This window comes from Arachis ipaensis, chromosome B4, assembly GCF_059453495.1.
Source record: "Arachis ipaensis isolate K30076 ecotype BB chromosome B4, ASM5945349v1, whole genome shotgun sequence".
NCBI lineage: Eukaryota > Viridiplantae > Streptophyta > Magnoliopsida > Fabales > Fabaceae > Arachis > Arachis ipaensis.
Window position 1 is genome coordinate 144,946,104 of NC_142439.1, and position 63,829 is coordinate 145,009,932.

Consider the following 63,829-nt stretch of genomic DNA (forward strand, 5'->3'; position numbering starts at 1 on the left):
TAGGGAGAAACTATCTAGCTAGTTTAATTTCTTAATCTTATAATAATGTCTAAGAATTTATTTAGATTTTTACTATTTAAGGACAGATCATGTGTATTATAATTGATCACAAAATACTTTTTATATTTAAATTGAAGTGAAATTCTTATTTATTTATTTATTAGAGCAATTCTTAATTGTTAATTCTACATTAGGATTCAAAAAATTCAAAAATATCTACCATCATGTTTGCTGTTTTCCATTGATTAGATTATTATTTTATTAGTGATCACTTTGGTGATGAAACTCATCAATTAGACAATTATATTGGTTTGAGCACAGTTAATGCACTACCATATGATTTGTATTACTATATATTAACCAAATTAATTAACTAAGTGGAAGACGTTATTAGGCACTTAGCCATAAATAAATAAATAATATCAAATCAAGTTTTGTCACAACTCACAACCCAAAGATTTGAAAATGGAAGTTTCTGTCAAAAAAAAAAAAAGAAAAGAAAAGAAAATTGGAGTTGGACACGTGGCAAGAGCATGTTAACTATGATTGGATAATCTACGACAAATGACCTTAGCAAACCCATATATAGCAGCTATAGCATATATAATTGAGTTATATTATTATTATTATTATTATTATTATTATTATTATTATTATTATTATTATTATTAGTTTATCCCTATAGAAAATTATATGGGGATACTATGTAGAAATTTTATTTTAGCATAATTAATTAGAATAAACCACTAGTTTAATTTCTTTATATATTGTGATTTGTTATATTAATTAGTGGCCCAAATTAAAAACTACGGACAAGTACGTAAGCAAGCCAATAAATTATAGCATATGCTGCATGTAGTAAATAATTATTGATGCACCAATTAAGCAAAATATCTTAGTTTAAGTGCCTGCTTTTTGTTAATTATAAAAGAAAATAATTATCCGAAATCATGTCCAGCCATAACCTCTCTACAAGTAAAAAAAAAATGCAATCACTTTTTTTTTGAGACTCTTGCAATGAAAAAAAAAAATCATACTAATACGTGTCGAAAACAAATGAAATCTTGAAGAAAAGTAACATGCAATATAATAATTTCAAATATTGTTTGTAGCTCCGATTATGATAATTAGGTATATTTGGTTGATATAAAACAAAAGAAATGAATTGATTGATAATTGAAATTAAATGTCTACCTATATATACATATATGTTTTGATGAAATATCAACCTTCTTGTCATTCATGCACAATGATAAAAGAAGGAAAAAAAACAATTATATATATGTGGGTTGTGATAGTGGGGTGCACACGCATGATTTATGTGACAACCCAAGCCATGCGCTTATTCCTTCCGTGTCATCTAACCTCTAAATTAAAGATTAAAAAAAATGAGTAAAGGGTAATTAAATAGGTCTTTAATTTTTTTTCGCATATATTTTCATCTTCAAAGATTAAAAAATACATTCATGTCCCTGACCCCTCTAAGACGCGGACAAATTTACCCCTCCGTTAAAGTGACTCCATTGGACTCAACAGAAAACGCTGACGTGGCTCCCGTGGCGCTGACCTAGCCATTACGGGATGCACGTGACATGTAACTTTTTAAAACAGGACATATTAGTCCTCTCACACCAAAAACATGTAACTTTTCAAAACAGAACATATTAGCCCTCCCACTCCAAAACGACGTCTTTTCACCCATACCCCAATCATTCACATTTATGAGCCCTAATCAGCCACCTCCAACCCCAACCACCTCCTATCCCCTGACTCCCTCTTCCACCACCACCCATGCTGCCCCTCCTCTCCTTCCCCCATCTCCCTCCCTCTTCACTCCCTCGCTTACCCTAGCACACTCTACTCCCCTCCCCATGCGCACCCTTCACAACTACCGTGTCCCACTGTTCTGTTCTAGTCTCATCCTCGCGCTCTCAGGGAAAGACCGCCACCGTCAGTAGTGGTGGCTTGGCCACAATTAAAGAAGCACGACAGAACCAACCTCTGCAAGGATCACCGTTGGAACTCAGCGCTGCCTCCACATGACCGTCCGGTGCTCCTCACGTCGCAACAACGTCGCCGCGAAGCACACCCGTGGAATTTAGGAAGGCTGGGATTGAGGGTCCATGGTAGAGGGTTTTGGTGAAGACGTTGAGGGGTTTGGAGTTTCAGCCATGATTGAGGGTCCATGGTAGAGGATTTTGGTGAGGACGTTGAGGCGTTTGGAGTTTCAGCCATTTGTAGAAGAATTACTTAGTGGAATTGAAGAGCAGAGAGTGAGTCTATGAATTCCACGGCGATGCGGACATGGCCAAATTGGGCGGAGAGGTTGAGTGAATCACAAGAGGAAGAAGAAGAAGGGCGGAGTTAATTGTTGAATCATGATCGTACACATTAGGGAGAAAAAGATTTCACGCCTTCTCTGCGAACCGCGATGCTTTCGTCGGGTGGGATCATCTTATATAAGTTTTCTCCCCCACCCGGCACATCATGCACGGTGTCCTCTCCTTCCTCCTTTGCGACGGCGCTGACCTCGGCACGGCTGCCTCGATGTAGAACTGCAGCTTCGCCAGCGTCGCTTGTTGTCGGTGGGAGATTCAACCCCTCCGTTGTTGCTCCGCCGTCCTGGATGGCGACTTCCTCCTCGGCCAAATCCGTTTTCTCCATATGCAATTTCTGGTAAGTTGCTGATTCTATTTGAGAGTGTAGCAATTTTTTCAGAATTATGAGGAGTTCTTACATGTTCTTCATAAATTGCACAATCTGGACTGGTTGAATTGTGAATTGAGCCTGTGAAATTGAATTTGTGCTCTGTTGTTGGTGAATATGTCGCTGAATTGCTTGTTGAATCTGAATTTACTTAGACTCCTGCCTGTCGTTTTTCTTGAAATTCGCTAATGTTGCTGCGATTTGTTACTCTGTTGATTCTTTGTTTGTGTGTTTTGGATGCATTGTTGATGATTCTGGAATTGCAGAACTAGAAGTGCTGAATTTGCTGCTTCTGGATTTGGTGAAGTATTGTTGATTGGAAATGCAAAACAGGATTAAAGTGTGTTTAGAGGGGTGGGGGAGAAACGGCGTCGTTTTGGGGTGGGAGGACTAATATGTCCTATTTTGAAAAGTTACACATTTTTTGTGTGAGAGGACTAATATGTCCTGTTTTAAAAAGTTACATGCCACGTGTCATCCCGTAACGACCAGGTCAGCACCACGAGAGGCACGTCAGCGTTTTCTGTTGAGTCCAACGAAGTCACTTCAATGGAAGGGTAAATTTGTCCGCGTTTTGGAGGGGTCAGGGGCATAAATGTATTTTCCAATCCTTAGGGACGAAAATGTCCGCAAAAAAAAAGTTAGGGACCTATTTGTCCTTTACTCTAATAATTAATTGTATCATAAAAAAAATAATTGATTGAGTAATCAATTATTTGTCTACTTAAACAAATATAAGATTTAAATTTATCTTGTATATATATAGCAAATTGTTAATCTACGAGGGAATCTTAATTTAAATAAAGCTCAAATCTACACCAAATTAATTTTAGTAAAAACTCATGTGAAGTAGACTTCACGTGAAGTTGATATCTCAGAGCCGTTAGATGAAAATTTAGTCAAATCAGTCAAATCATCTAACGACTTTTAAGTATCAACTTCACGTGAAGTCGACTACACCTGAGTTTCCACCGTTAATTTTTGACATTTTGAATTAGAGAATACCGAACAAAAAAAGGTAGACAACCATGCGTGCTTGTTAGCATGGACCCTACAATATGACACCTATCGTGCGCCTAACCCAAACCTCTTTTACACCATTTTTCACCGACTTCTATCATCCATTAGTCCATTATGTTTCTTCATTCTTGTGTAACATTTATTTGTTATTTCCTTATATACTTATTTATATGTTAATATAAAATTATTTTTGTTAATATATATAATTCCAATTATTTCATAGGACATGATAATATATGGATGTGAAATAACTTTGGTTTTATACTTTTATTTATTTATACATGTTTGGTGTGATATGGGCAGTGGTAAAATCAAGAACCCTTGTGATTGTACAAGAAAGACCCATGCCAATATATATGCAACTTTTTGCTGGGGCATGTATGTCTCTTAATTTTAATTTTAATTATATTTTCACAAATATATTATTATACCCTTCTAGTTATTTAAGACATAAGGTGAACGTGCATAATAAATTATTTGGAATGGTTATTATGGAAATTATTTTTTAAGAAGGCAGGTAAGATATGCAAGAGGTGGCATCCTCTGATTAATTTCAATTTCAATGTGGTATGATATATGATGAAACTAATAATTCTTAAAGAGATTTACTTTAATTTGATTGACAAATATTGTTATACATGCAGCCTCTTCAATTATATATATTTAAATAATTCATAAAGAAGACAATAATTAATCAATTTGTTATTCATGATCTGATGATAATGCATCTTAAATGTTGTTATATATACTACTTTTTATGCTAGCCAGCACAATATATAAAACAAAAAAAAAAAAATTATTAAACATATAACATGGAGATAAATAATCAACTTAACACTAACTAGCTAGTGAATTAATAAGTATTAAAAGATTGGGTAGGAGTATACTTGTTTGCTAATACGTCTCCTTACATAAAAATTTATTTTTAATCAATTTGTATAAATTTTGCATGTGTTTTTTTTTATTGATTTTTTTTATATCAATAAGAATTGAACTTTATTTTTTTATTATAAAAACTTTAATATCATATTATAAAACTACTTTTATATATATATAAAAAATTTAAATGAGACGATGATATATATAAAAGCTTATAAAGAAATATCACATTAATTGCACCTATCAAATGTTTATTAAGTTTCCATTATTTAAGCCATATATCTATGGTTGATAAGTAAAGAGAGATGTCTTTTACGCGGTGTTTGTTTTGAGGTATTAAGAGCATCTCCAATGGTGAGTTCCTCTTTGACTTTTTTCTGACATATAGGAACTCTAACCATTGGAGGAGAGAAGGAGTGAGTTCCCGCACAAGGATCAAGGTAAGGGAGTCCCTCTAAGCAGGGACTCAAATTAACCAATAACAACTTGCCATTTGGCAAGTTATTATAAAAAAATAATAATATAAAATCTGAAATAATTAAATAATTAAATAATAATTAAATTAATAATAATTATAATAAAAATTATATTAAATAATTATATTTTTATTTAATTAATAATTTATATTAATTATTTAAATAATAATTAATTAAATAATTAATTAGATTAAATAATTAAGTTTTTATTTAATTAATTATTTATATTATAATTAATATTGAATATTATTTATATTATTATATTAAATTATAATTAATTAAATTTACTTACATTAAAAAATAAATTTAATTTTTATACCTTATAAAATAATTTTTAGTTGAGTTGGTTATTTTTATTTTTAAAATTTAAAATGCTAATGATATTATTAAAATTAGTAGTTGTAAACACAAAACTATAAATTAGTATAATCTCGAATTATATATTGTGTATTATTATTATATATGAATTTATTTAATATTAATATCTTTTAATAATGAATTATTTTTAAATTTATAAATTTAAATAATATTATTGAAAAAAATTAATTATATTAATTTTAAGTATTTTAATTAATTAATTAAGTGGGACCACAATAGGGACTAAAGTTAGTTCCTCCTAATGGAGAAGAGAAAGATACTTTGAGTTCCTATTTATTGTTTATGACGCAAAAGCTGATGTGGAGTTATTTTTTATGACAGGTGGGCCATAAACAGGAACTAGGATGAGTTCCCTACTGGAGATGGTCTAAAATGGAGACTGAAATTTAGTATTATATTTATCGGTTTAGAAATTGGTATTAAATTTTCAGTTATTATTTTTAAAATTTCAGTATTTTAGTATTTTTAAAAATAGAGACACGAAAGACTAAAATTTTTGAAAATAGAAACTAAAAATTTAATAACATTTTATATCCAAAATATTCTTATTGCAATTAATTAATTCCAATTTTATTATTTGTGCAAATTAAATTAAAATTTCATTCTTATTTCAGTCTCTATCTCTCACTTTACACTAAATACAATATTGAGACTTATTTTAGTCTCAGTTTCGGTCTCTCTTTCAAATGCTACGATAGCATTTGATTATTAGGAGACTGAGATTGAAATTTGAGGATTGAGATTCAGTATTGTATTTGGTGGTTAGAGACTTTTTGTCTCTAAAATTTTAAAATTTTAGTCTCTTCAGTACCTACAGAAAGTAAGAACACAAGAGACTAAAATTTTGGAGATGAAGACTAAAATTTTAATAATATTTTTTATTAAAAATATCTTCAGTTAACTTTTAAATTCTAAATTTATCCCTCAATTTCTATATTTATTTTAAATTCAACATAATATTGAGACATAACTCAATTTAATATATTTTGTATCAAATATAATATAAAAATTTAATTTAATTTCAGTTTCTTAATCTCTATTTTATAATTTCTCAGTCTCAATCTCCTTTCCAAACGCAACATTATATATGTTAACAGGTGATGAACCAAACCTACCTATCATATACATTAATAAACTTATACAAAGCCTCATTATCATATAAAAAATAATAACACCATTATTGTTCACAAATTAGCTAGGGTAAACAATATGCTCTCAATTTTTGTGATGATCAAGGCAACAAGTACTTGTAATAATTGTGATTTATAATAGACCCCATAAATTAGAAAAAAAAAAGTAATTAAGCATGGAGAAGTAATTAATCACTTTTTCATATGTGTGTACAATGGTTTATATTTATATAGCAAAATCTAGATTAATTATGAATTATTGTTATACTATAACATAATAATACAGACAAATAAAGAGCAGTGCAGCAGTAACTAACCCACTTAGAAATCAATATAGAATACAACAAATTTTTTTATTCACTACTATGCATTAATAAATAAATAAGTTGAATTAGCCATTTAGTCTTTTTTTATTTCTAGGAAACTAGGTAGTTTAATTAATTTTGTATCTAATAAAGGCTTATAGCTAGACTCATTAGCTTGATTGAGAATGCGGATTAATTAACTAATATAGATTATAATGTTTGAGCCCATCACGTATTCACGTGCTTGTGAAGCCTCATATTTGTAAAGAATTAATATTTTTATGTATGTGTGTTTTCTTCATATGATAATGTTAGGCAAAGTAGTGAGAGATGATATAAACTTATTGGTATTAATTATTTTGTTTTATTTTATTTTATTTTATTTCCATAGTTTCTATGACGACAATCACATTTTGAAAATAATCATGCTATGGTGGGAGGATTTATAAAAGTTGACTTTTAAAATTATACTGACTTGTTGTTGCCAAGTTGAGTTGAACTTTTCATCAAGTTATCCACTTTAGTTAAACCACAACTCTTAATAAAATAAACGTGGATTATGTATGGATTGAGCTACCATTAGGATAAAACAAGAAACATGGATAATTCAAGCATGCTTACCAGTTACCACCAATAACATAAAATAGTGGTAATTATTAGAAAGTAGGACTCTATATTATTATTATTTTATTTGCACGAATTTTGTATATATAGTATTTTTCTGTTTTTAATTTATTTTATACTTTTTTTTTAAAATTAACAAAGATCGATCAAATTCTAGATTTTAATTTTAATATTATCTCATAATATCATTTTTTTCACGGATGGCGACTGTCCAAGATGCTGTGGAGAGGAGGAGACTTTGCTTCATGTCCTACGTAATTGTCCCTACATCCGTACGGCATGGATTAGCATAGTAAACAGAGACGAACAGGACATTTTTTTCTCTCAATCTTTTTAAGATTGGCTCAGTACTAACCTTTTCTTAGTCTCTCGAAAGCACTGTGGGATCCCGTGGCCCATAACTTTTGTCACAGCTTGCAACATAACCTGAAAGTGCAGGAATGACCTCATCTTCAGGAATGAGACTCTGCCAAACAATCAGCTTCTCCAAATGATAAAAAGATTGGCAGAGAATTACAATGGCGCAATGAAAATTATGAAAAAGAGCAATAGTTTACTAAGCCTTGCCAGAGAGGAGCTTATTGGTTGGGAGACGCCAAATTGGAATTGGACCAAATTGAATGTAGATGGGTCGGTTAACCAACCTGACAGTAAAGACGCTTGTGGAGGTCTCATTAGGGATTGGACGGGTCGCACTATTGCCGGCTTCTCGATGAGCATTGGAATTTGTACTATTACCATGGCTGAGATTTGGGGCATGTATGTTGGGGTTAAACTAGCATCTGAGCTGGGGATTAGGAAGCTGGTGGTAGAATCAGACTCAAAGTACGCTATAACGTTGACTCAGAAGATGTCACCGGAGATCCATGGTAACTCCTCCTTCATTCGTTCTATCAAGGAGTTGTTGGTGAAGATGGAAGATGTTAAAGTTAGACAAATCTACAAAGAGGCGAATTTCTGTGCTGATGCTCTTGCTAAACTCGGACAGGAACATGAACCGGGAATTAAATTTTGGGAACAGCCACCTCCATGTCTGTTCCATCATCTTCTTGCTGATGCAAGCGGGATAAAATTCAATAGAATTGTAGTGCAGTAGATTTCTCTTCCTTTGGGCCTTGGCCCCGTCACTTATCAAAAAAAAAATTATATCTCTAGTAAGCTCATATAATTTTAGTTATAGACTAGAAAAAAATAACTATGCTATATGTATACTAAAAATTAGTTATTAAATCAGTTATTTATATACGATATATATTAAAATAACACATATTAAAAATGAGCTAATTGATATATATTTATATAGAAATATATATAGTAATTGATTTTTGGGTAAATAACGGAAATGAGCCAATTTGCGTGAGATTTTACATGATTAAGCCAAACTGAAAAATGAGATATAGATCAACTAAAAGCATGTCTTTATATAATTCGAATTATCGAACTAAGAAGCTTAGTAATTCAAATCAACACTATTCGAATTAGTGAGGGTGTTTGCAGTCTTAATACTTTGAATCATACTGATTCGAACTATGCATGGAGAAGTTCGAATCACCCCAGTTCGAATATTTACTTAAGTCACGAGGATATTATTACAAATTTTTATAGTACTCCTAACATCTTTTAAGCCATTTTTTTTAAATTATTTTGCATGAAATAAAATATTTTTTGTGACATAATTTAATTTAAATAAATTTATTAAAAAATAAATAATTTAAAAATTAAAAAATATATATTTTATCCCATGCATTAAAAATAAAGCTAACAAAATATTTAATTATCAGACTTCTTCAAAATGTTTATGAGCTATCAATTCGAATTTCATACAGTAGTACTCTTCCGTTCCATCTATTCTTGATAGCTCGTGAATATTTTAAAAAATATCGTAATTAAATATTTTGTTAGTTTTTTTTAATGCATAGAATAAAATATATATTTTTTAATTTTTAAATTATTTATTTTTTAATAAATTTATTTAAATTATGTTACAAAAAATATTTTATTCTATGCAAAATAATTTTAAAAAATAGCTTAAAAATTGTTAGGAGTATTATAAAAAGCGGTGACAGCAAGACACAATGCACAAACAGCAATTTTCGAATTACATACACATAATTCGAATCAGCTAGATTCGAACTATAATTCGAATTCCTCCCCATGTAATTCGAATCAGGTAGATTCGAACTCCCCATGCATAATTCGAATTGGGGTGATTCAAATTACTAAGACTGCATTCGAACAAGATTGATTCGAATTACTAAGCTTCTTAATATGAATGCGGACTATGCGGTTGATTCGAATTATATAGAGACATGCTTTTGGTTGATCTATGTCTCATTTTTTCGTTTGACTTAATCATGTAAAATCTCATGCAAGCTGACTTATTTCTGCCATTTGTCTTTGATTTTTGGTGTACATGTACATAATAATTAAAAAAAAAAAACAATATAATGAATACATAATTGATTTAAGTGATAAATCATCTAAATTAATAGTATTCTCAAATTTGAACCATAGTTATAAAATTAAAGAAATTAATATTATAAAAACTTATTAACCAAGCCCTATTTAAAATTTTTTATTTGAATTGAATTCTCTTCCAATAATAAAAATATATCTTCTGGTGGGTATAATTTATTCCGATTAAAAGAAATTACATTAATATATATTATTAGGGGCGCGTTGACATGTATATGAGTCAGCCTCATATAAACCATTTGCCAGTTACATGCACTACTAAGCCAACAACAATAATGATCAACTTGACCAAAAGAAAATGAGGGAAATAGAATCAAATTAATTTTAATATATATAAATATTATTAAAATGGCAAATAGCTAGGTGTGAAATTAGGTCGATTATGTCCTATTGGTTTATTTATGATACTGATATAGTATTATAGTACAGCACAAGTATTATACAAGTACAAATTGATTGGTCAAATGAAAGAAATATACTGATAATAAGTGGTCTCTTGGTGTATATACAAACACCTTTAATTTGATAACAATCAAAAGACAAGAAAAGAAAGGTGAGTCCTAATCTGTCTAATGATATTGTTGACCATTTAGTCCACTACATAAACCATATACCTCACACAACAAGTGCTGGGAAAAAAAGCATTTATTCCTCTCAAGTCTCAACTATATTTTTTATGATTATATTGCCATACTTCTGAATTTGATATAAGCTTCTTTTTTTATTATTATTTTTTTGGTTAAGTGGATGATGCAATATAAGAAAATAAATATTCGGATGCTACATATTTATCGAAAATTTGTTTTATTTATTATTCATTAATTTTAACAATATTTAATAAATATTAAATAAACAAGTTATTTTTATTCAAGATAAATTTATTTTTTCCCCACCTCATAATATAGTTTTCCTTCTTGTTTCTGCTTAGAACCCTTTTTAAAATAATAATAATAATGAATGCTCTTGATTCACTAATTTCCACACACGCACCATATTTTTGTGCATGATATATCATTTTTAATTTTTTCGGTTCCACTAACTAAAGTTGAGTGGTTAAGTCCAAAATCATCCATCTACTTAATTCCATATATTTTCTCTCTTAATGAGAGAATGGATTTGTGTTTCATTTTTTGGGAAAACCATATAATCAAAATCAGGAGGGTAAAAAAAGGATACTGTTTTAATTTATTTTATAGTGTCACGTACAACTCACAAAGTATGGTAGTAATAATTTCAAATAAATCAATTATTTTATTTTATTTTCATATATCAAGCATAACATACATCACTATGATAGCAATTAGGAAAATTGTATGATATTGTTGTGGTAAGCAAAAGAATGAATGTGTCAATTTCTTATTAAAAAAAAAAAAAAAATTAGCCAATGTTGGAAGGTGTTGGATTATTGTGGAAACATTGGCTTTCCTTTCTGACTGGATATTGAACAACTTGTCAACACCACTAACAAAAATTTTGTAATTTTGCTCACCTTTTCCCTAGCTTCTCCATAAGGCCTAACAATGTATTTAATTTTCAAGTTCAAATGATGAAAACAAACTTTATTAGTATGTGTCAAAGAGAACTGATTATGATCATTGTCATCATTTATGGCAATAATCCTTTTGTGGCGATAGATTTATTTTTGGGTAAATTATATTTTTTATTCTTAAAATTCGGTAAAAATTTTAAAAATATCTTTAAATTTTATTTTGTTTTAGTTTTATCTAAAAAAATCTCTATTTATATTAAATATACTCTTTGGGACTAATTTTTTAAAAAATTTAAGATCAATACAACAACAATTTTATAAGAACAACCCTAAATACAAGTACATCAAACATAATTTTTATCTATTATTATTAGATTGGTCTTAAAATTTTTTTTTTAAATTTAGCTATCCGTTGTATATTTGATGTAAATAAAAAAATTTTAAGATAAAATTAAAACAAAATGAAATTTATAGATATTTTAAAAATTTTTAATAAATTTTAGGAATAAAAAATATACTTTAACCGTTTTTTTTTTTTTTTTGTTTGACTAGTAATTGTTTCAAATATTTTACAATTATTATTAGTGCTCATAATACTATATGTTTCATTAATTAAACACATTTTACCATGGACTAAGATGCTAAATTTATCAAGTCCTAATAATAAGGTGAAAATAAAACTAATACTATTTTGTTAAAAGTAATTAAAGGTAGCTAGCTATAGCTACTTAGCTAGTATGAGGAATAAGCATGAGAATATGCCATAAGTGGTGATGAAACATGAACTGTTGAAGTAACAATGCAAGCATAATTTCATGGAACCTGTTTTTCATTTTCACATCATCTTGTCCTAATAATAATAATGTGACTATCAATTTGCACAGTTACCTCACATTAATTGTATAGAACATCATTCTCAAACATAAACCTATGTTAATAACTTTTTTAATTAGCAGCTCTGATCTGTGAATGGGACACAGCATGCTGATTCATTAACCGTTTCTGCTTCATAATTTACAATGGGAAATGCTAGGGGGACAATGATTTTATTGAACAATATGAACAACCACCAATCAAATCAAAATACACTACACCTCTAATTTAATTCTCTAAATTTTAATATTAAAATAACCATCCGTATACTAGTAAAATAAACATCCGATATATCTATTGTTTATATTGTTTAATATTTTCATTGTTTACCTATACTTTTCCATTTACAATAGTTCAATCTTCTTTGATCACCATTATTATTGAAATTGTCATCATTAACACTATACATGTATAATATGTATTAAAAGAATTGTTTTTTATTTAGTACTCTCCTTTTTAGTAAATGTTAATATGCTTTAAAGAAAATAAAAAAATGTTGCATATATTCGCTGGCACATCGATCCGGACTCCGGCTCTAATACCATCTATAATAGCCAAAACCCCCCACACTCACTCGTCAAAACACGTCATGCTAGGAAGAGGTATCCACACCCTTATAAGGCATGCTTCGTTTTTCTCCCCAATCGATGTGGGATCTTACACTGCACTTCTTAAAAATTAACTAACTTGCTTTTAAGTGTTAAAATTAAAAAAAAATAAATAAAAAAATATTTATAAATTTTAAATTTTAAATTCTAAAATCTAAATCTACAATTTAAATTATTAATATAAAATATAATAAATAAAGAACTAAATTAAACCCTAATTTCATTCTAATTCTATATTATATTATTGAATGTAATATAATTAACAATCTCTTTTTCAGTTTTTCTTGATTTATTGCGTAATTGACTTTGATTTGTACCTAACCATGCTTAGAAAAATTACAGGCCAGGAGTGGGGCGTGATCAAAGATTTGGCTTCTATATAACCCATACATATATTATTGTTTTTAGAGCCTAGAGGTCCCAACAAGAGTGGTTCTTGAGTCATCAAATTCTTAACCTTTCTTTCCTTCCCTCTTAATGAATTTAGAAAGAAAAATCTTTTGTACAAGCTAATAAGATATTAAGTTACACTCTGTTTATTATCATTTCATAAGATATATTTTTATTTAAATTAAATTTACAGTCTATTTAATATTGTAATATTTAAACTATATTTAATTAGTAATTATTGAGATAAAATAGAAATTTAAAAAAATATCGCTTTTATTTCTATTTGTGAGGTTTCAAAAATACAAATATTTTATGTTTATTTTATGGTGAACTCTCTCAAACTCTAAATATATTTTTTATATTAAAGACAATGTATATTAAATATATAAATCAATATAATATCTTATTATATCCCATAAAAAAAATGAAGGAACCTTTCTTAATTGGTATCATTTTCCCATACAATTTTTTATGTCGCTTTGAGTGAAATACTACTATCTATTAGGTCACGTTTGCTTACAGAGATATTGAAACTAAGATATAGAAACACAAAATTGTATTTAACAGATGAAATATAGACAAAGATATTATGACTAGAAATAATATATTTTGTGTTTATCCTAATAGAAAAAATACAAAAATACTAACAAAAAACATAATTTATATTTTATTTTTTTTGTTAATTTTTTATAATTATATTTTTATGTTATTATATTTTTTTTAAATTTTTAGATAAAAAATAAAAATTAATTAAATTTTTATAATATATTTTAATTTATTACTAAACAAAATACAAAAATACAAAATTTTATATTTTTATTCTTTATATTTTATTCCCAATATCTTATTTTTTCTGTTTTAAAAAACAAACACACCTTTATATATTGTTATCCAAAAGAGAGTTTGCTTGGAAATATAGCACTCATCATCATACTCACACTCTATAATAAATTGACTTCATGGAACTTCTCTTATGTGCCTGCTTTTGTCTAAACAGTTTGCCATTAGAATTATAATAATAATAATACCCCATGATATGAACTGCGTGTGCCAGTATTTAATTTGATGTAAGCATATAATTTGTCCCAATAAGAGATAGATGATTATCCACATATCCAAGTTGCATCTTCCCCTCCCTTTTCTTTATTTCTTCATCACCATCACATGAATTCAAACACAAATATAAACACCTTGTCCCACATAACAAATAAATATATGCTAGTGCACTGATTGGTGTTTTCAATCGTATGTATCTTCATTTCTATTATATTTTTTTCTTAACACTAATACAAAAATTACTTTTAACAATTATTTATTTTATTTTTAACAATAATAAAAACAGTCAATTAATATATTTATTGGTAATTAGGCATAACTTCTTATATTTTGTCGCTAAAAAATTTTAACAGTAATTATATAATTGTTAGTAAAATTTTTTTAATAACTATAAAAAATATATAATTATCATTATAACGTACGTATAATAATAATAACAGCAAATATACAATTGATACAAAAATATAAATTAAATAAATACATATAGTGATCATTATATTATTGCCACTAAAAATAATTTTTTGTTATAGTGTAAGTGTAGTCAAAATTATTTTATATTTTTTCACTAGCTAGTATTATTTTTTTTATAAATGAAAAACCAATACCACTTACAATGACTCCTTTATGTTAACTATAGTGTAGTCATAATATTTCTACAAAATTATCAAAACTAATACATTTAGAAAAAGATGGCATAATCAAGTACAATGCTATGCCACTACATACATGGGAATGTGGATGACATATACCTTTTAATAATCTATGCTTTCAAAAAAAAAAAAAAAAAAAAAAAAAAAAAAAAAAAAAAACTATAATCACCATTCTTCTCTCCCTATATAATGCCTACTCTCCCACCTCTTCTTTCCTTCAATTCTCAGAGTAAACCAATTCAATTCAATTCACCATCATCTTACAAATTAATAAACCTTTTCTCAATTTTTTTTTTAAATCTCCCTCATTATTGCCACACCATGCAAGCCTTAAGGGATGAAATCACAGGCCTTAATAATAATTATTTTCTCCCTTCAGAAACATATAACTATACTACCTCCATGATGCAAAATACCAACAATACCCTTACCTCTTTTCATCCATACAATAACAACAAGAACCAATTCTATAATGGCAATAATAATTTCCTTAATCAAATGCTTTTTCCACCAGAATTTATTCTTGGCAACAATAGTCCTACTCAATCATCATGCATAAGTAGCAACAACTCAACCTCAGATGAAGCAGACGAACAACAACAACAACAACAAAGCCTTATCCTGAACGAGAGGAAACACAGGAGGATGATATCGAACCGGGAATCGGCTCGCCGGTCCCGGATGAGAAAGCAAAAACACCTTGATGAGCTTTGGTCACAGGTTGTTTGGCTGAGGAATGAGAATCACCAATTATTGGACAAATTAAACAATGTTTCAGAGTCACATGATAAAGTTGTTCAAGAGAATGTTCAATTGAGAGAAGAGGCTTCAGAACTTCGCCAAATGCTTTGTGACATGCAGCTACATAGTCCAATTTGCCCTCCTCCTTTGAGTCCTTTTCATCATGATGAAGAAGAAGAAGAAGAATATCTCAACTATGATGATGATTCCTCAAACCAATCCAACACCACAAGTTCTATGAACCTACTCGGATAATTAATAATTAACCCCAACAGGTTAAGATTTTGAATATATATTATTGCTACTTGTTTTTGTTTCTGTTTGCTAATTGTCTTAAGAGCGACAAAATGTGAAAACAAGAAATCGAGATAAATTAGAATCTAAGAGTTTGTCTTTGTTTTTATTGCTTCTTATTCTGCAATTAAATAATAGAGACATTTTGCATATTTTGTATTTTTTTTTTTTCGAATTATCATGAGATCACTCATCCCAACAATAATAAATTAATACGTACGAATTTTTGTTAATATGCATAAATTTTTTGTATAATTTTTTTTTTTGGTCTTACGTCATTTGTTTTTTTAGGAGATAATAAGAATTGAGCAATTACGCTATATAAAACATATATTTTGATAAGAAAATGTATATTATCACTTTTATAAACGCGTGCAAATATATAATGGCGGAATAGCGTCATAAAAAAACAGAAATGTCAATATTATTACGGGCCTTTAATTAATTCTTAACAAGCATTTTAAACTAAACAATCTCAATAAGTATTACTATATATAATTATATATACCACTTGAAATATTTCATCTTCTTGATTCTTTTATGGGGTGAAAGTCAAGAATAGTGTAAGAGAAGAAATGAAACCACAAACGACAATATCAAGTTCTGAGTATATTATTATTTGGATCATATTTTGTGACGAAATGACACTGCTGCCTTTTCTCTATATATAATAATAATACTATAGTATTATATTATTGTAAGTTTTGATGGTATATATATATATTAGAGTTTAATTTTGATGTACTGAGAGTATAAAATGTTTTATATAAACATATAATTACATCTATTTTTTTATAACTATTCACACAGTTAATATCAAAAGAAGTTATTTTTATTGATATAGTATTATATAATTAGATATAATATAAAACTATTTTATACTGTAAATTCTATATATATATTATGGCTTATAAACAATAATAAACGTCAAAGTGGCTAAAGAGCTATCCATAATCTTGCTAGCTTAATTGCTAGCACTTAGCACCAACCAATAAGTTGTAGGGCACTTAGAGATTCAATATATAACACACCATTATGATAATACTTGGCTAGAAAACAATATAGAAAAAGAAGCCTTCAATTTTCCTTCATGACCTCATCTTCCAGCATAGGTAAAGAAAAATAATAATATATATAGCGACAACAACATTATATTATAATAATAATAATAAATTAAAGAAAATGTATGTGAAGCGAAAATAATCCAATGTTATATATATGATGTATTAATTAATTATTCCTTTGATTAAAATAATAGAAGTAATAATGTCAGGTGAAAATGGGTGGGGGAGAGAGTTGAAGATGACGCATAGACATAAAAGAGTGTCTTGTAGTGGCAATTGGTTGATCATACAAAAGTTGGTTGCAAGAAAAAGTAGATCATATGGACCCGTTACCCACTAAAATTAATTCTTGTAACTCTATCTTTTATTTTATTTTATTTTATTTTATTTTGAAAAATTTAATGTCATTTTCTTTTCTAGAAGAATAGAAATATGTAATATTATTTGGTAATAGTAAATAACTTCATAATATTTTGTAAGTGTTTTACTAAATATGTGATTAAGGAATCAAAAAAGATTTGTGAAATTATTTAAAAATTCAGCTTGTTATCATATACATTAAAAATGACGTAAAATAAAGTTTAACCCTTTTTTTTTGTCCTTTTTTCATGTTTTGATTACTATCCATACATATATAAAGTGAAGAACTAATAGTAATAAAGTGTTAAATTAATATTTTATTAATTATTCCTAAATTTATAATTTTTATCATGCAGGTGTGAATTCTTATTATTACTTTAATTTAATTTAAGGATAATTAAAGTATTATTTTTATTATTTTATTAATTTTTTATTATTTTTAATATTTAATTTTATTTTGATTTTAAACTAATAATTTTTTTGAGATAATACTCAATTTAATATTTGAATTAACATGTGAGTTTTAATTTAGTTCTTAAAGTTTTAATTTTTCTATTTAGTCCTCAAATTTTGTGAATGTGACTTATGTTAGTTTTTGGAACAATTTTCGATACACAGATGTTAATGGAATGCTGAAATAGACAGTCAGTTGTCACAATGAACTCTGTAAAAATATGTTATTTTAGTTTTGACAATCAAATAGTCTAAAAAAAATCATAAGTGGTGTGTTTTAAAATTTTATCTTCCAAAACAAGTGATTTAGTATCGTTTTTTGAGCTATGTGAACGCTAAAACTAAAACGGTATAATTTTATAAGTTTTAGCATGGCATGTGATTGTCTATATTAGTGTTTTATTAACGTTTGTATGTCAAAAATTATCCTAAAAATTAATTTGAGTTACATTTATAAAATTTAAAAACTAAATAAAGATAATTAAAATTTTAAAAATTAAACTAAAATATTTATACAAATTCAGAGATTAAATTAAATATTAGCTCGTTATTTATTGGTGCTAACTTGTATGAATATTATTAGAAAATAACTAAAGTATTGGTAGTGTGTATAATTGTATATATATACTTTATCCATTAAGGCACATTGCGAATAGAAACTTACAATTGGTCAAATTAGACTAAAAGACAAATAGGTCCCTAACCTTTTAAAACGGAGACATTTTTGTCCCTCAAGATTGAAAAATACATTTCGATCCCCCACGTTTTAAAACGGGAGACAATTATACCCTTCCGTCCGTTTTGAGCCAAAAACGGCAACGGAGCCAGCTGACATGGAAGGGCAGTGAATGACGTGGCCGTTACAGTTGGTGAGGTGGATTGGGACGAAATTTTAGTGAACAATTATACCCTTTCTTTCTTTTTCTCTCATAAACATTTCATCAAACACCATGTCAGCTCCACTACCACTAACCCTTTTCCTTTTCTGCATTATCATCTTCTTCTTCCATTGCTGCATGTGCAATGACTCATCATCAACAACAACCCTTCAAATCCTTAAGCCCATCCTCCCAAACAAAAGCCCAGGCTCAGGCCCATCTCATCCATCAACAACAACCATTCCTGCATTCCCTGAACAATTTGATGTCAAAGGTTGCCCCTTGACACTCTCAGATGAACTCTTTGACGGTATAAAGAATGCTTGTGGAGGTGGTGGTGGTGGTGGTTCTGACATGGAGCTCCACCACACACGGTGTTGCCCTGTTCTTGCATCATGGTTATACTATGTATATTCTTCCACTGCATTAACCCATAGCCATACCCACACATCATCATTGTCATATGAGATGCCATTGTTACCAGATGACTCAGAAACATATGTAAATGACTTAGAGAATGCACTGAAAGTGAGAGGGATTCAACTGAAAAGACCCAATGAGACATGTGATGTTGTATTCTGCTTCTGTGGGATAAGGCTTCACCCTCTGAGTTGCCCAGATGCATTTTCAGTTAATGAAAATGGTGAACTTGTTGGGGATAAAACTGTGAGAAGGTTAGAGAAGAATTGCATTAGTAGAACCAACAATGTCAATGGCTTTCCTGGTCTTGGTGGCTGCTCCAAGTGCTTAAACACACTCTACAGGGTCAGTTTTCTATTAATCTTTTTCCAAAATAGATAAAAAAAAGAAGTTTTTGTTTTGATTTGGGGTTGTTTGATTCGTTATTTTGACTTAGAATTTGATGGATCTTTGTTGAATATGATGAATTTGAGTTCATTTTATTGATGTTGATCTTCTTCATGGTTTGGTGATTTGGTAAAGTTGTGTTTGTTTTATCTTTCTGTTTGAGAGTTTGGTTGCTCTCTAAGTTATCTTGCAATGTCACCATCCTTCACGCGCCTTTGGAGCTTGTGCGCTTCACGGAAGTCATAAGAACCAATTGAAGCCAAAGTTCTTGAAAAGGGTTGCAAGGAGATGAGGGCTAGTGGCCTATTACTGAAGTTTCTTGAGGCAATTCTCAAAGCTGGAAACCGGATGAATGCCAGAACTTCTAGGGGAAATGCACAAGGTTTCAACCTAAGTGCTCTTAGGAAGCTTTCTGATGTGAAAAGCATTGATGGAAAGGCTAGTTTGCTACACTTCATTGTAGAGCAAGTGGCTCAGTCAAAAGGAAGAAGAGAAGCTATGAATCAAAAGCATAATATTTCCAAAATCAACGGTGATATAAGCAACTCCAATGAAAACAATAATAGCCTTGTGCAACATGAGACAGAGAAAGAGTATCTGATGCTTGGTTTACAAGTGTTATTGGGAGGTATAAAGGATGAGTTATCTGAAGTAAAGAAAGCAGCAATAATTGATCATCAGAATTTCATTAGGATGTTATACATTCTCAATGCTCGTGTTAGCAAAATTCGAGAGATTGTAACCAAATGTTGTGGCGAGAACAATGAGAGAGGTGGATTTGTTAAGGAAATGAAAGGGTTTGTAGAGGAATGTGAGGAGGAGCTTAAAGTTGTGAAAGATGAACACCTTAGGATCATGGAGCTTGTGAAGAAAACCAATGAGTATTATCTAGGAGGTGGAGGAGGATCAAACCCCTTTGAACTGTTTCTTATTGTGAGAGATCTTGTGCATGAAGAACCCCCTCGCTCATCATGGACGATCGCACAAGCAGCGGCCATGACTTCCACCTTGCGTTTGGATGAAATAGGGCTCACTGGTGGAAACGGCGTCGTTTGGCACTTCAGAGACGAATTTGTCCAGTTAAATTTTGTCCCAATCCACCTCAGCGAGTGTAACGGCCACGTCATTCACTGCCCCTCCATGTCAGCTGGCTCCGTTGCCGTTTTTGGCCCAAAACGGACGGAAGGGTATAATTGTCTCCCATTTTAAAACGTGGGGGATCGAAATGTATTTTCCAATCTTGAGGGACGAAAATGTCCCCGTTTTAAAAGGTCAGGGACCTATTTGTCTTTTAGTCGTCAAATTATGGATATTTCTTTTGGCAATATGCATGGCTTAGACAAGAGAAATTCGTAGAAATTAATGAACTTTTTATATTGCAAAAGGCACAAATTTTAACATTAGAGAACCATGGGGACTCTTAAACCTTAGAAGAAATAGATTTTACGACTAATTCTTTTGTGCAGGTGATGCAGATAGTAGTTCTCCTAGAGAAAATAACAAGCTATAGTTTTATTAGTGTTATTTGGAGTGGTTTTGTTCTACCACGAGTTGAGTTATTTACTTGGTTTGTATTGGTTGAAAGGGTAAATACTAAAGAAAGACGGTGTAAATTAGGTGTCATTGACCAGCTGTATAATATTTGTGTTTTATGCTGTAAGGCTGTTGAGTCTGCATTTCATCTATTTATTAGCTGTGAGCTCACTTGGCAGGTGTGGTGCGCTTGGTTGTTCGCTCTTGGAAAGATTTGGACTGTGCCAGGCACATTAAAGCAGCACTTTGAGAGTTGGACGAATGCTTCACAACAAAAGAATGAGAGGAAGCAGTGGTTGATTGGATTTTTTGCTGTCATCTGGGCAGTTTGGCTAGAGAAAAATAATAGAGTTTTCAATAATCAAGACTCAGGTGTGGGGGATATTAACAGATCCTTTATGCTCTCTGACGAGTGGAGTGCTGGTGAACCTTTTGATTGTTGATGGCAATACTAAAGATGACTAGAAGGTGCTCTACTTTATGAGTTGTTTACTGACGAGTTGTACTGAGTTAACTTTATTACTTATCTTTCTGTTGTTCCACCCTATTATTTCCACCCTATTATGTTGAACTCTTGTTTACTTAAAAAAAAAGATTTTGGTATTGAATCAACCAAATTTCACATATTCAAGATCAAGTCCAAGAAGTATAACGTTTTATATATATATATATATATATATATATATATATATATATATATATATATATATATATATATATATCATTTTAAAATAAGTGAATCATTACAATTTTTAGACATAGTGACTCATTACAATTCTATTATTCATTAAGAATCTTATAAATTTTTAGAAAATGTGACAAACTATAAATTTCATACAACTATGTATATATTATACTCATCTTTATTGTTTTCAAATAAGAAAATAACAATATATTAAAAAAAAACAAATTATACTTTTTGGGCTAGATCTTAAACTTATGTAGTTAGTTGATTCAATATTTGAGATTTTAAATTATAGTATCACCAGAATCGTCAACTTTTTTAATAAACAAAATAGAATTATTAAAATTTCGATTTATCTTTTAAAATTTTTCGATATTACAATTTAAATGAGTAAATTAATTTTATAAATTTTATACTAAATCTAATAATTTTACAATTTAAATCTTATTACAATTTTATTTCATTCTTAATTTATTTTTTATATTTTACATAAAATTTCTATTTTCTCTACCTTATCTATAAGCACTCTTAAATCTCTGAGCAACTACTTTGAACTTTGGATATAGAACATGAGTGTGGCAAATGAAAAATTGCATATTATTCAGATCAATTCAGGGTACTAATTGCTAGTATTAAGTATTAACTAAAAAAACATTAGTATATGTTTTGTTAAGTATACTTTAACATTTTTAATTTCATTACATGCATGTAGACACCCCCAAAAGAAAACAAAAAATCATGCATGTATGGGGACAAAATTTGTGTTGAATATCATTCAATAAATTAGCTGAGCTTAACATAATTGAATGGACCTGGTCGATCGGTGCACCAATATAAAATAGGTGCAAATCCTAAAGCGATTAATTATTAATACTCAAAGAACATGGCTTTGCGAATATGACACTTGTTAATAGTATTAAGAACATGGTTTTACTACTATGACACTTGTTAATAGTATTATTTATATATAGGAGAAATAATTTTATTTTTTTATTTTTCAAGAAATATATTATAAAATATTAGAAATTTTAAAATTTTTATCTGTTAATAAAAAAAATTTAGATAACACCTTAGCAAATATTCTTAACCAGATTTATAAGAATAATACTAATAAAAAGTTTTAATAGAATTTTTGTTTTTATACATGTTCATAAAAAAGTCAAATTTTCATTTTAACCTTCTTAACAATATTTAGAACATTCTTTGGCTTTTTTTTTTCTTTAGTGAAAAATATTTAAATCTTTCTTTCGATTTTTGTTTTTCTGTCGTAATTAATCCATCATGCTGATTTCATTTCATTATCAATTGACTTCAAATGTGAATGCTAAAATGGGAAAGAAGTAAAGAACAACAGAAGCATATTTATTTCTTTTTTCTTTCATTTATTTTCCTACGGTATCTGTGAATCTGACGGGTCAATGACTAATTTGTCGCGAATCAGAAATCTATTTAAGGATTTGTTATTGGCCAATAAATTATTGCATGTATAATACGGGATTCAAACCTTTTTTTTTGTTTGCACCAGGGTATCCATCAGGCCGGAAGCCTAATGACTAATCCCTCAGATACTGCAGAGGCACAAAGTGAGTGACCCTCTTAAACAAGTAAGCTCCATTCCACCCACAAAGTAGAATTCAAACCTTTAACATTTGCTTAAACAAACTAATGAGCTAACTACTAAATCAACTAAATTTGATTTTTTTATTTTTGACCGATACAGTTAATCCATTTATTCTAGTCTAGATCTCTTATATATTGGGCCTGATCATGACCCAAGTTTGAACTATAGAAAATAGTCAATAACAGACATTCGACAAAAACATCAAAGCCATAAATAAGTTACTAGATGTTCCAACAAGTACGAAAAACTTGTCCAAAAATATTTAAAGTAAAAAAAAATATCTTTGTTTTTAGTATATAAAACATTTTTTTTAACGATATTCTTTTGGCTAAGAACCAATGAATTATTATATACACAAAATAAAATTTAAATTCTTGATATTTATTTAAATAAATTAGTATTTAAATTTTCGAGATTTACTTAAATAAACTAGTAATATAATTATTAATTTAACTCAAATTGCTTATAAAACAAAAATCTTGGTTTCAGGTGATATTTTCTCTAAAAATAAAAAAAAAGTAGAAAACACTATGATTATGATCTAGGAGGAGTAACAAATATTTTAAAATTTTAATTACACCTTTGAACTTTTTCACTTTTATGTGTATTTTTTATTATTTAATTTAAAAGAATAAAATATTTGTTCGTTTACCTAATTAAATGTAAAGAGTTTAAATTTTATTATTTTTTATATAGTAACTCATTAACGAATAGCATATCTTTTAAATAAAATTTTAATCTGTGATGAATTTATTTTTGACTTGTTCGATTAAAAGATATTTAAAAAAAAATTGTTAGACATTTTTCTCTCATATAGCACAAAGTTTATTTCTTAAAAAAAATAGAAGCAATAAAAAATAATAATTTAATCAAATTACAAAGAAAAAGCAATTAATCAACGGTGTTCATTCCCTCTGATCACATTTCACCTAATCCTCCCTTCGCATTTGTTAGAAAACAAATTTGACCCGCTTAAAAAGTTGGTTGGTGGTTGTTGGTCTCTTCTCTTAAGCCGTCATCGATTCTATTTCAACCTCCGAATTATTAAAATTAAATTAAAAAAATCATTTTTTTTTCATTGGTAACTTTTCCCTCTCTTATATTTATATATAGTTCACCTACCCTTCTCTTTTAATCTGTTCTTTTTCATACCCAGATCTCTCTTTCTCTGTAATTTGACTCCAGTTTCAGGTCTGCACTTTCAAGTTCCCTTTTTTATGTTCTTATTTCTTGTATTTGGGGATCCATTTTTCTGCTTTTGGTGCTTTATCATGGACTTAATTTGCTTGCCCAGAATTTCAATTTGCAATTTTTCTTACTTTTACCGAATTACCGAATTTATTGGTCTTGTTCTTGGTTTTGATCATAGTGTTGATGATAATTTAGGACTGTGTGCTGTGCTGTGCTGTATTTTCTTACTGATTGATAACACTACTTAGTTGTGGGATGAAGATTATTTTGTTGAACCTTGATCTTGCTGATACTGCTCTGCATGTAGTAGTAAATACAGTTGATAGTAGTTTCGGTTCACAATAACTGTCATTTTAACCTTCTTCGGTACATTCATAAATCTAATTAATGTTTTTAGATACAAATTCAATCCAGATATATTGATGTATGAATGTACAAAAGACAAAATTGACAATTAATTTGAGCTAGAGGGAGTATGGTTTTGGGGTTATGCTGTTTGTGTTGTAACATTTTTGGAAAAATAAGATAACTGGAATGTGAGATCCTGTAAAAGTTGCATGCCTGTGAATTTCGAGGCAGAAACTGCAAATCTAGGAAACTATAAATCTTGTTTGGTAGTTGGGATGCTAATTTTACATTTGATCGACATTCGACAGGGAATTCGACTGGGAAACCTAAGAACTCAATCTGTTGGGTAACATTACTCCAATGTTTAGATAGTGTGATGATCAAGTTTATTGGTCTTCCTTGTTTGATTAGTGATCACATTTCGACAGTATCATAGTCTTCATTCTTGGAACATGTTCAAGTTCATTATACTTCCTATTGAACTTGGTAGAAGTTTTACTTATTGATGGCATCTTGAGTCCAACATTCATAAAGCTGAAAGTTTTTTATATGCTTGCAGTATTCTGTGATTGTAGTTTACAGCTTTTTGTTTTCCTCCAGAACCTTCCTACTTTAATTCTCATATGCATTATCCTTATCAACCATTGAACAGGAAGTTCATTATGGCTCAACCGAAAACAAGAATAGGTCTTGCTGGACTGGCTGTCATGGGCCAGAATCTTGCTCTCAATATTGCCGAGAAAGGCTTTCCCATCTCTGTTTACAACCGAACCACATCGAAGGTAGATGAGACCGTTGAACGAGCAAAACATGAAGGAAATCTTCCGGTTTATGGATACCATGACCCTGAAGCTTTTGTTAACTCCATTCAAAAACCAAGGGTGATAATAATGCTTGTTAAGGCCGGCGCACCTGTTGACCAGACCATTAAGACTCTATCTACCTATTTGGAAAAGGGTGATTGTATTATTGATGGTGGTAATGAGTGGTACGAGAACACTGAAAGAAGAGAGAAAGCAGTGGCTGAATTAGGACTTCTTTATCTTGGGATGGGAGTTTCAGGTGGTGAGGAGGGTGCTCGCAATGGTCCATCTTTGATGCCTGGTGGTTCGTTTGAGGCTTTCAAATACATAGAAGACATTCTTCTCAAGGTGGCAGCTCAAGTCCCTGACAGTGGACCTTGTGTTACATATGTTGGCAAAGGTGGATCTGGAAATTTCGTGAAGATGATCCATAATGGAATTGAGTATGGTGACATGCAGCTGATTGCGGAGGCTTATGATGTACTGAAGTCAGTTGGAAAGTTGTCAAATGAGGAGCTACACAATGTCTTTGCAGAATGGAACAAGGGAGAACTTCTGAGTTTCCTTATCGAAATCACTGCTGATATATTTGGAATTAAGGATGATAAAGGAGATGGATATCTTGTTGACAAGGTTCTTGACAAAACCGGCATGAAGGGTACCGGTAAGTGGACTGTTCAGCAAGCTGCCGAGTTATCAGTAGCTGCTCCCACTATTGAATCTTCTTTGGATGCTAGGTTCCTTAGCGGGTTAAAGGAAGAGAGAGTTGAAGCTGCTAAGGTCTTCAAATCAGCTGGTTTTGGCGATATCTTGGCTGATCAATCCGTAGACAAGCAGCAGTTGATCGATGATGTTAGGAAAGCACTTTATGCGGCCAAAATCTGTAGCTATGCTCAGGGAATGAATTTGATTCGTGCAAAGAGTATCGAAAAAGGATGGGATTTGAAGTTGGGTGAACTGGCCCGGATTTGGAAAGGAGGTTGCATCATTAGAGCAATATTCCTTGACAGAATCAAGAAGGCTTACGACAGGAACCCCAATCTGGCAAACCTTCTTGTTGATCCTGAGTTTGCAAAGGAAATAATTGATCGCCAATCTGCCTGGAGGAGAGTTGTTTGCCTTGCCATCAATTCTGGTATCAGCACCCCAGGTATGTCTGCTAGTCTTGCTTACTTTGACACTTACAGAAGGGAAAGATTGCCGGCTAATTTGGTGCAAGCCCAACGTGACTACTTTGGTGCTCATACGTATGAAAGGATCGATATAGAGGGATCGTACCATACCGAATGGTTCAAGCTTGCCAAGCAATCAAAAATTTAGATTACTGTATTTGGACCAATCGGAATTTCTAATAAATGTACTGTTTTGTGCTCAAGACTTTGTGCTGAGCTGAGCATAAATATCTGCTACAATGTGGTGATTTTTTACCCCCGAATTATATATATCCATTTATGAATTGCTTGGATTTTGGTCTTCCAAAGATTCTTGCATCTTTGCTGATCATGCAGTTAGCTTGGTTCAAAATTTTCCATTTCATGGTGCCTTTGTAATTTTCACATTTCAATAAGATGTTCCCTGTTGGAAGTTACTTTTCATTTAACAATTTACTTATTTGGATTTAATCTATGATTTGCTTACAATGTAAAAGAGTTTAGTCAAAATATGTTGAAGATATTATAAAGCAGCGGATCAAAAACTTTTATTGTTTTCATTCTATCCCTGCCTATTTCTTAGTTCTTAGTCAAACATCTTTTGCATATCTGCACCCAACCCCAGATGAAAGTGAATGGTAAAAATTTGTCATTCATTAATTTACGAATCGACAGTGCAATTTTTACTGCCTTCCTTTCTCATTGATCGTCGTTTTGATATATTTTTTTTTTATGCTTTCATAACTCAATGTATGTAGATACATCGTTTTATGAAAGTTAAAAGATATCAAAACAACTATCAACAAGGAATGAAAGGATTACACCTTATTTTTCACTGGTAATGGGAGTTGCATCTTGCATACATTTTGGAAGTTGGAACTTCTCATTGGAGGATGACAAACATTTTTTGTTTTTTGTTGGTACCTTGCTAAGGTAAGAAAGTAGATGAACAACTTTTGTTTCCCAATTTCTCCACTTAACTCCTTTTGTTAGTTCTGGTTAGAACAAAAGTAACTTATGGAATCTGTTGCTCTTTAAAGAAAACAAAGTACATACTTTTCTTTTACTATATTTGTATCAAAATAACTGTTAATCCATTGAAAAATCAACATATCATGTCTAAATATATTGACTTCTTAATCTACTAATTCGTCCTAACTCCAAATTCCAAATTTACAGTTACTTTGGAACAGAGAGAGTATTAATTTATCTGTTCTTTTCTTAGTTTGAGCCTTGCTATTTGTGAATCTGTTGCATCATTTTCAGGCCCTACCAACCACTACAGGTTTTAAGTCACTCAGTCCCTGTATGAGTTAGCTTTTCTTTCAGGAAAAACAAAACTATGATTTGTTTTTTTCCTTTCATATGTAATAATATCTTCACACCTTCTTTATTTTCTTTCTTTACATCCTTGTCTGTTATCTTTTTGTTGGTATTGACCTACTTGATATTTGTTAAATTTTCTTTGAGATCTTTTATTGCCAATAATATGCTGTATGATTAAGATTGAGAAGCCCTGTAATGGTTTCTAGTGCCAAATTATTTGAGCTCAATAATTGAGAAAAGCCTATGATGGTTTGCTTTTTTTGGCTTAAAGGCATTGGCTCATATCATTTTGCTTCAACAAATAATTTCTTGTCATGACATTTTGTTAAGATCCCTATAAGATAATGAACTCGCGTTGATCGAGTGGTCAACTCACTCGTCCACTTGTAAAAGGTTCAAATTTCGCCTTGTGTATGTAGCAACATATTAGCCAACAACAGACCTTTAAATAAAACTCATATTTGCAGCAGATTAGACTGATTATTCATTAACTTGTCGGATTGGGAGATATTGTATAAAATTAAAAATTTTTTTACATAAGACTACCTATTTTCCATAACACCTAATGAAACTAAGCAGTTCAATCCTAATTCCAGCAAAACTTCCATTAAATTTTCTGTGATTAATCTAATAATAGTGACAGTAATCTAATAATTTACATGCTTTCAATCAAATGGTGACAGATGAATTTGTCATTTTTTTAAATAAAAAAGATCTTCAAAAACATCTCTGATATTAATTTCAGAAAGAAAGTTAATATCACATGGATCATTCAAGAACTTAAAAAATTGGATGCTTACTTTATATATAGATATATATATAGAAGTGAGGAGTGTGTGACCTTTTTGTATGATTCTTTTGAAAGTCTATGTGGTGGCATCATGTTTTTATGTCAATCATACAGCCTGAAACTTAGCAATGCCTTGCTGTTGCATCTTCTGTCCCATTCATTCATTCATTCATTTCATTCATTCATTCCTTTACATTACAAAGTTTTATTATCACTTTCTCTCTCACACAAACACATTCACAAATTAACATAAAGACCATAACCAACCAAACCACCCCAATGCCCTGTCACTGAAACAAATCATAATACCTTTTTATTGCATAACATAGTTGTCATTCCCATGAAACTTTTTTTTTTAATTATAAAAAAAACTTACCCTCTTTCCAGCAAAGCATATGCCCCATTTCATGCCATTTGCAATTTGGAAGCACAAATACCACATGACACACCCCAATTATTATTGCCTAAGTTATTCATAGAAAAATATACAATTTTTTCTTTTGAAGTTTTTTCTTCCCTTGTGTTCTTGTTATCCAGAATCTTTTGGCCACATCTCTAACTTCTTTTTTTAATTGTTTTTAAAAGAAAACAATTATTTTTATGTGTCATTTTTCTTGTTCCTTCTATCTCCCAACTCAATAAGACCTTTACGTATACTAATCAATAAATGTATTTTGAAGTCTTGTGTTGAAGATTCTAGCAGCAGTTAACTTTGTATAGATTTTTTTTTTTAAACTTCTAGCCCTATAGTTTTAAAAATTTTACATTCGTTTGATTCATGTAACCAACCCTACACAATCGAATAAGAATTAACTGTCATTTTCGTGTCACTTTCTTGATGGATGACATGACATACTCTTCACAGTTGGCATGAACATTTCCATTATTTTCAAACTAATAAGATTCAATAAAAATCTGAAGATGGTGTTACTAAAAAGATTAAACAAAATCTTTCAGGGTTATTCTTATCATACAATATCTCCAATTTGATTATTAACTCTACAAAAAATTCCTGAAATTAACTATTCAACTCAACTCAACTTAAGTTACATTGATTATTAGACTTTATTTATATCTTAAGTAATCACTAACTAATCTTAATAACCAACTAATTCGCCTAGTTATCCTAATCCATAGCATCTATCATTCTTGGAACTCTGATATTTCAAGTTGAAACCATCAATTCTATTGCTGGAAAAGTGTTATCATGTTCTTGAACAACATTAGAAAATGTCCTATTTTCACTACAAATAATAATACTGAAAATCTAAAACTTTATGATAACAAAACTTAAAAATGTTAGAAGATAATATTTTTTGAGGTAGATGTGTGAGTAAGTAACAAATCAACAAATTCAATTTTTCTTTTCTTCTTCTTTTCCATACAAACAAATTCAAATTTTGAGGATGCATGGTTCAATAAAATCCCAGCATCATATACAAAGAAAAAAAAAAGATAATAATAATAATAAAAAAAAAGAATAGAATAGAATAGAATAAGAATACTCATTTTTTACTTCTGTTGTTGTCAACACGTTTCTTCTCTTGTTTGCTTGAATTCTTCTTCTTGCTTCCATGGTGATGATGATGATGATCTTGATGTTTATCTTTCTTGGAAAATGTGTTGTTGTTGTTGTTGTTGTAATGAATTGGACCAGAGGAAGCATCTGAAGCCATTGAATCATCACTCTCTTCTTCATCAACTTTCTTTCCTTTTCTCCTATTATTATTATTATTTTTATTATTACTATTACTAACATAATCATGATTATGATGATGATCATAAACATTCTCAACATTGCTGCACCCAACATCATAATCCTCATCTTCTTGCATTGGAGATTCAATATACATAGTCCAACCAGATTCACTACTGCTACATCCTTCAGCTCCACCACCCCATATTTGTTTATATGAATCCATAATAATAATTATATCTAAATAGAAAAAAAAAATATGAATATGAGAAGATAGATAGATAGAACTATAGCATAATAAGAATAATGAAGATAGAACTATAAACTTACATTAATAGATAGAGCTTCAAAAGTTAAAGGGTCCAAAAGGGTGGTAATGAAAAAAAAAAAATGTGGTAGATGCATAGCACTTTGCTCCAAAAGGCTTAAATTCAAGGGAGGAACCAGGAAGGTTCCTTATAAAAAGAAAATTATAAAAAATGAAAAAAAAAAAAAATTGGGAGCATGAAATAAACAAAAGGAATGTTGGGGCTTGCAGTCTTTGGTCATAAAACGTATCTATAAATAATAATTGTTTTTAACCTCTGTCGTTGTCATGTTAATTAGAAAAATAAAATATATTTATATCAAAATTAAACTCTCTAATTTAATTTATGAGAAAAGAATAAATATGTCCCTGATTTTTTGTGCCGCAGACATTTTTGTTCTTGACCATTGAAAAATACTTTTAAATTAGACATTTGGACGGATCAGTCTCTGACGGAGGCATTTGGACGGATGGACTGATCCGTCCAAGTTTTGTGAAGATTAGAAACTTAAAAGTATTTTTCAATGGTCAAGGACGAAAATATCCGCGGGACAAAAGGTCAGGATCTATTTGTCCTATTCTCTTAATTTAATTTTGCATATAATACAGTTGGACATTGCACAAGGTTGACAACTAGAAAAAGAATGTAAAATCATGGTCCTTGAATATGCTATTAATTATAGCAGTGCCACTTTTTTTTATTTTTTTTTATTTTTAACTTTGTGTTATGCATGTGTCTATGATTGCATCAAAAAAAATTCTTTGTCTTGTCTATAGTAAACAGGCTAATCTATTTCTTTTTCAAGTACATGTGTTTGTTAATATTAATGTATGTTCTATTCTCTGTATCTTAAATATAAAAATAAATAAATAAATAAAGGAGTATCTTCTTGGATGAGAAGGTTCAAGAATCAAAATTAAACTCATCAACCTAATGAATTAATTTCATTTTCTTGATCATCACAAAAACAAGAATGCACTTATTCAATTATTCACTAATTTAAACAACACAAATATTTTTTTATAATTTAGTTAAAAATTAAATAATTCTTTTTTGTTTTTAATTTAATATAATATAGATTGGTTGGTCTACAAACTTTGTGTGTATACATATGTTAATGATAATGATAATTAATATGAATATTATTATATGATGGCAGGTCATTGTTGGTAAAGGGTTGTTGGCTAAACTTTGTTTAGGTGGGATGTGATCATGCTAACCACAAAGTTAGACCACCCTTGAAAAGCCTACTAAGTTTGGCATTTAATCCTATGAGACAGGGAACTAAATTCATCAAAATAAAGCATCTTTTTTTGTCAAATATTTATTATAATCACATGTATGTTAACTTGAGTTGCTAATCTACCATTAATGTATTATATTAATTAGTTCGTATTATTTCTCTGAGTTTTACAAAACCTCTTTGTTTTTAATATCAATTACCGGTTAGTGAATTATTCTGGTGCCTTTTCCTGTAAAAGGATAAATACATTTATTTTATTCAACAACTATATAATTTAATCATAAGTCCTAGCTTGAACATAATTAGGGTAAACTACCAAAATACACCAGAATTATTTTATTATTGATAGAAAATTTTTTAAATTTTATTATTAACAAAAATATTCTCAAATAATTAATAAAAATATGTCAAAAATACACCCTTTGTGAACTAAGATGTTTTATATTAACAGAAAAAAAACATTTTTATCACATTTTTTAATAGTTTAAAAATATTTGTTTTAACAATAAAATTTAGAAGCATTTTTGTCAGCATAAAAATAATTTGGGTATATTTTTTGTGGTTTAGTTTTGATCATAATTCATATGGTTAAGTACGATTTTGGTCTCTAAAATATAGATTGAAAATTTTTTTTGTTCCCAACTTTTTTTTTTGTATATAAAATCGTCCTTAAGATTTAACTTGGTTTTAAAATCGTCTTTACCCTAAGGACCAAAATCATACGGAGGTGGCAGTAGAAGCGGAAGTAAAGGTGGATCGTAAATAGCTTCTTCTTCTTCCCTTTCTCCTTCTTTTTCTTTTCTTCCCCTTCACAGGAGCAGAAACACTCTCTTTCTCTTTTTTTTATTTTATAATTTTTTTGTTATGGGTAATTTGGTTTAAAATTTTAATATTTACGTAAAAAGTATGATTTTAAAACTTGGTTTTAAACCTTAGGGACGATTTTGTATGCAAAAAAAGTTAGGGACCAAAATTTTTTTTTACCTATACCTTAGAGACCAAAATCGTACTTAACCCTAATTCATAAGTGAGACATAGGTTATTTTTTGGATAAATGGCCTAATTTGTCTCTGAAAGATCATTCGTTCTTCAAATTAATCTCTAGAAGATTTTTTTTAATCAAATTCGTCCTCAAAGGTTTAAAATTAATCGCGTTAGTCCTTCTATCATTTTCTTTATTAACGGTACCAAAATTTATTAATGTGACACGTTAAGTGATACTATAAAACACGAATAGAAATTTTAATTGACTATTAGCATGATAAGTTTATAAAATTAATTAGATCAAATCAAAACCTAATTGGGGAAAAAACTTGAGGCATTGGAATCCCTCAATTTGGAGTTAATTTGATCTAATTTGAAATTAGATCAAATCAAAACCTAATTGGGAGGAGAACTTGAGGTATTGGAATCCTTCAATTTGGGGTTGATTTGATCTAATTTCAAATTAGATCAAATCAAAACCTAATTGGAGAGAGAACTTGAGGTATTGGATTCCCTCAATTTGTGGTTGATTTGATCTAATTTCATAAACTTATCATGTTAGCCACTAATTAAGAGTACTAGGTGTGTATTGCGATGTCACTTAACGTGTTATATCAACAAATTTTGACACTATTAGTAACGGAAGTGACAAAATGACTAAAATAACTAATTTAAAATATTTAAAGGGTGAATTTGATATCTTTCCAAGACTAATTTAAAAAATAAATAATCTTTCGAAAATTAATTTGATCATTTACTTATTATTTTTTAGTTAAAAATAATCAATGAGCAAAATAAGCTTGGTTTCAAATTTTTAACATCACTTAATTAAACTTGCTACTAATAGAATTACAGACATACAAAAGGAAACCTTTTTAATTTATTTTATTGGACAAGTAACGGTAATAAGAAGAGCAGTGCATTAAATTTAATTTATGTTACAAGTAATAATATAGGAAGTGGAGTAGAGAGAGGGTGAATGTATGTAGGTTAATAAAGTATAGGCGAAGCAATTGAAGATTTGATCTTTGCATTAAGTAGTCCTCAACTAGATTTGACTCAATAATTTTCCTTTTCCTTAACTTTTGAGCAAGCACAATGTAAGAGTAATCAATCATTATTCTTCTTGAATTGAACCATCTTTTGGCTTTATAAGGTACCTAGCTCCATATCCTTTGAATGTAATAATAATAATCACAATTCTTGCTTAGACAATTAAGCTGCCTCACCCCATAAACCATGTTAGTTGTCCTATTTATTTTGCCAAAATTTCAAAAATAAATAAATCAATAATAAAAAAAAATACAATGGTATATAATATAAGAGTTCGTTTATTTAATTAAACTAAAACAAGCTAATGGCGTCCAATTAGAAAATAAATCTTTTTCAGTCAATATCAGGAAATTTTTTTTAATCTTAAATTTTAAATCCTAAATTCTAAATCATAAATTTTCCAAAAAATAAGAGCTAAAAAATAATTTTAGAATAAAAAATTAGTTATCACTAACTAATTCAAAGTTAATTTTCTATACTTATTTTTTTAGATTATATAAAAATAAAACGACGTTTGAGTAGTTATTTTCTTCAAAGTTTGAATGACAATTCTCTCTTAAAAAGAGTATAATAAGTTTAACAACTCATCTAATAGTCAACTATAATAATGCTTCCAAAATCATGAAATGTTTATTTCAGAAGTACTTTAATTTGAGTAGTTGATGAAAGCTGTAAAGAACAACTATAAATAACGACTTTGCAATGGAATCAATCAACTAATAGCATTATAACAAATTAACAATACAAACAAAACCATGACAAAAAAGGAAGAAGATAGAAGTGGTTTTTTAAAGTATAAACGACAATAAAATTGGTCAAGGCCATTTATCCTAAACAATAATTCTTCAAATTTCAAAAGGCAACATCAATTTATAGCTTCTCTTTTTTGCTTTGAATTATTCGAATTGAACAACAACAAAATATTTTCATGCAAGCAACAATAATAATGAAATTAGACGATATGATGTTGATATGAATTTTTTTACCTTTAACTCGTTCTCTACATTAATTAATGTCAACCCTTGAGTCTTTAAACAAAATTAACTGACCATAGCAGAAGCAAATTAGTAGTAACAAAAGCTAAATTACTATTAAAATCTTTATATGTTTTTGTTTTTGTTTTTTTTTTTTTTTAATCAGTGGATTGGACAACCCCAATTCTAGGTACCCTAATGGATTAGACAAACTCCAATCCTAGATACACAACATATCCACATACTCTTCACATTTTTTACCACATTTTTTTTCTTTTTTTTTGGTCAGATGGATTAGTACCACATTTTTTTTCAATTACAATTTCTAGGGTTGTGGATTTTGAAGCCCAATATTATCCCAAACTATTTAAGAATGAACCCAAATACGATTAAATTCAGGATATGAAAAAATCCAGGCATTTGAGTTGGGCTTTTGGCCCGTTCCAATACCAAAAAAATAGAGTAATTTTTTGTAACAAAGCTATGATAACCCTATGACACAACATGGGCTTGAATCCCATTCTTACGCCAACGAGTCTTAACTCACATGGCATTTCGTCTCCTCCCCATCTCAAAGGTCTCGGGCTCAACTTCTACCAATAGCAATTCAAGAAGAAAAAATGGTAAGTATGTGAAGAACGTGTGGGTGTGTGTTGTACCTAGGATCGGAGGTTGTCCGATCTACCTGAAATACCTAGAATTGAGGTTGTCCAATTCACTGACAAAAAAAAAAATCTCATTCTTGACATTCTTACTTTTGAATTCATATTTTATCCCATAATTTTGAAACGTGTAGTACCAAATAACAAATCACTATGAAAATTGATTGTAGAGAACACGAAAATAAAGTGAAAAAATTGACTTTGACAAAAGTTTTTCATAAATGTTCAGAGAGGAATATCAAGGCCTTTGCCAACATCAACTCCAATGACTTGAAGTATTCCCTTGTTTATTATCTGCAACATATATATACCAACATTTCATAATAATCCAACTTAGCAAAAATGCTTTAGTTATGCAATCAATAGTGTAGTTAGAATGAAAAATGTTAAAGGTGAGAGAAAAAATCTAAAAATATATTATAATTTTGGATAAAAAATTGTTTTAGTTTCTAATATTTGAACTAAATCCTAATTTTATTTATAATGTTTGAAACATCCTATTATTATTCCAAACGTTTTATTTCGACCTAATTTAGTTTTTTGGTCAAACTTAAAATTTTTTCTTTTGAAAATATCGCTTCTTCCATTATGATTTTTTACTAGATAGCGACAAAATTATAATTGTAGTGATCATAATGACTATTGTAGTAATTTGAGAGTAAAAGAGACAAAATAATAACAGAAACAGGATAACAATAGAGAAAAAAAAGTATTTTTGGAAGAGAATTTTTTTAATTTTGATTATAGTCCTAAAACAGGACAAAATAAAATGTGAAATAAAAATAAGACGTTGTAAATGTTAAAAACAAAAACATGACTTATACATTGCAAATGTTAGGAAAGGAATTAGAATTTAGTTTAGATTAGAGATTAAGAGTACTTTAGTCTATAATTTATATTATCGTCCTATTATGATAATGTAACTTTTTTTTTTCTCTAAAAATCAAAATACAATATAAAAAAAAAAGTCTTCTACAGAGTGACGTTATAAAAAATAGAAATAATATTATAATTTGTAAATTAAAAATAGTATTTGTATCCTAAAATCAGTCACTAAAATCAGTTATTAATATATTTTTATGTATAAATATATTGTAGTTTAATTTATATTGGAGTAGATTAAGCATAACCATTTTCAAATAATAACAATAATAAAGCGTCATCCTGTTACTATTTGAGTGACAGCAATATCTATAATGGCAAATGAAGATGTGAAAAACACTCACAAATTCTAGAATGAAAACTCCAATGATTCCAATCATGCAAGCTCTAGAGTTCCATATCTCTGCTGTCCTTGTGAACCCAAGAAATGGAGCCTGAAACTGTGGCTGTACTTTTGGAAATTCCACCTGAACAAATAAAAAATAAAATAAACACACATAATACACAGAACTGCTTCATTGAATATAGATAACTTTTTATTCAATTTTTAAAGAGTATTCTTATCACCTAATTAACAAAAACATAAAAAAAAAAAAAAAAGAGAAGCGCTTACACCAGCAGGGGGCTTGGCTGCTGTGACAGTGAAGGAAACTCTCTTCTTTTGTAACCTCTTATTATAACCATTTGGAAGGAACAACAGTTGCTTGTTTGGTGATTTAATTGAAAGGGTTGTTCCCGCGATCAGTGATGACGGCAATATGGTTGATGAAGAAGCCATGACCATGATTATGGTTGAAATCCACCACTATTTCCTTCACCCTTGGGCTTATCTACTCTTTCTCTCTGCTTTTCAACTTCCATTTATTTTTGTGTGGTTCAGATTAGAACACGCTGGGGGTCTCGGAGTGGGTCGTATTAATAAAAATAATAATAATAATCCTTTTTTTTGTTAATTAATAATAATCTATTTAATATACAATACTATGGAAGCGGTTCCTATATGCCACTCTTTTTTTTTTGTTTTTTTGGTCAGGCTATATGCCACTCTATCTGAGAGGAATTTGGTCACATTTGCACCATTTTAAGAATGAGCCCAAATACGATTAAATTCAGCATATGAAAAAATCCAGGCATTTGAGTTGGGCTTTTGGCCCGTTCCAATACCAAATAGAATAAAGAATAATTTTGTAACGGATCAAAAAGAGGAATAATTTTGTAACAGAGCTATGATGACCCTATGACACAACACAGGAATATTTTTTGTATAACTACGTGTCATAGCTTTCACTGAATTTTGAAGGCAAAAAATTATGCATTTTAATAATAATATTATAAATAAAATAAAGTGAAAACGCACTATCAATAAGGTCAAGATGGCCGAGTTGGTCTAAGGCGCCAGTTTCAGGTACTGGTCCGAAAGGGCATGGGTTCGAATCCCATTCTTGACATTCAAATTTTTCAATTCATATTTTGCTTTTGTATCTAACTATCTATGAATCTATCCATAAGACCATAACTACGGCAATTTGCACCTCCATATGATGTATCTACCCATAACTATGGCAATGTGCTTCTATGATATTATCATTTATCAGTTTAGTTCTTATGTTTTTATTTTAAAATACGTTTAACTAAAAGATTTCAATTCTAAGGTGCTTAATTAAATCTAATTCAAAGATATAAATTCTGGGATCCGGTTCTCTAATCTACTAATTAGCTAGCTTACTTTAAATTCCTCCTTTTTCTTGATTTCCCATTTTAAATTATATGTTAGAACTGACTAAAATAGTTTGCTAAAGTTTTCTCCTTCTATCAGAAAAGTAATTACTTCACAAACTTTCCCCATCATGTATGTAAGAACTGAAAGATTAATAACAACATTAAATTACTAATCAATTATTATAATTAATTGGATAAAATTCAATTAGAAATTATACAACTGTTTTATTATACTTAGAATATTCTTTAGCATATATTGATTATTGATATTGATTGTTACCGTAGCTAGCTAGTAGCTACAGGCACCTTGAAAAACTAGCACCTAATAAAATTTTCAATCACTTAAAAGTTAAAACAATAATGTATATAGCTTTTTAATTGTTTGCCTTATATTATTAATTTATTATTAAGCGAAATCCTATTTTAGTCATAGAAAGATATAAGCTTAGAATATTAATCATTTCAGAACTATTTTGTTAATAAATCCTTCTTAAATTCAAAAAAAGTCTACTCAAAAGAAGTTAAACGGTTAACAGGGATAAATTTTGTGACTATATATTAATTAATTAAATGTAAAAATAAAAAATATGAATATATTTTAGTGGGGCAAAAATCCAATTAAAACGAATAAGTCTTTATAAATTTCATTAGCATTTAAACATTTTAAATTAAGTATTTAGAATAATTTAATAATCCAAAGCAACTTGTGTATTTGACTATTTATATTCATTTAAATTCCTCTAAAATGAAAAATATTAGTAAAATGAGAAAAAAACGGTGTAATTACCTTAATTTTTAAATTAAAATTGTGGACTTTACATACAATAGAAGTTATAAATTTAATAATAATTAACCTAATTTCATTCCTTTACAAATCATATTGACATGTCTATTGATTCATTAATATGTAAAAGTAATAAAAAGAAGTTTGTTGAGATAACAAGCAACTTATAATTTAACTAAGAAGTTTTGAATTCAAATTTTAGAAATAATAAAAACAATTATTTTTTATGAATTATATATAATGAAAGATATATTAAGAAAAATATATAATATAAAAATACAGATATAAATGAATTAAGTTCTAAAAAATTGTTCACATACATAAAATAACTTTTAAAATTTTAATTATATTAATTATATTTTTAAAATTGACAAAAATATATTATATTAATTCTTTGGTACTTTTTATTAACTGATCATCATACTATTAGAAATTAACATGATATATTTTTTTCAATCTAAAATACAATATTAATATAATAATTAAAATCTTAAAAATTATTTTAATACATACAATTAATTTTAGAGATTAGTTTAAAACTAACCTCACATATAAATATTGGAAAATACTAGGGAGACAATAATTTTGTTGAACAATCAAATAAAAATATACTACACCTCCAAATTAATCCTCTAAATTTTAATATTAAAATAATCATCCGTACACTAATAAAATAAACATCCAATATATCTATTGTTTACATTGTTTAATATTTTCATCGTTTACCTATACTTTTCTATAAATATTAGGCTTCAAGTGTAGTGGACCATCCATTGACCTAATATATAGTGGCTCCTTTTAATGCTACTCCAACCCGCCGCATCACATTTCACAAATTAACAACCAGAAATCAGGTAATTAACCTAAAAAAGAAAAAAAAATTAAGCACTTTATTTTTTTTTGGTACTAAAAAGCACTTTTTTAAATGAGGGGGAAGAAAAACAACTACGTTTCGCCGCTGCCCTACTTGAAGATTAATGTCAAAAACTTGATGGCACTTAGAAAGTAAAAAAGCATTGCCTAAAAACATAAAAGGAGAGAGGGTTCCCACCTTCACATGCCTAGATGCCCTTCTATCCAATTCCACTTTCTTTAGTGCCTACTCACTTTCATTTAACTTTTGGCTTAAATGGTAGCCGGTGATTATTATTATTTATTATTATTATTTTTTGCTTCATCCAACCACCTAATATTTATTCTCTCTTTTTTATCTCTTGATTTTATATTTAGCATGTTCATCTTTCCATGAAGGAGCATTATAATATTATTTGTATTTTTGTTGGTTAATATAATAGTTAGAATCTCGACTTAACTCTTACACTATTTTAAATTATAATTTTAAATGAATTAATTAATTTTACAAAATTTATACTAGATCTAACAATTTTAAAATTTAAATTTTATTAAAATTTTACGTTTTACAGACTTAATTTATTTTTTTTATTTACTAGAGGCGTACATTAAATACATATATTAAAAATTAGTAATTAAATTAGTCATTATAATTAATTTATTTTTAAATATATTCATATATAAATATATTATTAATTTGATAATTATTTTTTAATGTACATAATATAATTAGTGTATAATATTTTTTTAATTATCATTGGTGAAGATGTGCTAAGTTGAAAAACTAATAGGATAATCAAAAGTATAATAATAATAATAGATTATTAAATTGCAATTTTAAATTAAATTTTTCTAAGATTATTATTAGTATAGTTTTTCTAGCTTTCATGGATTCGTCTTTTGTCATGACATTCTCTCGAACTAAAAGAACAACAAATGGTATCATATGCTAAATCGAAACACAAAAAAGTAGAAGGTGGAAATGAAATCAAGTTTAGGAAATAGATAAAATTACCCTTCTTCTTCTTTCTCTCTTTCTTTTTCTTTCTTTTTTTTTTTTCTTGAGTGACATGCCAATTTATACCCTTTTTTAATAATGCACGGACTATGTTAAACAGAATGAAATTCCATGCCATGACTCAAAGATAGCAAATCCAAAGAAAAAAAAAAGAATATAAAAAAAAAAAACAGTGCTTTGGTAGTTAGGTACTAATAGGTAGTGTTGCTTTGTTCTTTTGCTTAATTTAATTTCTTGTTTAATTTCCCATATTATCATCCATTCAATTCTATATTTCATAATCAAGGTTACTTAGATGAATAATAATAAGCATAATTAGCATAGCAACATCTGTAATTAATTAATGCATCAATTAATTAATTAGTTGAAGAACGAACAAGCCGTGATCAATTGGATAATGCTAGGTAGACAAAAAAAAACAGCAAAAACTTGCCTTATTTAGCATTAATTAATTATCGCAACAATTAATGAATGTTAAATAAGACAAGTTATGTTATGACTATTTTTAGCTGATTTTCTTTAGTTACCAAACATTTCCGTGATCAATTATAAGAACCAACTCATCACAAATGATAATAATAATAATCATTCCGGTATTCATATTCAGTGCTCAACAAAATCACTGAAATATGAAAAAAGGAATTCATCAACTACTAATAACTCTCTATCTACATATACCAAAATTTTTCTTACTATAGCTTCTACCTATATCAAAAGAACATTATTAATCTATTGATTTTTTGTCTTTTGACACGGTTTTAAATTGCAATTACAGTCGCAATCGTCACCACGATGTAGACATAATAATGTGTCCTACATCATACTGACAATAATATTGCGACTGCAATTGCAGTTGGTTGTTCATGACTAGTTTGATGGACTTGATGAAGAAGGGGTAATTGTGGTAATTGAAGTTGGTTGAGATTCACATGTGCATAATGGTAAAGAAAAAGAATAAGAAATAGAAGAAGAGATGATTGGTTTGGCAAGGTAGGTTGGTTTGTTTTGGCCAGCCATGATGACAAGTAACTCAGGCTCAGACATGTTCTTTGACATCATTGTTGATTGTTGTTTCATGTTGTTGTTTTCTTCTTCTTCTTCTTCAGATGATGATTGAGAATTTGATGAATGCTTTCTATAAGAACAAACAAGGATGACCAATGCTATAGAAATAAGAAGTAGCATTAGAGCTAAGCCTCCAAAGAGATATGGAATTGGAGATTTCCACACTTTGATTCCATTGGTTAGTGGTGATGATGTTGATGATGATGATGATGATGATGATTCACTCCTTAATGGCCTCATATCTTTCTTTCTCTCTTAATCTCTCTCTTAATTTCTTTCTTAATCTCTCTTTCTATGTGGCTTTGAAATGGGGTGAGGTGGTGGTTGGGGGAATTTATAGTGCAATTTATACACCTTGATTTACAAAAGTACCCTTTTGGCTTTCAAGCAAGATTATATTATACTTTTTTGTGCTTGCCTAGATGCTTCATGCAAATGATGTCAATTGCAACACATTGTACTTGTTTCTTTCTTTAAAATAATTTTTGAAAGATTTAATTTTTGAAAACTCATATGTCTCAAATAATTATTGGTTTAATTATAAGGAAGGCACTTAGATAAAGACGCTTAAAACATTTTTTTTTAAAGATATTTTTAAATAATTAAAATTCAATATATATAATTAATTAAATTATGTTATTTTTATCAAAATTAGATCAGATAAATTGATTTGGCCAAAAAATCGATAAATTATACCTTGAATCGGTCTAAATTAATATTTTTTTATAAAAAATAATTATAATATTTTTACTATAAAAAATGACTAAAATATTCTTTTATATATATATATATATATATATTTTAAGAATCTTAAATTCTAACCCTTTTTTTTTGTGTCGTTATAGGGTTAAAATTTAAGATTTTTGAAATTTAAAAAAATATATAATAAAAATATTTTAATTATTTTTTATATTAATATTATTGTAGTCATTTTTTATAAAAAATATTAATTTAAATCGGTTCAAGGTTTGATTTACTTATTTTTTTAACAAATCAATTTGTCTGATCTAATTTTGACAAAAATAATATAGTTTAATTAATTATATGTATTAAATTTTAGTTAATAACAAACATTTTAAAAAAAAAGACATTTTAAACATGTTTATTGAAATTTCTCTCTCATTATAAAACACAATTTAAGTAAGATTAGTCATTTAGATAATGACACATGATTACTTAAATTATTTTATGACATGTCATCATCTAATTTGCAAAATAATTAATTTAATATAATTTAATTTAAGACTTTAATTTGATCTTTCGAATACACTGAATTGATTCGCACATAATTTCTTTCTTGATTAAGAAATATTTTAATTAACCATTGACCTTTGTTTTTAATAGAAAACACTTATTTACGATAAGCATCAATCATTCAACCAAAATTAAAGTATATTTTGAGTCTATTTTTTTACTATTTGTGTCAAAGATATTTTGTGCACGTTGTAATGTTTTGAAATAATAATAATAATGGAAAAAAAGTGCCTAACATTAGATATGCACTATGAAATAGTACTTACTATTCTCTTATTTCTTTTTCATCATATCCCATTACTACATTAATTAAAAAACATAATATATATTTAAACACTATTTGGAAACAGTTATTTTATCTAACCAAAATATGACACGAGGCATAAAAATCTTATTATTTGTTAAAGAGGCCTCTAGATTGGTCAGGAATCAATATCAGGATTGAGAAGTGTAGAAAGCTACGATCCACCGGCACCCACACGGACACGGGACACGATACGACACGGAACACGATACGACACGGAACACGTTGATACGTACATTTTAAAATTTTATAAGATATGGAGACACGCATACATATAAAATATAAAGTATCTTTAGATAAATCGTAATGATATTTTAATATTTTATTGATATTAAAATATAAATTAATTTTTTAATAATTTTTAATGTCTTATTTTAATTATATTAAGTATTTAAAATATTTTTTTATTTTAATTTATAATAATATATACTATATATATCTAAATTTATTTTAAGAATATATGTTAAGAACAAGACTGGACACACTGACACGTGATGGTATTTAGGTGTGTCCAAGTGTGTCCGGAGAATATTTTTTATTTTTTATTAAGACATGATTGTCGGACGAGTGTCGGTGAGTGTCGTGTCCGAAATGTGTTCGACACCCGAATACGACAATTCAGCGAAATGTCCGTACTTCGTAGGTAGAAAGAGATTGAAATTAAAAAACCTTGCTCTATTTTTTGTTTGATCTAATTATTAAAATGGACTTTTCAATCATTTTGCTACAAAAAGAGTGACTTTCAGACTAATAATAAGTCATAATCTACAGGATTTAATTTATATGAGTCATGATCAAATTGTCAACTCAACCATGGAACTCAAATTGACATAAGTAGAACTTGCTAGCGATTTGTCACTATATTCATCTTTGGCAAATGAGTTTGTGTAAATAGGAATTGAAGTATAAATTTGTCTTTGTTTAAGAAATAAAAAAAAACACTAATTATTAACTGCCATAATAATAATAATAAGGTGCATGGTTCAACTTTAGGAGAATCACGTTATAAAATAAAATGGAAACTTTTTCTATTTTTTTAGAAATAAAAAAAATATGGGTTATGTTATGTGTACACCAAAATCAGCCTCCAAAGTCGGCCATCAGTATAAAATACATGTTGGAATACAAATACATTATGAAAATAAATTAAACTATACATGTATTTATACAAAAATACATTGGTGACTGATTTTAGTGGCTGATTTTAGTATACAAATAATATTTCTCAAAAAATATAACTAAAAATATAAGTACTTATTATTCACAAAAAGTTTTTTCTCTCTGAAAATTTAAACAAATGAACCCATTATACTATTTTAATTTGGAGTTTAGTATACTCATCAATTTCTGAGCTGCTTTTTATTTTATTTTATTTTATTATTATTATTAATATTTTACTATTAATGTTACAATTTTATTATATACTAAAAATTTGACTAATTTAACTTTAAAATATAATTATATCTAGCTATCTCTTGATGACCAGGGTTTTTTTTAAAAAAGCAAATGCTTGAGCTTGATTTAGTTTATGATAGAATAAATAAAGTTTTTTTTATATTAATTTTTCATAATTTTTAAAATAAAAACCCTTTGATTCTTAGTACGAAATAAAGCAAAATATCTTTAAATTAAATTATCTACACGCACGAATGGTTACTGAACACACACATACATATATATGACACATACATTCTCTATCTTGAGACGAACACACAAGAATTAGATACTTGTCATCTCAGTTCCCTAGCTTCATAATAATTATTATTTAAGGTCATATCTGCACTTATTATTAGTTTAAATTTAGGTGTTTGTTGATGAAGAATGATAGAGCTGAAGTCATTCTTAAACCTTTAAATTTTAGAATAAAGCTAAGGGTTACTTTGAGTCTGTTACATTTATTTATAGATATGAGATATTAAAAATTTAAAATACAGATATAAAGACATAAAATTATAATTAATAGATAAAATATAAATAAAAATATTATATTTAAAATATTAAATTATATATTTTATATTTTTTTGACTGAAATAATATAAAAATATTAATAAAAGATATAATTTATTTTTTTATTATTTTTATAATTATATTTTTTATTATTATATTTTTTTCTAATTTTTATAAAAAAATAAAAATAAATTAAATTTTCATAATTTATTCACCAAATAAAAAATAAAAATATTATTTATTTTATTCTCAAAACCAAACAAAATATAAAAATTCTAATTTTTATATTTTTGTCTTTTATGTCTTATTCTCAATATTTTATTTTTATCTTATTCTCAAAACCAAACAAGTATCCAAACTCCAAATTAAACCAATACAATTTTAAAAGTAAAATTAAATAAAAATATATTTAAATAAAAAAAAAAAAGAAAAGAAAATTCTCTATCCCAACATACATGGTATTCGCTGCTCCCTTTAATTAGCTTTGAGTAACTGTAGAGGTTGGCCCCTCTGTGAGTAGTGAGTATAGATTTTTTTTATTTATTTTTATTTTTTATAAAATGGTAACTATTGGAAATAATATTCCTTGGAATATCCATTACATTTCTTACTTATATAGTTATATTTTCTCTATTCTTTTGCACTGCTTTTTCTTCTCAAATTCAGATACATGTACTTGAACAACTTAGGATCGGTACTATATTATGAACGATACAATATATAAGAACCTACTATTAAATTATATTGAATTAGGTCAATAATATCGTACGTATGACTAGGTATGTGCATGAATGAGATGCTTGTCATCTATCTAGTCATCATGTTTATATATTGTATATTTCATTTACTTTGCAAGACTTATGATAACATTTAATTTTATATTTTCTTAAAAGATTGACTATTTACCATCTCATTTTTTTAAAATATAATTTATCATCCTTTCTATGTAGAGTTAGCAAATTAAATCAGTAGAACCATCACTTGTAATAACATAGAATTCCTTATTTTTTTTATTTTTATTTTAAAAAACATCATTATTTATAGTGTATGAAATTAAATTAAAATAAATATTTTTAATATTTCAAAAATTTCAAAAATTTTAAAAATGACTGTGCTTCATTTATTATTTACTACTAATAATAGTTACTAGATAAATTAACTTGGGTTGGTCGAACAAATTGTTAATTTATTTGTCCGTTCAAGAAAGTGTCGACATTTTGAATCTCGCCTTGTATATGTAACAATTTATTAATTTACGACAAACTCTTAAACGGAGTCTAAATTCGTAAAAAATTAATCATTAACTTAAAAGAGGTCATGAGAAATAAAAAAAAAAAATAATTTCTCATATCTCAAAAAGCCACTTTATTTTACCATAAAATCCAACATTTTGAGTGGGAAATTATTTTATTGTTGTTGAATAAAGGGGTGAAGAAAAATAATGTCCTGAAAGGGCATCACAGCCACCACTTGATATAGGATCTGAGTCATTCATGCTTGTCAAATAATTATCATTATTGTATGGAAAATAATAAGGCAGCTACTCCCATGAAGATGTCAAAAACATCTTCTCATGATGATTCTTGTTTAAAAAGTGTAACTTATTTATTTTGCAACACTTTAAATAAAGGTAACACTTTTACTTCAAATAAAATCAAGCCCTACAATCTATCATCCAATGGTCAAAATGATATATCTTCACATGATGACAATCATTAAATCTTCATTGGAGTAGCCACCAAATAATAATAGAGTGAATACTCTATCCGACCCTGATAATTATCTCGAAAGGACAACGAGACCTTTAAGAAAAAAAAAATACCTAATTCGGCTTTTGATCTTTTTTTGGGACTGATTAGCTCTTGTGCAAAAAAAAAATATTGACTTTTTTTTAGCACAGAGGCCTGGTTGTCCCTTTGAAGTAATTGCCAAGAGTCGGGTTGATTTTTTTTTTATCAAGAACTTCGCCATCTTTCGAAGTAATTGTCAGAGACTATTTTAAATTTTTCTCATAATAATAATAAAAAAAAGTAGTAATGTCAACATTTATAATTTGCGAACCCCGGTTGTCGCGTCCACCAACCCACAGAGAAACCAATTTGGAAACGAATTTCGAATGCTTTATTTTCCCTACTAGTCTCTGCTAACAATTAACTATGGATTATATAGGATTATTATATTTACTTGATTTATTAGCTAATAAGAGTAGTGTTAATGGCAAAAAAGAATATGAATAATGAGTCACCTGAGATTGAAAGGAATTCATTCATTGAAATCAAACGTGTATTTGATTGCGATGTGAGTACAGTGTATATTTATATATGCTCATGCTGCTCTCTTTCAAACAATCTTTCATTGCTTGCTTAATTTATATATTTAGTCATTATCATTGTGGAAAACAAAAAAGATATATACCTATGTATTCTTTTTCATTATGTTGTTTGTAAGTGATATAAAAGATGTTACATTAACTTTTGAACAGTTTTAATTGATGTGCAAATAATGTTTTATAGTTTTAGTAATTTTTAAATAAATATTTTCCCAATTAAGCTGTATATTAATTTTGAAAACATGAAAAAAAGGTAGGAGCTATTCCTAATGCAGTTGAAAAATTACAATGAAATCATTCTTTTATCACACTCTATTATACAATAACATTCAGACACTCAATAAAACATATATGTTATAAATGGTGATATTGTTTAAAGATGATATTTGCTTCAACTACTAAAGATGTTTTGGAATATCTAATTTGTATTATATATATATGTTGTTGCAAGAAGTATTGTCATGAGAAAGAAACATTTGAAGAAGGACAATGTGGAGATTATTATGGAACAGCTTTCTGTCTTGCAAGAAATATATTCTTTGTGCATGTTATGTTCTTTGTAATAAGTGATAATATATGTTAATTTAAATATATACTATCTCAATTATTCCAAATTAATTAATAAAAAAATGTTTCAAGGGTAACATCTTTTGTAATGAATTTTTTTTTAATTTATTGAAAAGCCCCACATGTTTCTCTCTCCTCACAAAATGAATAAAAATCTCACATTTAAAACTTTTTTTTTGGTACATTATTATATATTTATTAAATTTTTTTTCACATTAGTAAATAAATGACCTAACAATATTATTAAAATTGAAATTGATTAAATTGGTTTAACTCAAAAACTAAGATGTAAGACAAATCTCAATTCTAATAAAGATTCCGCTAGGAGACAATGGATTATTTGTACAATGTGTACATCCTCCATGCTATCTAGAATAACTATATGAGTACTAGGGATAATAAACATCTTCCCAAAAACTGACCTTTCGGATCTATCGCTCTAATACCATGTCATGATACCACTCATCCCAAAAGTTTTAGCTAATAAAAAAAGGTAACACTAATAATTATATCTCTAATACTCCATAAACTTCTATTGTACACATTGTACAAATATTCCATTAGCTCCTCATACTTTCCCTTCTAATAAATAACATGTAATAGCAGTGTAAGTGCTCCGTATATATAAATAATTGCATATTTTAGATGAAAACTATAAAAATAAACAAATAATAACAAAATTATCCTACTAAAATGAACTTATTTACCCTAATTAACAAATTTGATTCTATTTTGAATAAATTAAGTTTGTTTTAAACAAACTAAAACAATCATTTGATATTATCATCATTTTATGCATTGATTGTCTAAGCTAGCCCATTGGATTTGATTATTGAGGGCTATCTATATATATGCGGCCACAAATGAATCAAAAATAAGAAAGAAACCAACCAACTTTGGTTTTGATTTAGTGTCCACGCATCAAATTAATTATCAAATAATTAATACCAATGTCAAACTCAGCGAGAAAAATGTGAAACCTAGTTGGAATAGTGGTCACCATTGGAAATGAAATCATCACGAATTTAAATTTAAATAATATAATAATGTTTCTCATCTGTCTCCCACTACGAAAAGAAGATGATGTAGATTGTTGTGGAGTTGATTGCTAGTTTTGTTGCTACTATTTGAATTTTCCTTAGACTAATTTGCATCAATTAATTAATAAATAATTCCAAATGAATATATATATTGAATACACACTTCCGAGACGCCACGTCTTGTTGTACTAATCTATCTACTAAATGAAATAAATTTTCAACCAAAGGAAGAAAATATATGTTAAAGTATGTTGTCTTAATTTGAAAAATATGCTTATTATGTAACTAGTTACATCTTTTTCTATCCAACTTTAATTTAGGAAATAATATTGGTCATGCACTCAAACTTCTTAACCAACACAATATAATAGATGATGACAATTAGGTTCTATATTCTTATTACTTAGAAGAAAATAAGCATTGATCACTATCAAATCCCATTCACACGTCATCATCAGAAGTGCTTATGCAAACAAGCATAGCTTCTACATGCCATCATCATCAACTAGTGTTTTGTTTTGGTATAATATTAGTCATTTTTTTATTTTTTTTAATCTTAAATTCTAAATTTTAAATCATAAAATTTGTATTTTAAATTTTAAATTCTCTGAAAACATAAAAATAAAAATATATATTTTATAATAAAAAATAACTGATATTAATTAATTAAAAATTAATTTGTATAATTGTTCAAATCTTTAAAACTAATTACTGGCGGAATGAGTACTCTTTTCTCACAGTTATTTAATTTGTGCAAACGATTTAAAACTGATACCATTAGTTAAAAGAAAAATTATATTTATTATTTCATTATTCTATCATGTAGTATTAATATAACTTAATTTCAATTTTTTCTATAAATGGTTAAATATTATAATATATGGAAAGACTTGCATGAAGAGTCTTTTAATTTATTTTTTTCTGTCTTATCCTTAATATTGTTTTCAGTTATTAGAACTCGGATAAAAAGATTAAAATTTGATATTATTTTCAAATTTTTAGATGATCAAAAATTGAAACTAAAATTTTAATTTTGTGATACAAAATTTCAGTCTTTTCAATATTTTTAAAAAGTAAAAATATAAAAATTAAAAATTTAAAAAATTAAAATTAAAATTTTAATAATTAAAAATATATATTTTAATATATATTTTTATTTTATTTTTATATTTATTTTAAATTAAATAAAATACTAAAATATAATTTAATTTTATATCTTTTAAACCAAATATAATATATCTTTCTCTCTCAATTTCACTTTCCTTTCCAAATATAGCTTCAGTGATGAAACATCTAGATTGACCCATTTTTATTGAACTTCTCTTGTTAATTAGGGTACCAATCTCCAATAATATTTTATTCAATTGAATGGTAGAACGCTCCCATCTTCCTTTTGCTACAACTCCCTCGTATCTTCCACCGCATTTGAGGCCCTTTTCAATTTCATTTTACTTCTATGCGGGCTATGTAGCATTATGTGAGGTTTTTGCTTACGTTACTTCACATTTAAGTCTATATATGTAGAAATCAGAGTCCTGTATAAATTAAATTAACATTTGTTTAATAAACAAAATTTAATTAATAATAAGCTAATAAGACTTAGTTCTGATTGCATTGTAAGTAAAGTAGTTTTATATATCAAGCTTTAATTAATTGTGTATTTGTGAGTTTGTTTAACTTCAAACTAAAAATTAAAGTTTGTTAAAAAACAGAGACCTATACACAAAAAACGGATAATTAATTAGTTCCACTATAACTAGTTAGCTAATACTATTAGTATTTTATTTAATAATATCTAGCTATATTATTCTTTGTATGTGTTTATTATATATTTCAGCGAGGATAATTAATTAAAAACTCATGTAATTTGCTTGGTCCAACCAATCTTTCATTACGAATCATAAAATTTAATTTACCCCATCCGATCCAAAAAAAATTGGAAAAAATAGCCAAAATTCAAAAAGAAAAAAATATAGTAGAAAGAAAAAAAAAATACAAATAAAACATATAAGAAATTAATTAATAACATCTAAACATTGTTACTCTTTAATATAGTTGATGAGAACAACAAGAAGCCTACAAAAATGGTGTACATATATGATAATTGACTAGAAAATTAGAGTACACCATAAAATTTAATTTACATATATGATAATGGACTAGAAATTAGAGTGCACCATAAAGGATAATACAAGAAGCCTACAAGATGAATAACAATTATGATATTTTTTTTATACTGGCTAATACATGGTATCGTTTAATCTATGTAACTACTAACTAGTACTTAGTTTAAAGGAGTTTGGTTTTCCGAGTGACTCGCGGTGGTTACAGCTGTGACTGTGGTTGTAGCTACTGATGAAATAATCGGTTTAGCCAAATAAGTAGGGTTAGTCTCACCGGCCATAATCACAACAATGTTAGGCTCCAAATCCATCACTATTTTTGTTGATATATTATTATTATTATTATTATTATTTTCTTCGTCGCCACCAGAAGCTGAAGAATTATTAGAAGAAGAAGAATATCTCTTTCTGAAAGAACAAGCTAGGATGAGCAGCGATATCGCTATGAGTAGCAGCATGAGGGCTAACCCACCAAACAAGTAAGGAGTTGGAGAATGGAAGTTTCTGAAATCATTTATTGAATCTGCCGAAGTTGTTGAGTTGTTTGATGATGATGATGGAGTAGTTCTCATGTTCTTGATAATTGAATTTTCTCACAAAATTATTTTGATATCTCTCTGTGTATATATTTTTTTTGTAATCTTTGTTTTTTGAGAATGGATTTTAGTTTGTGTTTTTTTGGATGCGGTGGAAGATAGAGATAGTGTGGGATTTATAGAGTACAAATTACGTACAATACAACAGTAATACTACATTAGATATGTAAACGATGGAATTGCGACTATGTATTCTTAATTTACTTAAATACCCTGTAATAATGAATTTATTTCCCTCTTAAGAATAACTTATGTTTGGTTGAATGTAAAAATAAATTGAGCTAGAAAAATTTTAGAATAAAAGTTATTAGTTTTGGTTTCTAATCTTTATTTAAAAGGTTAAATCTTTCTCTAATATATTTTTGAAGTTTATAGGTGAAATTTATAGGAGTGAAAATAATACTACTTTTATATGTCAATCGTAACACTTTAATTTTTAGCACGTCATGATCGTATAAAAGGTGAGGTATTACTGACCTGTTTTCCGTATTTACTATTTAATAGCGTTTCAATTTTCAGGAAAAAGCCAAAAAAATTTGTTTCTATTAATTAAAATCATATATCAAAGATCTCCAAGTAATACTAGTCACATAGTTATTATTAATAATAAATATCATACAAAAGAATTCAAATGAAACTCAGATACAACTTCTATCCCTCCGTATAAAATAAAATCTTAACTCTTAACTAACAAAGGCGAGAGAATTCTAGGAAAGCGACTAAACACATAAACTTAACTCAAATAAGACTAATAGTCGCCCGCGTTTTAAACTGAGTTTTCGAACCTGTGTCACTGAAAGGGTGGAAGATTTTGGGGGGAGAACAAACCACGTGTTCTCAGTAGGGGATGGGAATGCCGTAAGAGTAATGAAATAAAATGCAAATAATTAACTTTACTCAATAAAACTATATTTTTATCAAACCTTTTGAAAATACTTTTTACTATTACTTTATATAATTAATTACCTTCTTTAAATTTTTCGAACTTAAGACAAATCTCAATCACAACCTCAGTTCTCAGTCACCTCAATACACCAATTAATAGTACAGAAAACAGATCAATAGACAAACAAATAGCAATAAGACAAACAACACAATCACATAGAGACAAGATAAGCAAACACAATCAAATGCAAATGTGCAAATAATGATGATGCATGTCTAGTCCTGTCGCAGGTAATGATCTCATTTGTCGGTTTCGATCTGCACCCGACGCAATCCGACTTGCAAGTCAGATAAGGAATTCCAGTGGCATAACCTCTGCAAATTTTTACTTCTTGCAGGTGCTGATTCTCCAGCTGAAATATGCCGAACATGACCTCTGCAAGTACTTGCAGGCGCTAATTCTCCGGCTGAAGCATGTGCCACTTTCTCCTGGAAGCCATTTCATACACACTGGCATTCCCGCACAATCATTCACACATAAAGCCCATGGCCTCCAATGAGCGTTACGTATCGCCGTCCTCACTGAGCCGTCTCTATTGTGTCAAGTGAGCGTTACATATCGCCGTCCTACTAGACACTTGGCACTAATGTCCAACAACACTCAATATCTTTTCAGTCGTTGTTCTCTACTCTTCTGTGACAGATGTCCATTTACTTAATAAACCGAATTCAAGTCATTTTTATTTAAAACCAACACCTCTCTTTATAACCTTTCCAAACCTCCGAAACCACTTTACTTACAACAAGTTCTTCTTTCATACAAAAATCAGTTCTTTCTTAACCATGATTTTCCCAACCCAACTTCAAAACCATTTCAGATTTAAACCTCTTTAAAAGAATCATTTATTAAGTAAATCTCAAGGTAGGGTCTCGAGACTTTAAGGAGGACGACAGTCAAACTCAAAACATAAAGTTTTTCTTAATAAATCAAACACATACGTAAATCTTTTCTTAATAAATCAAAAGCCAAATAATACAATTTTTCAAGTCTAGCCTTTTTCTAAATTTTTCAAACAAAGTCTTAAGTTTCATAATAAAATTTCGACAGCATCTCCCCTAAAACTCGAACTTTGCCACCATTTTCGGGTCCCAACCGAACCATTCTCAACCTCTTTTCAAACATTTCCAAAATCAAAAATCATTTTCAAATCTTAGTTCAATACCAACAAATCAAATACATATTCATCACATTCAGTCACAAATGCAATTCAAACTTATCATCCAGTCATTCCAAACAATCGCAAATTATTTACAAATATCCACTAGACTTCCATGTCATTCATAAATTAAAAACAGTTAATTTCAACATGAAATCCCTACCTTCGTATGAAATCAGAATCAACAAAAATTTTGGAGAAATTTTCTGACCGAGCTGCTAAAGAAAAAAACATATGTGCCTCCTAGAACTCCAATTGGCCGAACTCAAGAGGAAGAGGAGCTACGTCACTGCCAACTTCTACCGGACAAAAGTAACACCAACGTATAAAAGAGGAGGATACGGACACTTTTACCGAATTAGATTTTTTATTTGAGTTACGGATCGCAAAGAATTGAAGTCGAAAACTCTTGGTGGGGTCACGGTTTCGTTCCCCTCTCTCGGCTCTCTTTCTTTTTTTTTTTAAACTTTAATAATAATAATAAGGATAAAGTATTTTTTTGTTCTTAAAGTTTGACAAAAGTTTTAAAAATATCCCTAAGTTTTATTTTGTTTCAATTTTGTCCTAGAAGTTTTCGATTTGCATCAAATATACCCCTGACGAATAATTTTTCAAAAAATTTAAGATCGATTCAACAACAATTTCATAAGAACAACCCATCAACACAAATAAATCAAGCATAATTTTCATGCATTATTCTTATATTAGTCTTAAATTTTTTGAAAATTTAGCCTCTGAGGGTATATTTGATGCAAATCGAAAACTTTTGGAACAAAATTGAAACAAAATAAAACTTAGAGGTATTTTTAAAATTTTTATCAAACTTTGGGGACAAAAAATATACTTTACCCTAATAATAATAATAATAATAATAGTAATAATAATAACAACAATAAAAATCAATTTAATTTTTGTTTTATTAAATTATTTTTTGAAAAATAATTTAAATTTAATAGAATAAATAATAATTAGATTAAATTTTAATATAATATATTATCTCATAAATAATTAATTATTTAATTTTTAAAAATTTGGAATATTACATTAATTACTATTCTCTAATTGAGTCATAATTTTTTTCTAAATATCTTTTGGTTATAAAAGTTAATATTATATAATGAAATTATTTATTCTATAATTTTAAAAAGATAAAAAAAATATATAATAATTATATTTTTAGCGTATATATGTAAAGGTGCCTTAAACCTGAAGTATGATTGAATATAAAATTTGTTTTTTTTTTTCTTGTGGTTATAGACCATCATATTTCTTGGCATATTTCCATGAAAGTTTCTTGGACATTTTTTGAAGGTTTAATTTTTTATATATATTTTTTGTGTCGAGTGGAGGATTCAGGGAAGGTGGTCTCCGAAAGATTATATATATATATATATATATATATATATATATATATATATATGAAAACCACAACATTGATTAAAGTAACTTAACTTTTGTTCTTGATAATTATATAAGAAATAAAATTGACATCATATGTCTGATAGTGAATTTTTAACAATTATTGGTTGTTAAAAATATTGTTGAGTTTTCGACAACAAGATAAATTATTAAAAATACTCTCTCTTCTATTTATTTTTATTTATTTTTTAAATTAAAACTGAATTTTGATAAATTAAAATATGATTTGAAGCAGGCAAATATTTCGTAACACACCATTAGGGGAAGGAAGCGAATTGGACTACCCAATAAAAGTTTGTGGGGTGGCTGGTTCAATAAATTAAAATATGTTTAAGGATCGGTTCGGTTTGACTCGATTCATTTTATTATGTCTTAAATTTTTTGTAAAACTTATTAGTTAAAACTTAAAAATACTAAGTCATAGGCTTTAAAAAAGTCTACGAATTTTGTTAGACAAATTCGTCAAAATATTTTTTTTGTAAAAATAAATTATTCTTAGATTGAACTTTTAATATTCACTTATACAAAAAAAAAATTAATAATCAAAATTAGTCAAAAAAATTTTTTAAAAAGAAATATTTATTATTATAAAATATAAATATAGTTATGATATGCGATTAAAGATTGATATAAATAATTATGCTTTATAAATTATGAATTATAACGTCTAAAATACATTTAAGATTAATTTAAATTTTTTTAAATTTATTATTTTAAATTATAATTTATGAAACATATTTTTTAAATAAACTCGTGACTTATGAGTTCGGACTTTTAAACAGATTGGACTCAAACTCAAAAAAAAAAAAAAAAAAAAAAAAAAAAAAAAAAAAAACTATACAATAACATATCTATGTTTAAATCTTAAACTATCTATTCAGGTAAACCAAACTTATCTAAAATAAAATTCAGCTCCACTACATCTCCCTCCTTCAAAACCATACATACCAGTATACCAATTTGGTCAGTAGATCTCATTTCATACAAATAACTTGTGGTTTGGTATTCACTGTTTAAGCATCACATTTTATTGTGTGATGGTGGCAACATGTGAAACCATTCATGTTATATGAATGAAGCAACCAACATAAATCAAATATACTAATATTTAAGGGCATCCTTAATTAATGCTCATTCAATAGTTGGGCCCCAATAAACGTGTCGTTGCAAAATTTTCCCTTTCTTCATTCCATATAAATCTCTCTTGCCAGAGAATACATATACTCTTTTCATTATGAAAGAGGTTTAAGATTTTGACTCAAGAGGGGATTAAATGATGACTTTATATATCATTCTAGCTAGTAGAAAGATACATCATCAATCAGTGATAAGATAAATAGATAATGAGAGTTTTTTTTTTTTTTAAATATTTTATATGTATTTAAGTTGATACGTGTATGTTATATATATGATTATTTAATATATGATAAACAATGAACTAGCCAATAAACTATTTTCTATTGATCAATAATTTTTTCAACACTTCTTTAGCTCTAAGTAATAATAATGATCTAGCTGAAAGTATGATGTAACGGCTATTGCATGCATGATCGCTTGATTTCTAAGTTTGTCTGTACATACATTATGCATTTTTTTTTTTCTCAATAGAATGGTCTCATCAATAATTTAAGCAATTTTGATCAGTTTTCGTTAAATTCAGAGTTCAAACAAACCACAAATGATAAGAGACGATATACAGAGAGAGGGAGAGAAAAAGTAATTAGAGAGACGAGAACTTAATAAATTCGGTCGAATCCCGTTAGGGAGCTAATGGAATATTTGTACAATGTATACAATGGGTTATGAGTTAAAAAATGAACATCATTCATACTATTCAAAATAACTATCGTGAGAACAAAACTCTCCAAGTATAAGCTAAGCTATTTTGTAGAAAACCTGCAATAAGAGAATTCCAAAGAAACTATATTCCTTGCTTCCATGGAATGAAAGATCTCTGCTGCTCGATCCATCTTCCCTGCCAGAGTACACCCGGAAATCATGGTATTCCACGAAACTACATTCTTGATGGGCATTTGTACCCATTAATTATTGTAGTCTATGACACAAATCTTTATCTGGCATTTCCTTGAACAGCTTTACAGCTTCACTAATTTGCAAGTCTTGGAGATAGGCTGCAATCATTACATTCCACGAGACCACGTTTTTACCAGGTATACTATTAAAAAGCTTCCTAGCCTCCATAATGCGAAAAAACTTAATAAATCTAATTTTAGAAAATAAATAAATAAATAAAAACTAAACAAAATGATAGGTAATAAATAATTTTATTTATAATTTTAGAATTTTAATGGTTGAAAAAGCAAAAAATTATATACCTCTAATTGACAAATTATTCATATTGAAGAGACTCACCTATAAATTGAGTTTTTTTTTTTAATTTATTTCAATCAAGTCATCCAGATAGAATAACATAATATTTTTTTGAGTAGTTTTTTCCTATATATGATAGAGATAAGTGTGTTCTCTTTTGTCAAGAGAGAGTGTTATTATAATCTCTTTGTGATAGAAAGAAGTTGTAATTTTCAAAGAAAGTTATTTAATTGTTTTCATATTTTATACAAATTTCTAATTTTTCATCTTTATATTTTGTTGTGTCATTTATCTGGTACCTAACACATAATTTTATTAGGGGTGGCAATGGGTAGGGTTTGGATCTAACCCTAACCCTACCCGCGGGTTGAGATTTTTATATAAACTCAACCCTATCCTACCCGCGGGTTGAGAATATCCCAACCCTAACCCTACCCGCTCTTAACCCGAGGGTACCCGATCCTACCCGCGGGTTACAAAAAATATACAATATTATTATATAACTTGATGATAATTTAAAATAGAACTGATTTTTATGTAAAAAAGAATATTAAATTATCAATTAATAATTTTCTTTTAGTGATTAAAGATCTTTTACATTTAGTGAGAGGTATTTAATTCAATATCCACTTAAAACATGTTTTTGTATAAGTATATAATATAAACATATATAGAGTGCGGGTTGGTCGGATAGAGTTGAGACTCAACCCGCACCCTACCCGACCTGCATGAGAACCCTACCCGCACCCTACCCTATCCGTTGCGGATTGAGTAAGGTCGGATTGAGTACCCGCGGATAAGGTACATCGTGTCTTGCAAATCCACACAACATCGTAACCCGAGAATTAACAGTACTAGGATTTGGAATCTTTTCAAACAACTGGCCAGCAGAACTAGGATCACCACAGTTAACAAACCCAGCAATCATTAAGTTCCATGAAACTGCATTCTTGTTGGTCATCCTCTCAAAAAACTGCAATGCTTGATGCATTTTACCATTCTGGGTATACCCGGCTAACATCGTAAGAAACCAAATCCTTTATCGGTGTCCGCTCAAACACTTCCTCAGCCTCCCGGAAGTGACCCTTCTTCCCATAACCAGCAATCATGGTATTCTAACACGTAGTTTTCACCTTATCAGGAACCAAATCAAATAGCTCTCTAGCCGTATGGTATGAAGCATCCCCTTACGCTAATAGTAAATTGAGGAATGCTAGAGGGTCAGCAACTTTTGTGATTTGTAGCCATTAAATAGCCATCAATAATGATTTTAATGGTGTGAGATTAGTGTGAGATTTCATCCAATGGTTCACTTTTCTTTGCTGATTACATGCTGGCTAGAATTTAACAAAGTTACTGGCCCCTAGACTTTTCTTAACAAGTTATCATATTTGGTAACGAACTAATAACTTGACTAACTACCTACTATTATTGTTATGTTTGGTAACCATGTTTGCTTACAAGATTTTTCAAAATCAATAATTAACTTCCCCTTCTTCATATTTTGTGGTTAATTTTATATACTCTTTATGTATTCTACTACTTCTATCACAATTAATTATTATTAATATTAAATTAATAAAAAATAATTTAAATAATATTATTTAATAATATGATCAATCAATTATAATTTATAAATACTTTTATTTATTTTATTTTCTTTTACACTTAATCTAATTCTATTATATTTTAACCTATGTATACATGTTAGATAAACCGGTTAATTTGGTTAAGAAATTAAATTGGTTTGTCATTATAAATTGGGAAAGTAACAGCATATATATATATATATATATATATATATATATATATATATATATATATATATATATATTACGGTGATGTTACAAGTATAAATATTTTTAATAATTAAATTTAATTAAATTGATATAAATTTAATAAAAGTTAATGTGTATGCATTACGTATTTTTTGTAGTACATAAAATTTTGCTAGATAATATAAAAATTTATTAATATAACATAAAAAAAAATTGCACATATAACACATAAATTTTATTAATTGGTATATGATCTGTCAAAAAATTGTGTATTATGATTTAAAGATTAATAAACCTTTGTATGTTATGCAACAAAAAGTTATATGATATACTTATTTTGTTATTAGATGTCAATATTTTTTATAAGTGTTCTTTCAAAAATTTATATGTTGTATACCAAATTTTTTGTACTATGTTTTAAAATTATTGTGTATCAAAATTTGTATAATATGTATATTTTGTTGGTTGTGTGTTAATATAATTTTTAAAATTTTTTGTGTTGTGTATTAAAATTTATGTATTGTACACCAAAAGTTTTGTCCTTAATTGTTTTGCTGAAGATATACAATAGAATAAGAAGAAAAAAGAGGAGGAAAAGGAGGAGGAGAAAAAAAAATAATGAAAAGAAAAAAAAAAGAAGGAAGAGAAGAAAATGATGACAGCAATAACATTGAAAAAAAAAAGACGATGACAAGATTAAAAATAAAAGTACACAGACAACTATGATAATATTTTTGAAAAAAATATGCGTACAATAAACATAATTTAGTCGGATTTAATTTAAAAATTATTTTGCTATTTACCTTTATTGTATATATAAAGCAAATTGTAATTAATCCGATAAATTAGAATAAAATCTTTTTAAGAGATCAAAGAAAAAGAGAGATAATGTTAAATCACTACAAGGACATGCCAACGGTTCTATAAACATTACGATTTAGCCGTTTAGAGCGTGAACATTTGATTTTGCGGCAGTTTTTACAAACCGTTTGTACAACTGCCACAAAATCAATAAATCTATTTACTGCGGCTATAAACCATTGCTATTTGATAAATATGTTCTTTTAAAAAACTGTAGCAGTTTGAAATTGCCACAATCTATTATATAAGATTATATAAAAAAAAATTTTCAAAGTCAAAGCACTTTGAAATAATCCCTTTTTTATAGGTAAAATATATCTACATATACGAGCAAAATTGCGAGTTTTATCTACATAACAACAATCAACAAAAAAAAACAAAATATTAACGTAACACATTAACAACAAAACATTTATATAAACATAATCTTCAGAACTCAATGCATTATAAAAATCTAAAGAAATGTTAAATTCTTCACTTTTACGTCTTCAAAATATTTATATAAACATTAATGTGGCATTTTTAAGCTAATTTTCTATTTAGATTTGAGAGAATACTAAGGGTCCTAAAAAATTTCATAATTATAATAACATTACAAATCCAAATGGAAAAATAACAATAATAGACCAGGTAAAACGTGAAGATTTTATTATTTTTGTGTATTTATGAAACGGCGGTGCAGTTTTTATTCATCCAAATAATGATTAGCCATAATATATTCTGTTTTGTGCAGAATATATGTTAGCAACTTGACAACTTTAATTATGAAGTGTTTTTTATTAGAGAAATATTTAGATTTATTTCAAGAAAATGTTTAGATACTGATAACTTTTGGCAAAGTCCACTACTACAAATCACTGGTTTATTCGGATTAGTATTAAGATACATCCATTTTTCTTAATTAAATTTGAGAGTAAACGTTTTTTTCAGTTTTTTATTATTTATCTAAAGACTAAAATAATTTTTCATGGTTGAAAAAATTTTATTTAATCTTTAATTATTTAAGTAATTAGTTTAAATGATTTTTAACATATTAATAAATTATGTTTACAGAAATTATTTAGATTAATTACTTAAATAATTAAAAATTGATTATACTAACTATTTAATGGTTGAAGATCATTTAAAAAATTTTGAATTGTGAAAGACGATTTTAATTTTCTAGTAAATGATCAAAGAATGGAGAGAATAATTACTTTAATTTAAATGTAAGCTATCTCCATTTTTTTTTTTTTTTGGGTGTGGTTTGACTTATTCATTAATGTGGTCCATCAGGGGGGTCTAGCATGAAAATCTGTGGACTAATAACATAAAATGGATTTGGTCTTACTTTAATTTGGATCATATGGAAAATGTAAAGAAGATGGAATTTAATGGTCACTAAGTGGATTAGGGTTAGTAGAAAGCAAAACATCCTTTGTGGGTTTTTTTTTTTTTTAAATTAAAATAATTTGAGTGGGAGTGGTTGATTGAGGGTCCTTAAGACCTTCAAACATACCTATCAGGTAAAGAAATTTTGTATTGGAAGGCCACCAAGCACTAATCCAGTTACTGTTGTTGTTTCTATCTGACTAAGTCTTAATTAGAAAATAATCATACTAAGAGAGTAAGAGTAAACTAAAATCAGTCATAAAAAATAATTATTAGTATAAAATATAAAATAACATTAAAAATAAATTAATAAATATATGTATTTATATATAAATATACATAGTATTTTATTGGAAAGTGTTTTGGATTTAATTAATGTCGTGAGGAAATCATAACAAAATCTAATTAAGTTCCAACCACTTGGAAAAAAAATTATTAGTTTAGATAGTTAAAAATTGGAATATGTTCTGTTTCTTCTCAAGTTACATTAGGCCATGATTTATTTTCATAACACATTGGCTTTAGGAGGTAACCAAGGAGTACTCTTCTAGAAAGGTGATTAATCCATAAGAAGAGTGATGTGATCAAATCATAAAATAAAAATTAGAATTAATGATTTAGGTGTCTCATTGGTAATCTAAAGGGCAGATATATTTTTGATTGAAGGTTAAGATTCACTTATTATTTGCTTATATAATAAACTTAGATTCTAGTAGCAACATATATTATCAAATGATAATATGGAATCCTAAAGAATGTTAACCATGTTGGTAGTGATTTCCATGAGTGGATTCTTGTAGGTTCTTATAGCTTGATGGGATTTTTATTTTTGGGTCCACATTGATGGAACCTTAGAAAAAATAGAAATTGTTTAGTTTTGGGTTTATAGATCATCTTAAGGAGTCAATGGATTTTGGTTTTTTTTTTTTAATTGAAGCTTTTAACTTTATGAAGTGCCATGTATTATGAAATTTGTCCAATCTCTTGCACTTATTTTGATATTCTTTTTTTCAATCAAGATTAGTTATTTTTTGTTCTTCATCATTCCTTTGCACATATCATTAGTGTATCTTCATGTGTGTCAAGCAATAATACCTTTTTTTATTTATTGTTTTTGTTCCTTTGAAAACCAGCAGCAGCAAGACATAGTGAATATATGTCTTGGATTTAATGCTATGGAAAATTCTCTTGCTTTTTTTTTTTCCATTACATAGAAGATTTGAAATTTGTGTTGATTTTTATCATTTGTTAATTAAATAAACTGCAAGTTTAGTTTTTATATTAGTTTATGTATGATATTGCTAATATTTGGAATTTATGTTGCATAGTCACATGATTTTGGAGTAAAGATGCTTTTATATCAAAGTAGATATTCCTGATAAACACCAATGAAGAAAAAATAAAAAACATTTGATGATAACGATGGTTGGAATTGAGACTCCCAGTGTTTTTCTTGGTTTGTT

The 63,829-nt window shown here is 28.2% G+C and overlaps 6 protein-coding genes and 1 non-coding gene across 7 annotated transcripts; 3 read left to right on the forward strand and 4 right to left on the reverse strand.

The window, feature by feature from the left end:
* The first annotated feature begins 15,263 nt into the window (after positions 1–15,263).
* Positions 15,264–16,264, forward strand: LOC107635501 (uncharacterized). The gene has a single exon (XM_016338987.3). It carries the CDS (start codon positions 15,381–15,383, stop codon positions 16,053–16,055), a length of 675 nt encoding a protein of 224 aa, XP_016194473.1. The 5' UTR covers positions 15,264–15,380; the 3' UTR covers positions 16,056–16,264.
* Positions 16,265–24,406: 8,142 nt separating this feature from the next.
* On the forward strand, positions 24,407–27,425 carry LOC107635502 (6-phosphogluconate dehydrogenase, decarboxylating 2). The gene is made up of 2 exons (XM_016338989.3): positions 24,407–24,686; positions 25,687–27,425. Exon 2 carries the CDS (start codon positions 25,697–25,699, stop codon positions 27,155–27,157), a length of 1,461 nt encoding a protein of 486 aa, XP_016194475.1. The 5' UTR covers positions 24,407–24,686; positions 25,687–25,696; the 3' UTR covers positions 27,158–27,425.
* Positions 27,426–30,442: 3,017 nt separating this feature from the next.
* LOC107638169 (uncharacterized) lies at positions 30,443–31,318 on the reverse strand. Its single transcript, XM_016341336.3, has 2 exons — positions 31,131–31,318; positions 30,443–31,040 (listed from the first exon to the last, which is right to left on the reverse strand). Exon 2 carries the CDS (start codon positions 31,024–31,026, stop codon positions 30,610–30,612), a length of 417 nt encoding a protein of 138 aa, XP_016196822.1. The 5' UTR covers positions 31,027–31,040; positions 31,131–31,318; the 3' UTR covers positions 30,443–30,609.
* Positions 31,319–36,086: 4,768 nt separating this feature from the next.
* On the reverse strand, positions 36,087–37,794 carry LOC107635503 (light-harvesting complex-like protein OHP1, chloroplastic). The gene is made up of 3 exons (XM_088483090.1): positions 37,520–37,794; positions 37,251–37,373; positions 36,087–36,318 (listed from the first exon to the last, which is right to left on the reverse strand). Exons 1-3 carry the CDS (start codon positions 37,688–37,690, stop codon positions 36,250–36,252), a joined length of 363 nt encoding a protein of 120 aa, XP_088339216.1. The 5' UTR covers positions 37,691–37,794; the 3' UTR covers positions 36,087–36,249.
* Positions 37,795–38,273: 479 nt separating this feature from the next.
* On the forward strand, positions 38,274–38,354 carry TRNAL-CAG (transfer RNA leucine (anticodon CAG)). The gene has a single exon. It is a non-coding gene; the product is annotated as a tRNA-Leu (tRNA).
* A 3,345-nt stretch (positions 38,355–41,699) lies between these two features.
* LOC148569525 (protein GLUTAMINE DUMPER 6-like) lies at positions 41,700–42,633 on the reverse strand. Its single transcript, XM_088485515.1, has one exon. The coding sequence runs from the start codon at positions 42,582–42,584 to the stop codon at positions 42,147–42,149; it is 438 nt and encodes a 145-aa protein (XP_088341641.1). The 5' UTR covers positions 42,585–42,633; the 3' UTR covers positions 41,700–42,146.
* A 9,436-nt stretch (positions 42,634–52,069) lies between these two features.
* Positions 52,070–52,480, reverse strand: LOC107637371 (protein GLUTAMINE DUMPER 6-like). Its single transcript, XM_016340794.1, has one exon. It carries the CDS (start codon positions 52,478–52,480, stop codon positions 52,070–52,072), a length of 411 nt encoding a protein of 136 aa, XP_016196280.1.
* Positions 52,481–63,829: the final 11,349 nt, after the last annotated feature.

Coding starts and splice junctions, on each gene's coding strand:
- LOC148569525 (XM_088485515.1), bottom strand. CDS start 42,584: ATGAGGCCATTAAGGAGTGAATCATCATCATCATCATCATCATCAACA.
- LOC107635501 (XM_016338987.3), top strand. CDS start 15,381: ATGCAAGCCTTAAGGGATGAAATCACAGGCCTTAATAATAATTATTTT.
- LOC107637371 (XM_016340794.1), bottom strand. CDS start 52,480: ATGAGAACTACTCCATCATCATCATCAAACAACTCAACAACTTCGGCA.
- LOC107635503 (XM_088483090.1), bottom strand. CDS start 37,690: ATGGTCATGGCTTCTTCATCAACCATATTGCCGTCATCACTGATCGCG. Junction 37,374..37,519: donor CAGCCAAGCCCCCTGCTGGT/GTAAGCGCTTCT, acceptor TTATTTGTTCAG/GTGGAATTTCCAAAAGTACA. Junction 36,319..37,250: donor GAGTTTTCATTCTAGAATTT/GTGAGTGTTTTT, acceptor TATATGTTGCAG/ATAATAAACAAGGGAATACT.
- LOC107638169 (XM_016341336.3), bottom strand. CDS start 31,026: ATGGATTCATATAAACAAATATGGGGTGGTGGAGCTGAAGGATGTAGC.
- LOC107635502 (XM_016338989.3), top strand. CDS start 25,697: ATGGCTCAACCGAAAACAAGAATAGGTCTTGCTGGACTGGCTGTCATG.